Raw genomic sequence first — 72,089 nt, 5'->3', positions numbered from 1 at the left:
TTAGAGATCAAGAAAAGTATTTAGGGAACACAAGTCACAGAATTTGTAATGTTACTGTATACAATCTTTACCTGAATAATAACCCCAGATATATCATCAAATAGTTGCCTAGTTCCAACCAAATACTTCTAATGAAGGGGAGAGCACATTGTTTCTTTTTAAAACTTTTATTCTCTCCCCCTCCATCCTTTGATACTCATTATACATATGAAATAATGTAATATATTTCTGCATTAGTCATTGGAAGGGAGGAAGCAAGAAAAATGAAGGAAAAACTATGTTCAATCTGCACTCAGAATCCATAAGAGATGGATAGTATTTTTCATTATGAGGCCTTTGGAGAAGTCACAGATCATTGTATTAATTAATGTTCTCAGATGACTATTGTTATAATATTGCTATTATTATGTATAACATTCTCTAAGTTCTGCTCATTTCACTCTGCATCAGTTCATGTAAATTTTACTAATGAGAAGATTAAGATTTGATCTTTTATCATTTCTTTACAATTAGTTGATTTTGTTCTGTAACTGCTTAAATTATAATTCTTTGTCTCGGAACTTAATTCAGAGATTAGCTGGCCTATAAGGGGTTAAATTTGAAAATCCATCTATTCTTTCTCCAGGGAATTTAACTGCTGTTGAAGAATGCATGGGAAAGCAAGAGATTTTGGACCTGATATCTTTCTTCCACTAAGCTGTCCTTTAAGGCTGGCTTGTTTGCTTTCCCAAAGTCTGGGTCACTATCTCGAACCTGGACTCAAACAATGAGCACTTCTTAGTCTCTTAAGTGAAAAGAGCAGGGGTAGGGGTGGGGGAGGGAGTCCTTGCTAGCTTCATTACCAAAATATCATGTTGTTCTCTGTGTCTCAAAATCTGTAACCAATCATGGTGTAACCAACCATATCCTGTACTGTTCTGTTCTTTGTTCTGTAATCCCCAAAATCATATAATAAAAATTGTCCTTTTATTCAGGATCTTTGGCATTAATGGAGACAAACCATGGACTCATTTAGTGACAGATAGCATGTCTTGGCTGATAAATATTATCTTGCTTGGAGATTTGCCTCAGTTTATTCTTTTTTAAAATTAAATCTTTAACTAGATTTTTCTGAAACCATCCCTTTTATTTCTCATAGTACAGTAGTATTTCATCAATTTCACATATCACACACACAAAAATCATATATTACAACTTGTGCAACCATTCCCGAATTGAGAGTCCATCATTTTTAGGGCAGCCTACTTTTATTTGTTGACAATACTAAGGTCTATGTATAGTGTGTCTGACTGTGCCTGATCACACCAATATGGGTTCAGAAAGCTCTACAATAGGTTGGGCACAAATATTTTATATGACTATTTGGGAGGGAGATACCTCTTTTGTTGTTTTGTCAGGAAGTTTTTTCTCACACTGGGCCTAGACCTGACTTTATATAAATTCTGATTCCTTTTAGCTCTTCCCTCTAAGGCTATGAAAATTATTTGAATCCCTTTGCTTTATGACAGTCCTTCAGATATCTGAACATAGCTATCACCTATGCTCTTAGTTTTTCCTTCTCTACTCTAACCATCCTCAAGTTCTTATTGCTGATCATCATATAGCATGGTGTCTAGAATCTTCATTATTCTCATTATTCTTCTCTACATGTTTTCTAGTGTCAATGTCCTCCTTCAAATGAGGCACTCACAACTAAATACAGTAGTCCAGATGTGGCCTCGTAAATGCAGAGTACAACAGGATTGTTTCTTCCTTCGTTTGAGATGGCAAGCCAATTTTAATGCACCTCAAAACTGGTGTTTTGTTTTGTTTTTTGATTCCTCTCTTCTTTCCCTTTCCTATTTTCTTCCTCCCTTCCTTTCTGTTCAGTCTGTTACGGTGTCTCTCTTTCCCACTGTTGACTCATTAAGTTTGCCATCCATGAAAGCTTCCATGTCTTTTTCACATGACTTCTTTATAGCTATTCTTTTTCTATCCTGTACTCATGCAATTGATATGCTTTGAAATGTGGAGGAGAGGAGAAGAAATAATGCTAGAAATACATCCAAATCCCACTTTAGGCCACCTGGAAATTCTCCCTGGGAAGTCAGTTTTCCTTATATATTTCTTTAAACTCTTATCTATAAGAAAAAAGTATAGGGAGGAAGTAATAATTTTTATTGATGGCCACTGATGAAGTAGAAATCCATTTAAAGTCCTATGTATAATTTAAATGAACAATTAAGAGAGATTGGATTTGAACCCAGATCTTCCTACTCCAAACTCCATCATTCAATTCTAAAACAAGAGAAATCTCTTGAGAGAAAGTACAAATTATAAGAACTTTATGTATAAAAGACAAAGAGGACATTCCATAAAAAGTCCCTGTTACATTTAACGTTGTAAGAGGTAATATAATTCAAGCCCTTATTTTACAGTTTAGACTCATAGTAAGAAATTTAAAGGGATGATATTTCTATAATATAGGGAATAGCACTTAAAAAGACTAATGTAACAATTAACAGAAAAGAAGGTGAAAAAACTCATATTTAAAATGGCAGGCTCTTTGAAGGAAAAATAGTTCAGATGGAATTTTTTTTTTAAGTTCAGAGAGGGAAGAATAAACAACACAAAATATAAAAGTAAAAGCAAGACAGGAAGGAATCTTCAGATCTCTATAGATCAAAACAACATAGCTGAAGGACTGAGTTCAGTGAAATAAACAGAAAATTATAGATTACCACAACAATGTAAAGAAACAATAAAAATTAATGACAAATGTTGGAGGGGATATGTGAAAACTGGGATATTAATACACTATTGGAGTTGTAAACTGATCCAACCATTCTGTGAATGGATCCATCCAATCAGTAATTTGGAACTATGCCCAAAGGGCTATAAAACTGTGCATACTTTTTGATCCAATCAGTTATCTCTACTGGGCCTGTAACCCAAAGAGAGCATAAAGGAGGGAAAGAGACCCACATGTGCAAAAATGTTTGTGGCAGCCCTGTTTGAAGTGGCAAGAAACTGGAAACTGAGTGGATGCCCATCAGTTGGAGAATGGCTGAATAAATTGTGGTATATGAATATTATGGAATATTACTGTTCTGTAAGAAATGACCAACAGGATGATTACAGAGATATGGAGAACCTTACATGAACTATGCTAAGTGAAGTGAGTAGAACCAGGAGATCATTGTACATGACAACAGATAGATTATATGATCAATTCTGATTGGCATGGTTCTTTTCAACAGTGAGGTGATTCAGGCCAGTTCAAATGGTTTTGTGATGAAGAGAACCATCTGCACCCAGAGAGAGGACTGTGGGGACTGCGTATAGATCACAACATAGTATTTTCACTTTTTGTTGTTTGCTTGCATTGTGTTTTCTTTTTTTTCCTTTTTGATCTGATTTTTTCTTGTGCAGCATCTAGTTGTGGAAATATGTATAGATGAACTGCATATGTTTAACATATATTGGATTGCTTGCTGTCTAAAGAAAGGGAGGGAAAAATTTAGAACACAAGGTTTTGCAAGGGTTAATATTGAAAATTATCTATGCATGTCTTAAGAATAAAAAGCTTTAATAATTTTTAAAAATCATATTACAAGAATAATTAAACTGCTATAATTATTGAAAACAGAAGGCAAAACAAAATTTATAGAAATCACAGGACCCTAAGATATCAGGGGTCTGTTATTTAATTCCTAAAGAAATATACTTGTCAAATTCCCTAACTTTATAATAAGCAAGTTTTTTGTTTCATTTGCCTTAATACCTATTCTTGTGCTAATCTTGCCACGATGCAGTTTCTCTAATTATAAGAATAGTATCCTTTCTATCAATATCCCTCTCCCATCAAACCAAATCTTGGGCTATTTTTGATCACCGTCCCTGGGTGACGCGCTACACCCAGGATCTTAGCTTTTGCACTAGGTTTGCTAACTTCCTGCAGAAATTACAGAACGGAACGGATGAGGGGCATCACTTAGCGTCCTCGAAAAGGTCTTCTTCTTCTCGAAGGCCATTGGCCATTTCTAAGCATACGCGGCTCCTTCCTTCACCGCCAAAGGAATAACACGCCCCCTTTCCTCCACTATTCCATCCCCCTAGGCCTATTCCCTGAGAAGCCGGGGGCTACGTGATAGTCCTTCTGTGATACCGGGAGGGAGCCGCCAAAAGCACACCTACGGTGCGGCCCTCCCAGCTCGTCAACGAAGAGCAGAGCGACGCACAGCGGCGTGGCGCCGTGGTGACGCACTTCCGGGGGAGCCGGGTCTCTCCGGCACCCGAGTTATAAGTAACTTCCGAAACAAAGAGTTCCCGGTGCTGGGACCGCTCTCTTTCTTGGCTTATGGGGCTCTTGTTCCCACCGCTTTCCTGCTCCCTTTGCTTGGGTCATTAGGGGCGGGCCGGGGAGCCAGAACGGCCCAGAGCTACTGCGAGACTAAGAGAAGACAGGGGCAAACGGGAGAACGGAGGGCGGTCCCGAAGGGCGCCAGAAGAATTGGGGTAGTAAAAAGATGGGGAGAGTAGCTCGTCCTGCCGCGAGGACCTCCGGTCCGCGCGCATGCCCAGTCACAGCCTTGGGGAGGGCCGGAGAAACTCTAACCTGTACTTGGGGTGTAGGAGAACTGTGAGTCCTGCTTGGCTGCTGACCCCCGGCGGAACGCTCCTGTTTTCCCTGCACGTGAAATTCTATTTGGGAAAACAGCTGCGCATGGGGAGGCCGCCCGGATCCCTGTTACGGGTGAGGAACTGACAGGTCAAAGGAGTAAGCATCCATTAAGTGCCAGCGATGTGCAAATCACCGCGCCAAGCCCCAAAGCGCCCAAGCCCTCCCCGTAACCGATTTGAGCCTCAGTTTACCTTACTTGCAGAAACTTGTTTTCTGGGACCATAATTGTAAGCACACTTATTAGAGATTGCCCGATCTTCCTCCCTTTTCTTCCTTCTTTCCTTCCTTTTCCTTTTTTCCTTCCTTCCTTCCTCCCTCCCTCCCTCCTTCCCTCCCTTCTCTCTCTCTCTCCTTCCTTCCTTCCTTCCTTCTTTTCCCCCCTCCCTCTCTCCCTCCCTCCCTTCCTCCCTTCCTTCCTTTTCTTCCTTTTCTTCCTGTCTGCCCATCTATCCTATATCTCTCTATCTAGATGTGTTGCCCTGTTTGGGCACCTATTGTGGAGTTGCTGGAGAAGTGGTGACAGGTTCTTATTCTCATGTTTTTCCTAGCTAGAAAGCATCTTGGAAATATCTGGCCCAGCTGCCTACCTTCAAGGAGGTAACCTATTAGCTGAATTATTTATCACCAGAGATAGCTAGTTGTAGTTGCTCTTCTCTAAAAAATGTTCGTTCTCTGGGAGCAGATTTCTTGGGGAGCTTCTGGAGGCAGCCTTATTTTCAGTTCAGTTCAATAATCACCTCAAAGGCAGCCAGCTGTTAAAAGTTTAGATCCTTTATTGTCTTCCAAAATAGCCCAGCTAGCTTTCTTTGAGGCCTCTCTCTCTCCTTGGTTCCAAGAGCTCTTGCTGCTAGTCCTTTGCCTCTGCCAGCTTCAACCTCTTGCTTTCTCTGAATCCTTCGTTCTGCCCAATTGAATCCTGGCTTCTCAAGTTCCCAAAAGTCTCTAGTTGGTTTGTGGGAGCTCCTTATATATGATCTCTTGAAGGTGTGAACTCTAAGGTTGACTCTTCCGAGAGTGGGCTTGTGGGTTAGTGGGCTTATCCTTCCTGACTTGTGAATCTCCTGGAGTGCCTGTCAATTCTAGTGACTTAGCACCTTGAAAGAATCCTAACAGCTAGTGATAGAGTAGCCAGAATAAAGGTTCTAGAATTAGGGAGACTTAAATCTAAGCTCAGACAATTACAGTTTGTGAACCTGGCCAAGTCACTTAACCTGTGTTTCCTACAACTGTAAAATGAGAATGAGAATGCTTATCAAAAATTAGATATTTGTAAAAGCAACTGGCTCATAGTCGGCACCATGGAAATTCTTCTTCCTTTATCTCCTATGGTAGTAGTTGCTGAGACCCAAAGAAGTTAAATATTTGTAATAGGTCCCATATCTAGTAAGTGTTAAAGGTAATAGAACAAGTGAACCAAGGTGTCTTTACTTCCAGAACTTTATACCATTTTGATTCCTCATTCAATGACATCCCTCTTTTTCACTTCAGCATTTGGATTACAGTTATAGCCCCTAGGTTTGCAAATAATATTTTGAATACGTATAAAATTGTCTGCTTCCTATGACATACAGGAAACCATTTTTATTTTCTTGGAATTTGTGTCTAGAACCTGCCGTGAGCTGACTTGTTCCTAGATAGGTTTCCTGTCGAGCTTTGGATTACCCGTGGATTCATCTTTTGAGTACCAAAACAGAGACTTTTTTGAATATCTTGTCCTTCTCTCGCACCCAATTTCATTTTGGAATGAATGACTTATGGAACTTTAGTCTCTTTTGATAGCTTAGAGCCAATAAATTTTATTTTTTTAAATGATGAGACTGAGGCTCAGTGAGTTGAAATATGAAATATTCCTGATGTCATAGATGATCTTCACATAATCTTACTGTTACTGTGAACAATGTTCTTCTGATTCTCTTCACTTCACTCAGTATCAGTTCATGTAAGTTTTTCCAGGCTTTTCTGAAGCCTGCTCATTATTTTTTATAGGAAAATAATGTAACATTCATATGCCATAACTTATTCAGTCATTCCCCAATTGATTTCTGATTCCTTGTCACTACAAAAAGAGCTGCTATGAACATTTTTGTACATTTGGGTCCCTTTTTTATAATCTCAATAGTGACACTGCTGGGTATGCAGTTTTATACTTCTTTGGGTATAATTCCAAATTGTTTTCCAGAATGGCTGGATGAGTTCACAAGTCCATCGATAATACATTAGTTTTCCAATTTTCTCTAATTTCCAGTATTTCCCATTTCTGTCATAGCAAATCTGACTGGTACCCAGAGTTGTTCTAATTTGCATTTCTCTATTCAATAATGATTTAGATCATTTAGGGGGAAAGTCAATGAAAAGTCATACAGATGAGAGATTTGTGTGCAAAAGAGGAACAAGAAGACTAGATTGTAGAGTAAGTTGGGGGAGCTAACTGTAAGTATATTAGAAAGTTAAAAAAGGATCTAGTTATGAAGGACTTTAAATGCCAAACAAATATATTTATTACAAAATAATACTTAGAAAAACAAAGAATGTGTAAATAATATACTTCAGTCTGCATTCAGACTCCAACAGTTCTTTCTCTGGATGGGGATAACATTTTCCATCATGAGTCTTTTGGAATTGTCTTGAATCATTGTATTGCTGAGAAAAGCTAAGTCTACCATGGTTTATCATTGCATGGTTTATCATTGAATGGTATTGCAGTTACTGTTTACCATACTCTCCTGCTTCTGTTCTAGTTTTGGATCTCAAGCCTTTCCCAATAGAAATAGTGTGCCATTGTAGCCCCAAAAGCACATATGTTTTAGGTCATATTGCTGGACCCAATATTCAGAACTGGGGAAGGACAGTCCCACTGTTTTCTACCCTGATCAGGCCTAATTTGGAGTCCTGGTTTCACCTCTGAGCTGGAAATGAACCAAAGAAGGACCTTGAGTCCACATGTTACAGAAACCTCAGTGGAAGGAATTTTCGATAGAGAGAACTTCTAGGGAAAGTTTGAGAGCTATGTTTAAGGACTCAAAGGGCTGTCATTTGGAATAGGAATTGGTCTTGTTCAGGGCAAATGCAGAAACAGTAGACTCAAGGTACACGAAAGGAAAAGCTTCCTAATAATGAGAACCATCCAAAAAGTAGAATGGGCTGCCTCAGGAGCTGATGAGAGGTCCTCAACAAAAGCTGAATGGCCCCTTCTATGTTTTAGAAGGGGATCATGTTCAGGTAGATGACTCTGAGATCTCTTTTACCCCAGAGATCCTGTAATATTCTAAATGACAGAGTCCCCAGTAAACCCACAAAAACATATTATAACAACTGAAATTCTACACATTTGCAAAGGGACAAAAAGAAGGGAGAAAACAAAATGCAATAAAAAAGGGAATAAAGATGGCAATTTGGAAATCATATCAAACAATCCTCCATAGAAGCTGACGGGTAACTTGCAATTAAATGTATGCATGTAAGGACTGAAAAATAAAAATTTGAGTATTTCTAATGTGGGGATTACTTAATGTTCTTCAGTATTACTTTGTTAGGAATCTCATTCTTTCTTTTTGGGCTATAAAAATATCTATTAAAAAATGCCCTTTCCTCTCAATTTAGACCCTTTCACATTACAAATTATTTTTGTCACATTGCAAATTATAGTTTGTAAGCTGGAGGGTCTTAAACAATATCTTTTATTCTTATCTTAGGAGATCATAAGATAGTAGCAAAATACTCAAGATGGAAACATTGAACAGCAAGCTAGAATTACAAAGTTTTATTTATTATTTTTGCACAGGAGTAATGGATAGGAAATTACTGATTAGAAAAAAAGACTTAGGAAAGGAAAGGGAAAGCTCTATTGAGCCATCAATATTGAAATCTGAGAAAAAGGACCAAACCATTGTCTTTTCTCTGAACTTTTCTCTACAAAATAAAGTATCTAGATAATTTCTAAAATCATTTTCAGACTTATATGGACTGATGCAAAGTGAACTGAACAGAATCGGAGCATTGTAAAGTGTAACAGCAATATTGTATGATGATTGACTGTGAATATCTTAGCTATCCTCAACAATATAATGATCCAAGGCAATTTCAAAGGATTCAAAGATTCATATCTCCAAAGAAAGAATTAATGGAATCTGAATATAGATTGAAGTACACTATTTTTTCTTTTTTTTTGTCTGTGTCCTCTTTTATAACATGACTAATATAGAATTGTTTTGCATGATTGCATATATATAACCTATAATAAATTGCTTACCATCTCAGGGAAGGAGAAAGGAGGGAGGGAGAGAATTTGGAACTCAAAACTAAAAAAAAGTTGTTAAAAATAAATTTTACATGCAATTGGGTAAAATATTTTTATATATTATACATATAATATATATATTAGATAGATAGATAGATGCTTTCTTGCCTGAAAATGTGCCCTTAAATGGTGTTTGTCAATATCCTCATCTGTAAATTGGGAATAATGGTGTATATAGTAGCTGTTTTTTAGGGTTGTGAGAATCAAATGAAATAATCTGTGTAAAGCGCTTTGTAAACCTTGATGCATTATATAAACACTGCCTGCTTAATAGGGTTATTGTAAGAATAATGATTGGTATAGCAAGAACTGTTATAAAAACCTGGTTTTTGTCATCTCCACTTTTCACCACATTTACTCTATTCATATTTTGCTATGTAGGCTAACTTGCATAGAGGACCTTTCCAATTTTGGCAGGCATTTTTATTTAAACAATATTGGGTTAAATCAGATGTGTTAAACATATAACCTGCCATACTCCCAAGTAAGGTCCAAACCAAATTAAAATATAATTGGGAAATATTTTATTTTTTTTTCTATTTTATTTTATTTTTTTATTTAATAGCCTTTTATTTACAGGATATATGCATGGGTAACTTTACAGCATTAACAATTGCCAAACCTCTTGTTCAATTGGAAAATATTTTTAAAAAATACTGTAGACCACAGATCATGTTTTTATGTGGTTTTCTAACTCTGTTCCCTGTTTTTTTTTCTTGAGTTTGATGCCACTGGGATAGATGATATTCACAAGCTTTTCCATCATTTCTAGGATTCTATGGCCCTGTCCATCATTTCTTCCTTTCCAATAAACTCATGATTGGGAAATCTCATTATCTATAAGATTGAATTTGCCTGTTTCTCATATCTTCTGAGTAGATTGATTAGACCTTCTAGTTAGGGTTCAGCATTATCTTTTCCCTATTTCCTACAAACAACACTGCTTTAGAACTTCTCCATCATGCCCAAATACCAGATAATTTCATTCTCTTCCTTCTCTTTTCTGCTTTTCTGTCTTCCTCCTTTAAATTGTAATTTCCTTGAGGGCAGAGGCTACCTTTTTTTTTTTTTTAAACTTTTATTCCTATCCCCAATAGTACAATTCCTGGCATATAGTAGAAATTTAATAGATATTTATTGACTTGACTAGAATATTATTTGTATTTCCATGTTCTAGAAAAATTTCTTGGCCAATAGATTCTATTAGTATCAATTTGCATTACTGTCCCTAAGCATGCTTGCCTCTATTCTGGATCACTGGACATTCTTAAGCCTGAACTACATCTCCCCTGTCTCCCACTCAAACACTAATTCAGATGTTAAATTAATTGAGGAGCCTACCTATCTCTGGGAAATTGACTCAATTACTGAGTCTGCTCTCACATTATTTGAAATCTCATCAGTTTCAGTACAGACATGGGGAACCTCAACTTACCTGTATCCTGGCTGTGAAACACAAAGTTACCACTGGTTGTTCTCTTGTGTTCCTTTTTTTGGGGGGAAAGGCAAGAACTACAAGAACTGAAGGCTAGTCCAGTCTTTCATCTATTTTCTTTGCTCATTTTGTCAACTGAATCATTAGCATATGACCTTCAGAGCTTCAAAGCTCTTGCTTCCCTTCTACCATGCCTGTTCCTTTAGTGACTTTGTTTCCTTCTTATCTGGTTGTGGAACCTAAAAGAGTACAAATGGAATATACATTATCATTATAAAAGTGGCTCATTCAGTGTCATCATTAATGCATTCACACAGTGCACACAGTGACTTCAGAAGAACCAGAAATGGTCCATCAAGAAATGGTATATGTTAAGTTTCCTCTGTACCAATGACAGTGAGAGAATAGGAAACTTTAGTATAGAAGGTAAGAGTAAGAAGAGGTTGGATTAATCAGTGGATGGAGACTAGAGGCTTGAAATATGGGCTCTTGACCTGAACTTTGAGGGAAGTGATCCATGCATTATGGAAGGTATCACTAGTAAGAAACCTGCACAGAAAAAATCAATCATTTCATCTCAAAATATTTGTTCTGTCATTTTCCAGTTGTGTACAACTTTTCATGACCCCATTTGTTTTTGTTTTTTGGCATAATGGAATGATTTGCCATTTCTTCAAATCATTTTAACTCATTTTACAGATGAGGACACTGAAGCAAAAAAGGATTAAATATTATATAGCTAGTTGTCTGAGGTAAGATTTGAACTTGGGAAGAAGATAAGACTTCCTGACTCCAGATCCAACATTTTATCTACTCCCTCACCTAATTGTTTGGAGACCTATTAGAAAGAATCATAATCATGTGGGAACAGAATAAAAATTATAATTACCTAACCTGGCATTTATATAGCTCTTTAAGATTTACAAAGCATTTTACAAAAAAAAAAAAAAAATAGAAAATACAACCCTATTAGGTAGGTGCTACTATTAGACCCAGTTTACAGAAGAGGAAATTGAAGCAGGCAGAGGTTAAATGACTCGCCCAGGATGACACAGCTAGGTGGAAAACAGGCTCTAGCATTCTATCTAATGTGCCATCTAGCATCTTGCCATTGTTATTGAAATTGGCCTAAAAATGATATCAATAAGAAAATAAGCTTATATTCCAATTCTTGTATTCATTTATAAAAAGCATTTTTTTAATACATTGAAGCGACAATCTGCAGAACACTAAACTAGAGAATTGTTTTGAGACTGTTTCTATCTAAACTCCATTCAAAAGAATGAGATGAAACATAATAGCAGTTGGCATTTAGATAGCACTTTAAAAGTTTATACAAGGGTCATGTATACTTATTGTGTATCTAAGTTATATTTTAATATATTTAACATCTACTGGTCATCCTGCCATTTAGGGGAGGGGGTGGGGGTGGGGGTAAGAGGTGAAAAATTGGAACAAGAGGTTTGGCAATTGTTAATGCTGTAAAGTTACCCATGTATATATCCTGTAAATTAAAGGCTATTAAATAAAAAAAAATTAAAAAAAAAAAGTTTATACAAGACATAGCGTTTATTTTGGTCCTCAGAGGCCCTAGTAGTAAATGAAAGGGCAACTTTTTATAGTGGCAAGGAACTAGAAATTGAGTGGATGTCTCTCAGTTGGGGAATGGCTGAGTAGGTTATGATACATGAATGTAATGGAATAGTATTGTTTTGTAAGAAATGAGTAGGCTGATTTCAGAGAGGCCTGGAGAAACTTATATGAACTGTTAATGAGTGAGGTGAGCAGAGCCAAGAGAATATTGTACCCAGCAACAAGATTGATGATCAACTGTGATGGACGGGGCTTTTTTCAACAATGATTCAAGTAGACTTGGGATGACTTCAGACCTGCATCATTAATCATTGCTGGATATTTCAAACAGGGATAATCACACCTGAGGCCTCAATCCTCAAGGGTAAAGGGTCCTTTTCAAACTCTGGGTTTTAGGAATAGAATTCAGGAGGATTCCTTTGGGAGTGATGGGTAGAAGACACTGTTGTGGGAATCATCAGTAAAAGGTGATAATAAAAGCCATGAGGAGAGATGACATCACAGAGACAAGGGCTCTTACCCTTTTTGGGGTCATAGAATCATTTGGCCTGAGTCTCTCTTCTTGGAAGAAGATTTTAGGATTACTAAGGAAACCAATTATGCTGAAATGATACTACACGGGTTCTGGGACCACAAGTTAGGAATATGGAGGAAAGAAGAGGCTGAATGAGACTTTCACTATAAATGAGTAATCAAAGCGGTGGCAGGGATTCACATATAGCACAACTGATGGAAGCCAAGTGTAGTTTGGGGGGCATTCCTAACCCCGAATCTAATGGCATCACTCCCAGACCCTGTAGCACCACTATACCAAAAACCACTCTGCCTCTCGGCTGGATCCAGGGAGGAAGGAGTTGGGAAACAGAAGCAGTAGTACGTGAACCTGGTCGTTTTTGTCTAGGAGATTCAATAAGTCGTCAGATCTGGAAGGTTCTTTCCTCCTTTTTCTGGCCCTAAAGGCTATTTTTATTCTCCCGGGTGTCTGGCGGAAGAAGAGAGGAAACATTGATGAACAGGAGCGAGAGAGAGTGCTATTGGTGGAGCGGGTCAGGGATGGAGAGAATTTGCCAATAAATAAACGAGCTAGTCCCAGAGTGGGTGAGCCTATGAGTTTAAGAACCTTCTGACACAGACACAGGCAGAGGGGGCCGTTAAAGGGGTTACAAGGAATGAACACGTGGATGAGGGAGAGGGACAGACTTTGAGGAGTCTGGAGGTAGTGAGGACTTAGGGAATAATGAAAAGGGTACGGAGAAAGGACAGGGGTGGAGATAGGTCCCCTCCTGCAGCACCTATCCATCTATTCTACGAATTTGTAGTTCCCTAAATTAGTAAACTTTGCCCAACCTCGTTCCATGCAGTGAAGCACATGGTTTCTCGTCCTCAAAGCTCTCTCAGTTGCTGTGACATACAGCAGGGCGTCATCTCTGCCGACGTAGGGGAGGGCTCCAGGGAGCAACCTGGCTATGAGTTGGGTTTGGGAATAGGAACAGTGCAAATGCAGGGAGTCTGCTGAAAGTGGCGTGTGTCCAGGGAAACTTATGAAAGGAAATACCATGAAATTAGAAGAGGAAAGGGGTATTCAAGTTGAGTCCTTTGGGTAACAGGGAGAGGAGCTGAGGCAGAAAGAATGAGCAGATGAGTAGATGAGAAATGGTATGAGATGATGTGTGAAATGTTTTGTAAACCATAAATCATAATGTAAATGTCAATTTTTATACATCTCTGAACCTCGTTTCTTCATTTATGGGACTCTAATACTTTGCCTAAATTTCAATATGGATTGTTTTTGTGAATCAATTAAGCAAATAAAGCATGAGCTTCAATTCCAAACACTTTCTACTAATAGACCAGTCAGGAACTATAATTAAAATAACAAAACATTTGAGACAGAAAAATCAAGAAAATAACAGGAAAATGAAGCAATGAAATGGAAATTTTCAGTTCTCCATATACTAAGGTATGCAATTTTTCACCTGCTCCCTTAAGGTGGTGGTGTTGTACCAAGGGGATATGGGAAAGAAATAGTCTCCAAAGCATCCTTTACTTTTGGGTGATTCCATTGTGGCAGAAACATTATTCTTAACTCTCATAGCATGATACTGTAGCTTCATTAGTCACTGTCACCAGGAGCTGACTGCTATCATCCATTTGTCCGAGTATATGCTACACCTCTATGGGAAGGTAGTATCTTGTGGGTGACTGATATTGAATGAAAAATGGAAATTGAGATCATGAAAAACTGGATTTTACAGGTCAGATGGTTTGAAGACCCATCAATATTTATGTTGGTTGTAATCTTATCTATCACTACTTTGGGATAACATTGCAGAGAATGTGCTTCATGAGTTTGGTCTTTCTTCTGGGAATGTGATTACCAGATATTTGCTGAATTGGATGCCAAGCCTACACACACTGTTATTTCCAGCCCAAGTTCTTGGTTTTTCTGCCCTCATCACATCATCACAACATCCTAGTGGGTAAGGCCTCTAATAAACAGATTGTTCTCCAGTTCTATAGCTATCATACTATCCACTCCTCCCTTAATCTGAGTGATTTAGAGTTATCATTTCCAAATATAAAATGCCCCTTCTATTTTTCCCCATGTTCTTATCTACATCTAGCTAAATTGCTACCCCTTCAATAGTCCTTTACTTCTGCTGCTCTTACCTTAAAAAAAACAAACAAACTTTTATTTTGAAAAATAAATTATACCAAAAAAGATTGAGAGGATTATTTATTTTGCTTAAAGATATAGGATACAAACTTAGAGAAGGAAAAATCACTGGTGTCAAATTATGAAATATTTGGAAACTATTAATTATCTTGTATATATTATATATTCACTTTTGGAGATTACAGTTTTTGTCAGTCAAGCTCTAGGCCTACTCAATATTAAATCCACTTTCTGCTAAGTCATAGCAGGGGGAAAAAACCTACTTTTTTACAAAGAAAGAAAAAAAGAAATCTCCCATTTTAAGTAAATCTTCGTGATTATTCAGGTTCTAGCACCACCTAGTGGCCATTTTTAAAGTACATTCTGTTTCTCAGAATTTCTTTTCCAGAAAAATAAAGCAATTGAATTTTTCAAACATTTCCAATGGAAAAATATTTGCTCTATAAAATGAAACTGAAAAAACTTAAGACCTGTTTATCACTTAATCAAAGTATAGAAATAATTTTTATATTATTTTAAAGATCTGGGTATTTCTAAATATAAATGGATGAGGATATCATTTGATAATGGGCAAATGTTATACATTTCGTCTTTTATCTCAACAACAGTTAATAAAGTTGTGATAATATATTGAAACAAACATTTAAACCTAAAAGCTTATTATGTTTTAGCTACAGTCAAATAAAGAAGAACAATAACATCAGTGACATCACATTTTGGGAAATTTTGCTCTGAGGAATGAACAGTTTTTCTATTATAGTTATTTTTATAAGTTATAAATATGAAAAATGGGTTCTACCAATAAATATATTACTGTAGTTTTAAGAAGTGCCACAAAATTACAATAAATACTTTATCATATTTAAGTAAAACTTGAATTAATAAACATACTTATTAAATGTTTATTATGTGCCAGGTACTGTGCTAAGCTCTTGAGAACACATTAGATAATTCCTGCCTTCAGGAAGTTTACAGTCTAATGGAGGAAGATAACATAGAAAAGGAAGCTGAAAAGCATTTGTGTGTGTGTGTGTGTGTGTGTGTGTGTGTGTGTGTGAAGGTAGATTTTATTTTATTTTTTTCATTATTATTATAGCTTTTTATTTACAAGTTATATGCATGGGTAATTTTACAGCATTGACAATTGCTAAACCTTTTGTTCCAATTTTTCCCCTCCTTCCCCCTATCCCATCCCCCACATGGCAGGTTGATCAATACATGTTAAATATGTTAAAGTATAAATTAAATACAATATAAGTATACATGTACAAATAGTTATTTTGCTATACAAAAAGAATCAGACTTTGAAATAGTGTACAATTAGCCTGTGAAGGAAATCAAAAATGCAGGTGGACAAAAATATAGGAATTGGGAATTCTATGTAATGGTTCATAGTCATCTCCCAGAGTTCTTTCACTGGGTGTAGCTGGTTCAATTCATTACTGCTCTATTGGAACTGATTTGGGTCATCTCATTGCTGGAGATGGCCAGGTCCATCAGAATGGATCATCATATAGTATTGTTGTTGAAGTATATAATAATCTCCTGGTCCTGCTCGTTTCACTCAGCATCAGTTCATGTAAGTCTCTCCAGGCCTTTCTGAAATCCTCCTGCTGGTCATTTCTTATAGAACAATAATATTCCATAACATTCATATACCACAATTTATTTAGCCATTCTCCAATTGATGAGCATCCACTCAGTTTCCAGTTTCTGGCCACTATGAAGAGGGCTGCCACAAGCATTTTGGCACATACAGGTCCCTTTCCCTTCTTTAAGATCTCTTTAGGATATAAGCCCAATAGTAACACTGCTGGATCAAAGGGTATGCACAGTTTGATAACTTTTTGAGCATAGTTCCAAATCGCTCTCCAGAATGGCTGGATGTATTCACAATTACACCAACAATGAAATACGGTTTATTTTCAAAGGCAAAATATAGAGCAATATAGAACTTCCAGTTATGGAGATGGGGCATCTAACTCTCTGATAAATCATACCTTTGCTCTAAAAGAAAGAGCTTAGCACTCACTACTTCAATCTTCATTCTACTAGCTTTAAAAAAGCTGCAATTACCCTTGTTTCTACCAATATGTATCTTTTCCATCTGAGCTATTATTAATAAATTAAATTTTGAGACTGTTACATATGTTAATTCTTTATTGACTTGAAGACTGGTAGAATTCAAGTAAATAGAAGACTGACAGAGAAAGAAGTTGCTCATTCCTTAAGTAACCTCCACAGCTACAATGTGTGTAAATGTTTGTTCAATGGACCTCTGATGACTAATGATTATTCAGTACCTTTCTCCTTTCCTATAGGTCTGAATTGGTTATCTCTTTTTCAATATGAAATGCTATACTGAAAGACTCTTCTGTCCCAAATTCCCCCAAATGCTTAAAAATTAATGTCTGTTATTTATTCCCATACCTCCTTTCACACATATATTGAACACATAATAAACTTATTGATGAATAATGGCACAATTAAATGTGGGTTCTGTGAAGGCATTAATCTCTAGTTTAATTGTTTTAAGTCATATGCTCAAATTGCATTATAATTTGAAAATATATTAGATAATTTGCATTATAATTATTACAATAATTATAATTATAATAAAATTATAATACTGGTCTAAAGTTGACCAAATGTCAAGAAAAATTCTTATGAAAGTTATGAAAAGAGAATTAACAGTCTTGTAAAAGAAGCATAAAAAATACTGAAGAAATTAGTATCTCAAAATTGTAAAAGAGGCACAAAATTTCACTAAAGAGCTCTTTAAAAAGTAGAATTAGTCAAATAGGAAAAAAGTACAAAAGTTCACTGAAGAAAAGAATTCATTAAAATTAGAATTGGACAACTGGAAGCTAATGACTCTACAAGTCATCAAAAAACAAAACAAAAGCAAAATAAATGAAAAGATAGAAGAAAATGTGAACTATCTTATCAGAACAAATGACCTGGAAAATAGATTGAGGAGATTATCTAAGAATTATTGGACTGCCTGAAAGCCATGATTAAAAAAAAGAGCCTAAACATTATATTTCAAGAAATTTCAAGGAAAACTGCCCTGATATTTTAGGTCTAGAGGATAAAATAGAAATGGAAAGAATCCACTGATCACTTCCTGAAAGATATCAAAAATGAAAAGATATAGCTAAATTACAGAAAGCGAAGGAGAAAATATAATGCAAGCAGCCAGAAACAATTCAGATATTATGGAGCCATATTCAGAATCACCTGCAATTTAGCAGTTTCCATGTTAAAGAATTGGAGGTCTTCAGAATATGATATTCCAAAAGGCAAAGGAGCTAGATTTACAACCAAGAATAATCTACCCAGGGAAACTGAGTAATCTTTCTTGGGGGAGGGAGGGAGTGGATATTTAATAGAAAACTTTGAAGAATGTCTGATGTCAGAGCTGAATAGAAAATATGACCTTGAAACACAAGATCCAAGAGAGGCATAAACATAGCTAAACATGAAAAAGAAATAATAATCATCATAATAACATTAAAATAATTTACTGTTGGGAAAAAAGCATGGTAAAGTCCTCAGGACATTTTTGTGAGATTCTTTGGGATAATCTCTACTGACAAGGTATTGTGAAACTACAGCACTGCCATTTGGGGAACTAAGGCCTCATTCATCCAAAGTGAAGAAATATTTTTGAATAGTAAAGTGGGTGTCATTTGGAAACTCATATTTTAATGCCTTTATTGAATTAACTATTCATTGTGTATGAACTTGTAATAAAGATGTAGAAACAGCAGTACAATGCTAAATAGGTCTCTTGGGTCTGGGTGATTGAGAAAGGTAATGTAGAACCTAAAACTAGCTATACTTTTTTAGTTCATAAAGAAGTATTTTATCACATATGGGATAATAGATTTAATTAAGCAAGAATAAATTACTTCAGACAACTGCCCTAGTATCAGCTCACATGACAGCTACTTGGCCAGCTTGGGAAGCTTTTAGTCAGCTTGTCTTTCAAGTCATATTGATCATCTGCTAGCTTGTACCCCTTTGAAAACTTATAGATTATTACTGTGCCCCGATTAGTCCTTGACCAAGACATAGATTCTAATTCTAAAGCCATAGATCCTTTTGATATATAGCCTTCACCAAGGAAATTTTGCCCAGATATAACCTACTTGTTACATGGATTCTGTTGAGGGAATCATCTCAGTCTGTCTTATCCCAAATTATTCTAGTAATGATCTGATATTCTCCCTTTGGTTTTATCTGCAGACCAAAGGGTTTGGAAAGAGGGGAAAATATGGAGGTGGAGTAGATAATGATAGTCAAAACAAATTCTAGGTGAGATTTTGAGATTAATATATGAGAAAAACAACAATTATTTAGCCCTAAGCTATTATAATTAGTGAAATTTTGCTGTTTAAAGAAGAGTTCCTTGGGACTTCAGTTTGCTACTATTCTGTCTTTTCTCCCCCCTGAGGCAATTGGGGTTAGTGACTTGCCCCGGGTCACACAACTAGGAAGTGTTAAGTGTCTGAGGCCAAATTTGAACTCAGGTCTTCTGACTTCAGGGTTGGTGCTCTATTCACTGTGCCACCTATCTGCCCCTATTCTAAGTCTTGAATCTAGATATGTGTCTTGATGCTGCATAAGATTGATAGTTTATCACTCAAGAGAAATGCCAGTCTGAGGACTGCCACAGGTGGATGTCTGTCTCTGGGAAAATCAAGAGAATGACCTTGTGAAAGTGAAGATTCTCTTGGTTTATCCCCATCTTGATAAATAAGAAATTTTCTCACTTGGCTAGTTCTGAACCTGGCCATGACATCCTGTTATACAATTGGCTATTTATGACTAATACCTGAAATCAAACAGAACTAATACTGCTAATGTCCCTGCCTTTATCCTCACATAACAAAATCCACCTATAAGAACAAGGATAAAAAAATGAAAAAGATGAATTGACAATTGTTATACATGCTAGAATAGTGAGGGATCATTTTCAATTGTCAGATAATAGAGAACATGAAGTCTTACAACTGATGGGTTATTTAGTTTACAAGATACCACCCTATAACATTCTTTCATTATGATAATATAATTACTAGGAGATGTCACAATAAAAATTGACACAATTTATAAAATTAGATTAAGAATTTTATATGTAAAATATTTTTGAACCATCTATCTAATGATATTGAGCTAGATTAATTTACCAGTTCATGCATTTATCATGGAACAATCAAAATTCTCTGAAGTTTTAGGTGAATTTTGTATTTCTAATATACTATTCTTTTAAAAAATTATTCTTATATCTCTATTTTATATTAAACTTGAGTTAAGTCTTGGTAACTGCGACATACATCCAGAAGGAAGAAGCTGCTTTAGAGCTTATTTGAGAACATGGCTTGTTTTAGAAATATAAAGTTAATATCTTGCAATTTTTATCTACATCAAGGATATGTGATCCTTATGCTGGAGCATATCTGAGTTATTAAAAATAAGATATGGATATAAAGTATGAGCTAATGAATCTAAAATTTTAGACCTTCCTAAAATTAATGTGAAGATAACTGTGTATTGATGGAACAATTTATGGGACCAAATTGTTGTTCTATTATTTATTTAGCAGAAACACATTGGTTTTAAATAAAGAGAATGATAGAATATCTTGTGTTATCTAAATGGGAAAAGCCAATTTTATTATTTGGGTCTATTATTACCATCTGAAAGTTGAGTATGTCTTGAAAGGTAAATATGTTTGTACACTGTTTTAAAATTGACTACTTAATGCTTTTATCTACCCTATTCCAGAACTTTTTTTTCCTACAGCTAAAATTATTTTAGCACCTTTTAAATGAATTCAATTATGTATCATGGGTCATCATCATTTTTTCAAAAGTATTCTATTAATAATTCCCTAGCAAAATCTCATCTTCCTGGGGAAAGGATGAGAAGTTAAAATAGCTAGAGTGATAATTTTTCAGTTGGTATTAATAAACAGTTTTAACAAAATTAGCTAGTTTTATATACAGATACAAATTTTGGGTTGAGAAATTTAAAAATTTTCAGTTGTTATTTGAATTTGTCAAAATAAAATGTAAATTCTCTGATCTAGGGATGTTCATATTAGTGCTATTAAAGTTTGAGCTGCCTCTCAATACCTGACGTGATTATTATAATAGCAAACTAGAATTGTATTTTGATTTATTTTTGTTAGAAATTTTTAACAGAGAAGGGGACCTCTAAAGGAGACTTGAACTGGAAGAGCAAGTGTACTAACTCCTCTGAAGCCCCACTTACTCTGGTACTCCAAAGAGGAGAGATATTTAGAGGACCAGAAGACCACAGGATTGAATTAGAAGCGTCACATCAGCACATTGAAGTGACTATTTGTCAAAATTCTTTGAATCTTTTTCATAAACTCAGAAGATTTCCAGAACTCATATTCAGGGCAGGCAATGCTTGCATGGCTGTGCTTGATCTTGTAGAGGGCTGAAACTCTTGAGTCGATCCACTGAGGTCGATTCAAGGACTTAGGGCTAATTACTGATTGGACAATACTCTATGGGCATATGCTTGGAAAATGGTCCTTCCCACTATCCTGTGTTGGCTCAATGATTGGTGTATACAGAGGATTGTAGGAGGGACTAGGGGGTGGAGTAAGACAGTGTCCATCCACACACTGATGTGGGAAACTGGGGAATGTGTAGATAATATCCCAGTCACTAATACAGGTAGACAATGTGTGACTTATCACCCAGGAGAAGTAGTAGCATCAGGTTTACTCATACAGAATCCTAATAAGCAACCTGGTGATAGTCACCCAGATTCTGATTCCAGGCCACAAAATCCAGGAATATACTGGATAGCAGCTGTAACAGCTGACTGACCTATGCTTACGATCAATATAAATGGCCTACCATTAGAAGGATTGATAGACACAGATACAGATCATACAGTCATTAGAGATGCCAATTGGCCCAGTCACTGGCCAAAGATTAAAGCAGACACCTGCATATCTGGCATAGGAGGATCAATAGCAGCTGAAGTTAGTGCTGCCCCTATGAGATGGACTTTTGAAGGCAAAACAGGAGTTTTTACTCCTTTTATAGTTGAAAAAATCCCCATCAATCTGTGGGGAAGAGACATTTTACAGCAATTAGGGTTAAAAATGAGTACTTTGTTTTTTTAGGCAGGGCTGCTGTTGAAGGCCTGCCAACACTTTTACCTGTTCCTATCCAATGGAAAACTGATACACCAGTGCAGCTAGAACAGTGACCCTTAGGTAGCAATAAAATTCAGGCCTTATTGGATATAATACAGGAGCAACTTGACCAAGGACACTTACAACCTTCTCTAAGTTCTTGGAATTCCCCAGTATTTGTTGTAAAAAAGAAATCTGGAAAATGGAGAATGTTGACTGATTTAAGAAAAGTGAATGAACAGATGGAAACTATGGGAACTCTTCAGCCTGGACTTCCATCTCCTACTCAATTGCCTAGAGAATGGCCTCTTTGGGTTATAGATATTAAGGATTGTTTCTATTCTATTCTATCCCTCTGGATAAGGAGGATATGAAAAGATTTTCCTTTTCATTGCCCAGCGTTAACTTAGTTGAGCCTTATAAAAGATATGAATGGACAGTTTTGCCACAGGGAATGAAAAACAGCCCTATTATGTGTCAAATGTATGTTGCTGCTGCTCTTGCTCCAGTAAGCAAAGCATTTCCAAAAGTTATGCTATTACATTACATGGATGATATATTGGGATGTGCACCTGAGGAACAAATGTTAGAAGCATGTCTACAAAAGACCATAGAAATACTAAAGAATTACAAATTGTACATAGCTGCAGAAAAAATCCAAAGACATGCTCCTTTTCAATATTTAGGATATGAAGTATATCCTAAGGTCAAGAACAGAGAAGCTAAACACCTTAAATGATTTTCAGAAAGTGATAGGAGATATCCAATGGATGCGACCAGTGTTAGGCTTGACTACCTATCAATTGCAACCATTATATATATTGTAGGGGGAGACAGTGCTTTAAATTCACCACGTCAGCTTACAAAAGAAGCTCAAGAGGCTTTGAGAGAAGTTGAAGTGGCTTTATCCAATGTGGTTGAAAGAGTCACTCAAAAACCCTTGGAAATATCAGTTTTTGCTACACAAGAGGTACCCACAACAGTCCTTCATCAAGGAGACAGTGTGATAGAGTGGGTGAACCTCCTTGCACAACCAGAACAAAGCCTTACTCCTTACCCAGTGCTTGTGGCTAGAATTTCATTAAAGCCCATTAAGCGAGCAGTACAATTATCTGGGACAAGACCTGACAAGATATACACCTTTTATACCAATACACAAATTAATGTATGCTGTGAGACCATCCCAGAGTGGCAAATGTTATTAGCCATGGCTCCAAATTTTATATACGGGTCTCCATTAAAGATTAAAGATTTTTTAAAATAACATTTTATTGCCAGAATCCATGCCAGGGTAATTTTTTAAAACATTATCCCTTGAGATCACTTCTGTTCCGATTTTTCCCCTCCTTCCCTCCACCCCCTCCCCCATATGGCAAGCAGTCCTATACATATTAAATAGGTTACAGTAGATCTTAGATACAATATGTGTGTGGAGAACCGAACAGTTCTCTTGTTGCTCAGGGAGAATTGGATTCAGAAGGTATAAATAACACGGGAAGAAAAACAAAAATACGAGCAGTTTACATTCATTTCCTAGTATTCTTTCTTTGAGTGTAGCTGCTTCTGTTCATCCTGAGTTATCAATCAAGGCACCCTCTGTCCAAAGAATGCTGAAGAAATAGCCAACAATCTTCATTTTCATACAATTTGGGAGGCTTAGGAGGTAAAACAAATGGTAGCATATAAAACATACCCATGAGCCTAAAGGTGGATTGAATTTTAATAAGTAGGGTTAGGGAGGAGAGTGAGTATTCTGGGTAGTGTATCATGAGATATAGAGTTGGGAAGGATTAAAGATCACCAAATCAGACTCTCATTTTGTGGAACAGGAAGTTAGTTTTATGAGGGAAAATGATTCTAATCCATTACCAAAAAAAAAACAAGCTGGAACTTGAAGGCTAGTCTTTTGACTCCAAGTTCAATGTTCTTAATAATACAGCATGCATAAAGACTGGCATATGAAATAAGTCAGAGCATCTTTAACACACTTTAACACACTAACAATTAGAGGAGAAATTTAGGATTTATAGGACATCTATGAGAGAAAAAATGAGGGGGAAAGGGTGTGATCTGCAGAGCTTGGACCTTATCCTATAGGCAATAGGAGGTACAAGACATTTTTTAAACAAAGAAATAATGGTATTACTATGTTATTTTAGGGGGATAAATCTTGTAGTCTATCAATGGGATTATTGGGACAGGGAAGCTGTAAAAGAGAAAACAACAATCTAGATGAGAAGTGACAACCCACACAGCCAGAGCTTCAAGAGGGGGTATAGAAAAAAAATAAAGAGATTTGAGAGAGTTTAAGGAAGAAATTAGTTATTGACTGGCAATGAGGACATTAGAGAGGAGGACTTTGGAGACAAACATTTACAATCTGGATGACTAGGAATATAGTGGTATCAACAAAAGAAAGAGGCAGAAGCTGGGAAAGGACTGAACTTCAGGAAAATGAGGTTGATTTCAATCTAGGATCTGTACAGTTGTGACATAAGATGCAGCTACCCAAAGGTAGTCACACATCCTGAGAACCAACAACTTGATTTGGAAAGTAAAGTTGGACTGATCTGAATCAAGGTATAACTAGCCTAGGAATGAAAGAGATGACCAAAGAAGAGAGTGAAAAGAAAAAAATAGAAGGGCGAGGATAGAACCTTAGCAACTCAGGGACAGAAGAAAGAGGAACAATCAAACAAGAGGAGAGCAATGTCAGAAAACCAAATGTCCTACAAATGGCTCTTCACTGCTATAATCTCACAAAGGTCATCTAGTCTGACATGTACTTAAGCAGGAATTCCCTGCACAACATGCCTACAAAAAAGTTGGCCAGTCTTTTGATTCCTAACCTTCAGTGATACTGCCCCACCAATCTGACCCCACTGTGTCCAATGCAGCTCATTACACCAGGAGACACCCCCAACAATTTGGAGGCTTTTTGCCCTATTATTCAAGTGAAACCAATCTCTTTACAATTTTTACCCATAAGGTGAAGAGAAATCAATCAAGGAAATTAAGGAAAGGTAAGAGAGGTATGTGAAGGAGAAGAAAGTCCTCAGAAGGAAGGAATAGTGAAGAGTGGCAAAAGATACAAACATGAAAGAAGTCTAAGAAAAAAACAACTAAAGTGCTGATAAGGAAATGCATTGTAGAGGAGTTTAGTAAGGCCTTGAAGATGAGTATCATGAAGAGAAGAATCTGGAGAAAGAGTGGGTGGTTTAAGAGGGGAGAGAGAGAATATACTCCACTGTAGCCTTGACCTTGTGCAAATGTTTTCACCATCAAGCTAGAAGCGTATCCGATATTGAAACTGAACATCCTGTATTAGCTGGGTGGCACCAATTCCAAACCGCTTCAGATCTATTGAAGAGATCTTCACATCCTGATCAACTAACTCTACGTCATATTGTGTGACCATCAAGAACACAAACATTTTCATCTCATTGAGGGCAAAGAATCTCCCAGGACAGACAGTGGTGCCGGCACCCCATGGCAACATGTGTGGCTTGAGCTTTCTCCCTTGCTTGTAGAAAACTACCTTTCTGCTGCCATCAGGGTTCAAGAAATGGTCATATTTGAATGTAGTGGGGTCTGGGTAGATTTCTGGGTCCCTATGGAGGAAAAGATAGGGGAAGATGGACACTTCATCGCCCTGGTGGAGGGCATACTCCTTGTCACCATCCATTTTCAGGATCAAGTCCTCCTTCACAGTCCTGGTGAGGAAAGGAGTAACCACCAGGCGTAATGTCTCCTCCATGACACTGTCCAGCACTGGGGTTTGCTGTAACATGCTATACTCAACACTGATGGGAGCCTCACCTGGTCTCATCTCCTGCCCCATTTTCCTGAGGACTCCTTCTGCCTCCACCCTCACAGCTTTCAGAGCTTCAGGATTCTTCAGGAGAAAGAGGAGGGCCCAGAAGGACACAATACCCTGTGTTTTCCTGGGAAACCCAAAGCATTAATAGGTTAAACTGGCTCTGTGTTTTCTCAGATACTCCCTCTTCAACCTGCTGCTCCTGAGCAGAACGGATCCATGCACTCACATCATCCCTCTCCAAGATGTGCTGGGGAGAGAGAATATCCCAGAAGAAATGTCTGAGTCTTCTCATTTCTTCTTTCTCCTTGGGTAGGAGCACAGAGTAAAACGCCTGGGGAAAGAGAATATCAAGGTTCCTGAATTCCTCAAAGACTTTCTGGGATTGGAGCAGGTCCTGAACATGATATGCTTTGCCATTAGTAGGTAAGTTCCCAAACAAGGCCAGGTAACCAGCTCTAAAAACAGTGTTGTAGCAGAATTGAAATAGTCCCTCCCGCTTCCACTCCTGAGGTCCTGGTCTCCTAGCAGCATCAGATTCCAGCATCAGGATCTGCAGACTATCTATCATGGCCTGGGTCAAACCAACTAAACCAGTACCCATCAAGTGCTTTGGGGTAGAATTGTGTATGATATTTCCATGACATTCCTGTCCTTGGAATTCAAAGACTGAAACACCAAATCACATATCAAATCAGATATAATCCCAAAGTTTGATAACTTTTTGAGCATAGTTCCAAATTGCCCTCCAGAATGGTTAGATCTGCTCACAACTACACCAACAATGCATGAGTGTCCCAATTTTCCCACATATCCTCCAACATTCGTCATTATATTTTCCTGTCATCTCAGCCAATCTGACAGGTATGTAATGGTATCTCAGAGTTATCTTAATTTGCATTTCTCTGATCAATAATGATTTGGAGTGTCTTTTCATATGAGTAGAAATAGTTTCAATTTCATCATCTGAAAATTGTCTGTTCATGTCCTTTGACCATTTCTCAATTGGAGAATGGCTTGATTTCTTATAAATTAGAGTGAATTCCTATATATTTTGGAAATGAGGCCTTGGGTGACAGCACATTTCAAGAAAAAAAAAAAGACACAATTAGTTTAGGCAGCTTCTAGTCAACAGAGGCATATCTCTGACTGTGCCCCTAGCCAGGGTCCCTTGTAGAATCAACAGAATAACAGGAAGGGAGGGGATGTAGAAATGTGGGGAAGTTAGAGTCTGCTGTTCATAACATAGATTCCAAGGAGTTTACTTTGGAGGCAAGAAATGATTAGAGATTGCTAGTCAGAGCAGAGCAGGGATCCCAGAGTTTCCTTTGGATTGAAAGCAACAATCAGTCATAGTCCTTACATCCTCCAGGTACACCCTGTCTGAGATGCAGCAAAATTTAAAACATGGCTCAAACAAGGTTAGAGCCTGGAAGAATCTTTGAGATTCTCTACTAAATACCCTCTCATTTTAATGGAGATGATAATATGGGGGAAGACTGAGTTTGGGAAAACTTAAAATGTTTGCATATATGTGGCATTATAGTTGTAGTTGAGTCTTTTCATTTGGGGGACTGCTTTGGGGGTTTTCTTGGAAAAGATATTGGAGTGATTGGCCATTTCCTTCTCCAGTAAAATAGGAATAACAATGATTATTATTCCGTATAAAAACATCATTGGGTAAAACATTCTGTGAGGAGTTCATTCCATAGATCCAGCGCTAGAAATAGGCAATTGGACAAATAGAGCAACCAAGAAGATTTATTGATATTTATTGACTTTAAGATGCCCTGATATTATGTAGCGGGAACATGTTTTCTCAAGAGACACCACACACACACACACACACACACACACACACACACACACCCTTACCTGGGCATTACTGTCCAGCCCATGTTAATGCACCTCCACAATAAACTCTATTTGGAGATATTTCAATGTCTTGGGGATAGTGAAAAGATAGATGCAAACTTTCATGAGAAAGACAGGATGTAAGAAGTTACAAAGAAGCACCAAAAGAGAAGGAAGAAGAAAACAATTGTAGAAGATCCAGGAAGCTGCAACCTTCCCCACTCCCAATTCTAACTTATTCCCACTATTGCTAAGAAACAGGAAACTTTCTCCTTTGCTTCCAGCAACAGTTACAGACATCCTCCTAGTTATGGTTTCCATCCCTTAAAAACCTTGGTTGCAAGATCACAACACTCTGAAATTCTTCTGCAGAGACACAACATCTTTGAGATCCTGGAGATACAAGACTGGGTATATGAAGTGATGGGTGATGAGTTCTTCAGAGAATGCTGAGAGACAAAACTCCCAAGTCTATTTTCTCTTTTCACCTACCCATCTTCAAAATGTTTTTATACCTGAATTGTTTCCAGAGGACACCTAAGATGAAAATGGCCAGATAACTTACAGTCCCTGGTCCTCCTCAACTTGTAGCAAATGCCAAACTAACCAGTAGAAGAGAAAAGGATTTTTTTTCCACTACCCCCTAAATATTAGTTGCCCCCAAAGTATCATACTCTACCTAGAAAGGGTGATATTCATTCCCAATGTACAGATGAAGAAAGTGAGTCTTAAAATGGTATTAGAACTGATTGTGAAAATGTGTGAAACAGAGGCCAGCTGCTCAACCTGGGCCTCCTGGGGGTACTGCACAGATTCACAGCATGTTCAGAAACTTGCTTTTATCCATTTAAATATTCTAGAGACCTGAAGCCCAATAATTAAACAAAACACATAAAAAAAAAGACTGAAAAAAAAGCTGTCAATTTATTAATGTATAATCAGGTTATAATAGCACTTCCAAGATGACAAGCAAACTCAAGGCAACAAGATCATATAATCCCAGAGTATCAGAGTTCAAAGGGAGTTTACAACATTGGAGTCAGAATATTAGGCACAACAACTTGATCTTTCTCCAAATGCCTCATTTGACCCAAAAAGAAATTGAGGCTCAGAGAAAGAATGTGACCTGCTAAAGGTCCCACAGCAATTTAGCAGAAGGGAACTGAATGCAGGTCATAAGATTCCAAGTCCAGGCTCTTTCTACCACAGTACACTGCCCTCTTACCCACACACTGTGCTGACTTCCAACAAGTAGAACAGAAGTTCCTTGTTGAGCACTGGATCATGAATCAAAGAGTTCATCAAATTACAAAACGCACAATAAGAAGTAGTGTTTTGCATACAGTAGGTGCTGCAGAGATGACTGTCAAATTGAAATACACTTTATTGGTCTCAGAGGAAATCAAATATAAACTGTAGTTCTCTCAGTTGAATGATCTTTTAAAACTTTAAATGTTTATTTCCCCCAATTATATGCAAGGACAATTATTAACATTCATTCTCTAAAAAAATTTGAGTTCCACATTTCCTCCTGCCTCCCTTACCTCGTCCCTCTCTGACATGGTAAGCAATTTTGATAGAGGTTGTACAATATGTAATCATATAAAACATATTTCTACATCAATCATATTTTAAAAGAACTCACAGATCAAAATGGGAAAAACACATGATAAAAATAAATTAAGTAAAAAATAATGTGGTTTAATTTCCATTCAGACTTCATCAGCTCTTTCTCGAGCTGTGGAGAGCATTTTTATTAATCCTTTGTAGTTGTATTGGATCACTTTATCACTGAGAATAGTTGTTATTCACAGTTGATCTTGATACAATATTGCTGTTACTTTGTACCATAGTTTCCTGGTCATGCTCACTTCACTTTGCATCAATTCATGTAACCCTTTCCAGGTTTTTTTCTGAAATCAGTCTGCTCATCATTTCTTATAGCAACACAGAATTCTATTACTATTCTTGATAAAAGCCATTTCTCAATTGATGAACATCCATTCAATTTCTAATTCTGTGTCACTACAAAAAGACTGATTTATATGTGTTTGTATACATAGGTCTTTCTACTCTTTTTTGAATCTCTCTGGAATAGAGACTTTGTATTGCTGGATCAAAGGTAATGTATAGTTTGATAGCCCTTAGGGCAGAATTTCAAATTGCTCTTCAGAATGAATGAATCAATTCACAACTCCACCAACAATGCATTTACTAGCTCAGTTTCCCCACATCCTCTCCAATATGTGCCATTTCCCTTTTCTGTCATGTTAGTAAATCTTCCAGATGTGAGGAGGTAGCTGCATGTTGTTTTAATTTACATATTTCTAATCAATAGTGACTTAGAGCACTATGACAATTGATAGCTTTTTGTTACAACTATCAATACTGCTTTTCTCTGAAAATAACCTGTTCATATTCTTTGACTATTGGTCAGTTTGGGAATGGCTTTTGTTCTTATAAATTAGACATAGTTCTTTATATATTTGAAAAATGTGAACTTTATCACAGACACCTGCTATAAAAATTGAGTGGCCCTGTGAGCTATACTAATATGTCTATCCAAGCATACAGCAGCCAGTCAACCAAAAAACCTGTGGTTATCAAGACATCCTCTGTCTAAAAAATGCTGAAGAAATAGCAAACAAACTTTATTTTGATATATTTTGGGAGGCACCCTCTAGGAGGTAAAGCAAATGGTGGAATATAAAACATACCCATGAGCCTAAAGCTGGGTTAAATTTTAATAAGTATAGATAAGGAGGAGAGTATTCTGGGCAGTGTATCATGAGATATAAAGGTGGAAAGGATTAAAGATCGCCAAATCAGACTCTCATTTTGTGGAACAGAAAGTTAGCTTTATGAAGTAAAATGACTCCAATTCATTTACAAAAACAAAGGTGGGACTTGGAGGCTGGTCTTTTGATTCCAACTTCAATGTTCTTAATAACATAGCATTCATAAATAAAGATTGGCATATGAAACAAGTCAGAATATCTTAGACAAACTGTAAGTGGTCCATTGTGAGGAAAAATTTAGGATTTATGAGAAATCTATGAGAGAAAAAGGTGAGGAAGAAAGGGTGGAACCTGCCTGTTGGGGGTCTTAACAACTAGGTTAAGGAGCTTGGAACTTATCCTATAGATAGTAGGAAGTGCAGGACATTTTTAAAAACTAAGCAGTAATATTATCACAGTGTTATTTTAGGGGGATAAATCTTGTAGTCTATTAATGGGACTGTTGGGACAGGGAGGCTGGAAAGAGAGCACAGCAACAATCCAGATGAGAATTGAGGCCCACGCAGCCAGAGCTTTATGAGACAGTAAACAAAAAAGATAAAGAGATTTGAGAGAGTTTGAAGAAGAAATCAATAATTAACTGGCTATGAGGACAAGAGAGGAGGATGTTGGAGGTAAAAATGAAACAAACACTTAAAAGTCTGGGTGCCTGGGAAAATGGTGATGTCAACAACAGAAAGAGTCAGAAGCTGGGAAAGGACTCAGCTTTGGGGAAATAAGGATGATTTCAGTCTGGAATCTGTATAGTTGGGATATAAGATGCAGCTATCCAAAGGTAGTCACACATCCTGGACAGGAAGGGAACCAACAGCTTGATCTGGAAAGTAAAGTTGGAATGACCTGAATACAAGGTCTAACTGTAGCCTGGGAGTGAAAGAGATGATCAAGGGAGAGATTGAAAAGAAAGAATAGAAGAAGGGCCAAAAAAGAGTTTGGAAGCTGAGGGGCAGGAGACAGAAGAGGAGCTTGCAGAGGAAACAGAGAAGGAGCAGTCAGATAGAGAAGAACAGGGTCACAGAAAACAAGATGTCCTACAAATAAATTATTCACTGCTAAAATCTCAGCCTGGAAGAGACCACAGAGGCCATCTAGTCTGATTTGTACTTGAGTAGGAATCCCCTGCACAGCATGCCTGCAAAGAAGTTGGCCAATCTTTTTTCCCCCTGAGGTAATTGGGGTTAAGTGACCTTGCCCAGGGTCACACAGTTAGGAAGTGTTAAGTGTCTCAGACCAGATTTGATTTCAGGTCCTCCTGAATTCAGGGCTGGTGCTCTATCCACAGCACCATCTAGCTACCCCAGCTGGCCAATTTTTGACTACTGACCTTCAGTGACACTGCCCTACCACCCTAGCCCCATTGTGTTCAATGCAGTCTATTATATCATGGGACAGCCCCAATAGTTTGGAGGCTTTTTACCCTATTATTCAGGTGAAACCAATCTCTCTACAATTTCTGCCCACCAGCAGAAGAGGATTCACTCAAAGAGATTAAGGAAGGGCTGGAGAAGCACATGAAGGGGAAAAAAGTATTCAGAAGGAAGGGATAGTCAAGAGTGGTAAAAGCTACAAACATGAAAGAGGTCTGAGACAAGACAACTGGAGGTATTGATTGGGAAATGCAGTGGAGAACAGTTTAATGAGATTGAGGAGGATGAGAGCCATGTTACAGGAGAGAAGAATCTGGGGAAAGAGTGGGTGGTTTAAGAGGGGAGAGAGAAAATAACCCCTGTATTGACCTTGTGCAAAAGCCACCCAACAAGCAGAAGGTTGGGAATCGAACTGAACATCCTGTATTGGCTGGGTGGCACCAATTCCAAACCGCTTTAGATCTATTGAAGGGATCTTCACATCCTGATCAACTAACTCTATGTCATATTGTGTGACCATCAGGAACACAAACATTTTCATCTCATTGAGGGCAAAGAATCTCCCAGGACAGACAGTGGTGCCGGCACCCCATGGCAACATGTGTGGCTTGATCTTTCTCCCTTGCTTATAGAAAACTATCTTTCTGCTGCCATCAGGATTCAAGAAACGGTCATATTTGAATGCAGTGGGGTCTGGGTAGATTTCTGTGTCCCTATGGAGGAAAAGGAAGGGGAAGATGGACACTTCATCGCCCTGGCGGAGGGCATACTCCTTGCCACCATCCATTTTCAGGATCAAGTCCTCCTTCACAGTCCTGGTGAGGAAAGGAGTAACCACCAGGCGTAATGTCTCCTCCATGACACTGTCCAGCACTGGGGTCTGCTGTAACATGCTATACTCAACACTGATGGGAGCCCCACCTGGTCTCATCTCCTGCCCCATTTTCCTGAGGACTCCTTCTGCCTCCTCCCTCACAGCCTTCAGAGCTTCAGGATTCTTTAGGAGGAAGAGGAGGGCCCAGAAGGACACAATACCTGTGTTGCCCTGGGAAACCCAAAGCATTAGTAGATTAAACTGGCTCTGTGTTTTCTCAGATACTCCCTCTTCAACCTGCTGCTCCTGAGCAGAACGGATCCATGCACTCACATCATCCCTCTCCAAGATGTGCTGGGGAGAGAGAATATCCCAGAAGAAATGTCTGAGTCTCCTCATTTCTTCTTTCTCCTTGGGTAGGAGCACAGAGTAAAACACCCGGGGAAAGAGAATATCAAGGTTCCTGAATTCCTCAAAGACTTTCTGGGATTGGAGCAGGTCCTGAGCATGGTCTGCTTTGCCATTAGGTAAGTTCCCAAACAAGGCCAGGTAACCAGCTCTAAAAACAGTGTTGTAGCAGTACTGAAATAGCCCTTCCCGCTTCCACTCCTGAGGTCCTGGTCTCCTACCAGCATCAGGTTCTAGCATCAGGATCTGCAGGCTGTCCATCATGGCCTGGGTCAAACCAACTAAACCAGTACCCATCAAGTACTTTGGGGTAGAATTGTGCATGATATTTCCATGACATTCCTGTCCTTGGAATTCAAAGACTTTGAACATCAAATCAGATATCAAATTGGAAGAGTCCAGCCTGCTTCTGCTCTCCTTCAGGATGGCATCAAAAGAGAAGGGATCTGTGACAAAAGTGACGTATCTACCAGCCATCTGGACAGTGAAGATCTTCCCATGAAGTTCTTGCATCCTCTTCAGGAAACTGGAGGCATCCTTACAAAAGTCCATGGCATGGCCCAGCCAGGGGATGAGGCCTTTGTCTAGAGGGGGCTCATTGACTCTCCTCTGGCGGAGGGCTCCCAACCTGTACAGCACCACCAGGACAGTGGTCACCAGGACTATGAGCACAGAAGCCCAGAACGCCATCACCACAGCATAAAAGATCTGTGTTCTCAGGCCACTCAGGGAAAAGTGAAAGCTTTCTGCTGATGAGAGACTTTTATTAGCATAGGAAAGGTCCTTTCTGCCTGTACCTTGTCCTGTGCTTAGGTGGGAACAAGAGGTTAATTACATGGAGTTAGGTCAGAAAGCAACTATTGTGCTGAGTTCACAGTTTTCAGAGAACTGAGGATAGACAAAGGCAGAACAGTTCAACACTATCAGGACATATATGAGCATGGAAACCAAAAATGTGTTTAAACTGTAGTTTTCCTTTTGGTTTTCTGCCAAAAAACTTTTGAGAATCAGAAAATACAAATAACTGGAATCCTATGTAGACAGTGTCACCCTTCTACAAAAATCAGATTGAAAAGCTAATGAAGAAATAAAGTAAGGCATTCAGTAAGGGTCAAAAAAATTGATCAAATACAGATCAATGACTTATATAAACCACAGAGGAAAGTTCAGTGAGGGCATTTCCTAACACAGGTTTTAACATATATATATTCAGGCGTCTCAGAAGCTACATGGAACAGAGGGTGGATCACAAGTTCTTTATCACAGGGTGATAGCACATTTCAAGAAAAAAAAGACAGGCTCAGTTTAGGCAGCTAACAGAGGCATATCTCTGACTGATCTAGCCAGGGTCCCTTGTAGAATCAACAGAATAACAGGAAGGGAAAGAGCCTGCAGAAATGTGGGGAAGCTAAAGACTGCTGTTCACAGCAGGGATTCCCAGGAGTTTACTTTGGGGGCAGGAAATGATTAGAGATTGCTAGTCAGAGGAGAGTAGGAGTCCCAGAGTTTCCCTTGGATTGACAGCAACAATCAGTCATAGCCTTAACATCTTCCAGGTACACCCTGCTGGAGATGCAGGGAAATTTAGAACACAGAAAAAACAAGATCAGAGCCAGAAAGAATCTTTGAGACTCTTTATAAACCCTCTCATTTTTATGAAGATGATAATGTGGGGGAGACTGAGGTTAGTGGAACTTAAAACATTTGCATATAAGGGGCATTTGTGATTCTAGTTGAGTGTTTTCATTTGGGGGACTCCATTTGGGGTTTTCTTGGAAAAGATATTGGGATGGTTGGACATTTCCTTCTCCAGTAATATCGGAATAACAATGACTATTATGCTGTATAAAAGCAATGGGTGAAACATTCTGTGAGGAGTTCATTCCATAGGTCCTGCACTAGAAATAGACAATTGGCCAAATAGGGCAACTAAGGAGATTTATTGACTTTAAGATGCCCTGACATTGTGTAGATGGAACATGTTTTCTCAGGAGACATCACACACACACACACACACACACCACCCCTGTGTTATGGGCCAGAACTCTGAACTTGAAACAAGAATTTTTACAAGCTGCTAACTCAGTGGAATTGATGAGACAATGGTTATCTAGTTTAGCATGGTGATTAAAATTCTCTAAGTTCACTATGATTGATTTAATCTTACAACAAATGATTTCTTAGTGATATAATGATTGGTTTATACTCAGTGTAGAGCATATAAGCTGGAAGTTTCAGCCAGATTTATTCAGAGTTAGGGAAGTCAAGCAGAATGGAGGCTGGAGCACAAGCCCTTGGACTCAGATTCCTTCACTCCATCTCACACCATCATGGTGGCCAGCTCTCCTCCTTTGCTTCTCCACTGAAACCAAGACTTGGGAAGGCCTCCAAGAAAGCTAGCCAAAGCCCCAGGCAAAGAGACAAAACTTTGAAGGAGATAATAAAGGATTTGGACTTTAACACCTGGCTACTTTTGTGGTGATTAATCTGATGAAAGGAAGGCTGCTCCCAGACCTCCAGAAAACCAAAAAAGAACATTACACACTTGGGCATTACTGTCCACCCCACGCTAATGCTACTCCAGAGTAGACTCTACTTGGAGAGGAAAATTTTCAATGTCTTGGGGTGATGAAAAGATAGCTACAAACTTTCATGAGAAAGACAAGATGGAAGAAGTTACAAAGGAGCACCAGGAGAGAGAGAGGAAAAAAAATTATTGTAGAAGATCCAGAAAGCTGCCACCTTCCCCACTCCCAATTCTAACTAATTCCCACCACTGCTAAGAAACAGGAACCTTTCTTCTTTGCTGCCAACAGCAGTTACAGACATCCTCCTAGTTATGGTTTCTATCTCTTAAAAACTTTGGTTGCAAGATTACAATACTCTGAAATTCTGCTGCAAAGATACCACCTTTGATGTGGGAAAACAGGGACACTAATACATTGTTGGTGGAATTGTGAATACATCCAGCCATTCTGGAGAGCAATTTGGAACTATGCTCAAAAAGTTATCAAACTGTGCATACCCTTTGACCCAGCAGTGTTACTACTGGGCTTATATCCCAAAGAGATACTAAAGAAGGTAAAGGGACCTGTATGTGCCAAAATGTTTGTGGCAGCCCTGTCTGTAGTGGCCAGAAACTGGAAACTGAGTAGATGCCCATTAGTTGGAGAATGGCTGAATAAATTGTGGTATATGAATATTATGGAATATTATTGTTCGGTAAGAAATAACCAGCAGGATGATTTCAGAAAGGCCTGGAGAGACTTACATGAACTGATACTGAGTGAAATGAGCAGGACCAGGAGATCATTATATACTTCAACAACAATACTATATGATGATCAATTCTGATGGACCTGGCCCTCTTCAGCAATGAGATGAACCAAATCAGTTCCAATGGAGCAGTAATGAACTGAACCAGCTACACCCAGAGAAAGAACTTTGGGAAATGACTAAGAACCATTACATAGAATTCCCAATCCCTATATTTTTGCCCACTTGCATTTTTGATTTCCTTCACAGGCTAATTGCACACTATTTCAGAGTCCACTTCTTTCTGTACAGCAAAATAACTGTTTGGACATGTATACTTATTTTGTATTTAATTTATACTTTAACATATTTAACATTTATTGATTATCCTGCCATCTAGGGGAGGGGGTGGGGGGAAGGAGGGGAAAAATTGGAACAAAAGGTTTGGCAATTGTCAATGCTGTAAAATTACCCATGCATATAACTTGTAAATAAAAAGCTATTAAAAAAAAAAAAAAAAGATACCACCTTTGAGACCTTGGAGGATTGGATGTCTGAAGTAATGGGTGATAAGGGTTGTTCAGGCAGTGCTCAGAAAAGGGACTCTCAAATCTGTTTTTTCTTTCTACCTATCCTCCTTCAAAATGCTTCTATACTTGAACTATTTCCTTAGATGCCTAAGATATGAGAATGACCAGATAACTTACAGTCCATGGTTCTCCTCTACTTGTAGCAAGAGCCAAACTAACCAGTAAAAGAGAAAAAGATTTTTTTTCACTATCCCCTAAACATTAGTTACTCCCAAAAACATCATCCTCTATCTGGAAAAGGTGGTGTTCATTCCCATTGTACAGATGAAGAAAGTGAGTCTCAAAATGTTCTTAGAGCTAATTAAATATATGTGTGAGACAGAGGTCATCTGCTCAAACTGAGCCTCCTGGGGGATTACACAGATTCATACCATGTTCAGAAACTATCCATTTATCCAGGGGTGCCAGAGACTTAAGGCCCACTAACTAAACAAAACACATAAAACAGACTGGAAAAAAAGCTGTCAATTTTTTCATGTAATCAAGTTATAACAGCACTTCCAAAATGACAAGCAAACTCAAGGCAACAGGAACCTGTCAAGAAGAAAGGGCTCAAGAACCAGGAAATCATTATATACCTCAACAGCGATACTGTATGAGGATGTATTCTGATGGAAGTGGATTTCTTCAACAAAGACAAGATCCAACTGAGTTTCAATTGATCAAGGATGGACAGAAGCAGCTACACCCAAAGAAAGAACACTAGGAAATGAATGTAAACTGCTTGCATTTTTGTTCTTCTTCCCAGGTTATTTATACCTTCTAAATCCAATTCTCCTTGAGCAACAAGAAAACTGTTCGGTTCTGCACATATATATTATATCCAAGATCCACTGCAATCTATTTAACATGTATAGGACTGCTTGCCATCTTTGGGGAGAGGGCGGAAGGAGGGAGGGGAAAAATCGGAACAGAAGTGAGTGCAAGGGATAATGTTGTAAAAAACTACCCTGGCATAGGTTCTGTCAAAAAAATATTTAAAAAAAAAAAAAGAAGAAAGGGTTCATACACAATCCCAGAGTATCAGAGTTCAAAGATAGTTTACAACATTGGAGTTAGAATGTTAGGGACAACACTTCATCTTTCTCCAAATGCCTCATTTGACCCAAAAAGAAATTGAGGCTCATAGAGAAAATGTGACCTACGAAAGGTCCCACAGCAGTTTAGCAGGAGAAGGGGACAGAACGCGGGTTGTGAGATTTCAAGTCCAGTGCTCTTTCTACCACAGTACACTGCCCTCCTATCCTCACACTATACTGACTCTCACCAAGTAGCCCAGAAGTTCTTGGGTGAGCATTGGATCATGAGTCAAAGAGATCATCATATTACAAATCTCACAACAAGAAGTGCTTTACACACAATAGGTACTGAAAAGAGGCTTGATAGAGGTTATACATGTGCAATCATATAAAACACATGTCTACATCAGTCACATTTTGAAAGAACTCACAGATCCAAATGGGAAAAAACATATGATAAAAATAAATTAAGTTAAAAATCATGTGGTCTGATTTCCATTCAGACTTCATCAGTTCTTTGTCTGGATATGGAGAGCATTTTTTATTAGTCCATTGGAATTGTATTAGATCACTGTATCACTAAGAATACCATCATTCACAGTTGATCTTGATACAATATCAATGTTGCTATGTACTATAGTTTCCTGTCTTGCTCCCCTCATTTTGCATTAGTTCATGTAAGCCTCTTCAGTTTTTTTCTTCTGAAATCAGTCTGCTCATCATTTCTTATAGCAGCACATTACTATTATATACCACAACTTATTCAACCATTTCTCAATTTATAGATCCATTCAATTTCTAATTCTATGTCACTACAAAAAGACTCATTTAAATATGTTTGTAATTACAAATCTTTTCCCCCTTTTATCATTCTCTTTGTAAAACAGATCTAGTAGTGGTACTGCTAGATTAAAGGCTATGTACTCTTTGATTAGAGTTCCAAATTGTTCTCCAGAATTATTGGATCAGTTTACAAGTCTACCAACAGTGTATTATTAGCCCAACTTTGCTACATTCCACCCAATATTTATCATTTCCCTTTTCTGTTATAGTAGCAAATCTTCTAAGTGTAAGGCCTTACCTCAGAATTCTTTTAAATTGCCTTCTGATCCAACCATTCTGGAGAGCAATTTGGAACTATGTCCAAAGGACCATAAAACTGTGCACACCCTATGACCCAGCACTGCTATGACTTAGTCTGTATCCCAAGGAAATCTTAAAGGAGGGAAAAGGACCTACATGTGCAAAAATGTTTGTAGCAGCTCTTTTTGTGGTAGCAAAGAATTGGAATAGGAGTAAATGCCCATCAATTGGGGAATGGCTGAATATGTTGTGGTAATATGAAGATAATGGAATAGTATTTTTCTCTTAAAAATGATGAACTGACTTTAGAAAGACCTGGAAAGATTTATATGAACTGATGCTGAGTAAAACAAGCAGAACCAAGAATACATTACATTCAATAAGAGCAAAAATGTGCAATGATCAACTATGAAATATTCAGTTCTTCTCAATGGTTCAGTGATCCAAAGCAATCCCCATTGACTTTGAACGAAAAATGCCATCTGCATTCAGAAAAACAATTAAGGAAACTGAATGTAGATCAACACATGCTATGTTCACTTATTTTTTCTGTTTTTTTTCTCTCTCCCATGGTTTTTCCCTTTTGCTCTGATCTTTCTTCCCAATATAATTCATAAAGTAATATGTATTACTTTACTAAGAAATTTACTAAGAAAAAGAAACCAATAAAAATTAGTTTGCATTTCTCTAATCAATAGTGACTTAGAGCACTTTTTCTTATATAACTATTAATAGCTTTGATTTATTCTGAAAACCATTATATTCTTTGACCACTGATCAATTGGGATTGACTTGTATTCTTATAAATTGGACTCAGTTCTCTATATATTTGAGACATGAGATCTTTAACAGAGACACGTGTTATAAAAACTGAATGGTCTTAATGAATAATGTGAGCTATGCTAATATCTCTCTCCAAGCATAGAGCAGCCAACCAATCAAAAAACCTGTGGCTATTACTCAAGGCATCCTCTGTCCAAAGAGTGTTAGGGAAAGCAGTAGTGCTCAATCCCTAGTTTGATACAATTTGGGAAGCATCTTCAAGGAGATACAGCTAATGGTGGAATATAAAACTTATTCATGAATTTTAAAATGAGTTAACTTTTACTAAGGAGAGATAAGGAGGAGAGTATCATGAAATGTAAAATTTGAAATGATTAGAAATCACCTAGATTCTCATTTTGTGAAAAAGGAAGCTGAGCCTCATAAAAGTGAAATGACTCTAAATCAGGGGTCCTCAAATTATGGCCCAAGGGCCACATGTGGCCCGCTGAAGACGTTTATGCAGCCCGCCAGTTATGGCACAATCAGAATGGAAGTGACGTTCAACCCAAACTTGTGTTAGCAATGCACACTTCCGGCATTGGGCTGAGGCAGCAGAGACAGAGTGTGAGGTGATACCGAGGTGAGGTGAGGTGAGTTCCCATGCCGGGGTGTGTGGTGTGGGGAAGGGAGAGAGATGCAGCCCGTAGCCTCGTACAGTAACGGCAGCCACCACAACAGACAGGTGTGGGGGATGTACAGTTCATGCTGCGCATGTCACAGTCGCTGCAGGGGGCATTCACTGCAGCAGTGAAGGTTGGAAGCGGGAGCATGAAGAGCGGGAGAGAGAGTGCGGGAAACGGAGGCATCACAGCACAGAGGCAGCTTGGAGGAAGTTGGGTATTGCACTCTGTATGTCTCTATGTGGGCAAAGTTATTGCTGGTATATTGTTTTTGTAGTGCTGTATATATATATATATATATATATATATACACATACCTATAGGTACGTATAGGTAGTTTACTAATAGCAATTTGGAATCCCTAGGAAATAATGATGTCAAGAAAAAGAAAAATTGACTCAGAGTGTAGGATATTCAAAGAACAATGGACTTATAATTACTTTTTCAGGCAGTACAAGGAAAGAGCTGTATGTCTGATATGCCAGAATATAGTGTCTGTGTTCAAAGAACATAATTTGCATCGACACTATGAAACTCAACATAAAGGTAAATATGATTGTTTGGATGGAGACTTGAGAAAAGATAAAATATTAAAACTGAAAAATACATTGACAACTCAGAAAAATACTTTTGTGAAGCAGAAGCAGATAAATATTTCATCACTGTGAGCAAGTTTTCAAGTTGCCAAGCTAATAGCAAACACTGGCAGACCATTTGTGGAGGGAGAATTTGTTAAAGAATGACTTCTTTCTGTTGCCAAAGAGATGTGTCCAGAAAAGCCGATTTATTTAGTACAGTGAGTCTTTCAGGACCTACAATTACATGGAGGATTGAAGAAATGGGAGACAATCTGCATCAGCATGTGCAAAACTCCATTAAAAAAAATTTCATATTTTTCTTTGGCACTCGATGAAAGCAATGATGTTCATGATTCCGCACAACTTCTAATTTTTATTCGTGGGACGAATGACTATTTTGAAGTCACAGAAGAGCTTGCTGCACTGCAAAGCATCAAAGGAACAACTACAGGAGAGGATATCTATGAAAAGGTTTGCCAAACTATGAATGGTTTGGATCTGGACTGGGCTAAACTAGCCAGCGTGACAACTGATGGTGCTCGCATTAACCAAGAGATGGACAAACATAACCATTCTCATCCAATAGCCATACACTGCCTCATCCACCAACAAGCAACAAGCGCTGTGTAGTAAATCACTGAAGTGGGACTTTGTTATGAAAATTGTGGTATCTTGTGTTAACTTCATTAGAGCTAATGCACTAAATCACAGAAAATTTCAGGAATTTCTGTTTGAGCTAACTGTTGAGTATGAACATGTTCTATATCACACAGAAGTCCATTGGCTGAGTCGAGGGAGAGTTTTGAAACATTTCTATAACTTACTTCCACAGATTACAACTTTTCTGCTTTCAAAAAACAAAAAAGTACCAGAGCTCAATGATGCAGAATGGAAATGGCACCTTGCCTTTCTGACAGATGTAACAGAGCTACTCAACAATTTCAATATGCAACTTCAAGGAAAGGGGAAGGTCATCTGTGATATGCAATCACATGTCAAAACATTTGAAGTAAAATTAGGCCTCCTCATCAAACAAGTGAAGGAGGAAAACTTCTGCCATCTTCCCACAACTCAAAATCTGTTAGCGGAAAAACCGCTGATTGCATTCCCCCCAAAAAACATGTGTGGATTCACTGGAAAAATTGCAACAGAAGTTCCAATTTAGATTTAAAGAGATTTGATAAATCTGAAGACTATAGCTTCTGGGATAAAAACTCATTATTTGACAAAAATTGCTGGGAAAATTGGAAAATAGTACTGCAGAAACTAAGCACTGACCAACATCTAACACTCTAAACCAAGACAAGGTTGAAATGAGTTCATGATTTAGACATAAAGGATGATACTATAAGCAAATTAGGAGAGCAAGGGATATTTTAACCTGTCAGATCTGTGTAAAAAGGAGGGATTTATGGCTAAAGAACTAGAAAACATTATGAAATGAAAAAGATAATTTTGTTTTAATTAAAAAGATTATGCACAAAACTCCAATGCAGTTGAAGAGCTAGTAACAAACTACAGAGTTTCAAGATTATGTTTCTCATGGTCCAGAGGGGTGTCCTTCTACTTCACAGTCAAGATTAGGAAGGAAGCAGAAAGCTGGAAAAAAATTTTTTTACAATCATTGTTTCTGATGGTCTCATTTCTAAAATTTATAGAGAACTAAGTCAAATTTATAAGAATACATGTCATTCCCCAATTGATAAATAGTCAAGGATGTGAAGAGACGATTTTCAGATGAAATTAAAGCCATTTCTGGTCATATGAAAAATGCTCTAAATCGTTATTGATTAGACAAATGCAAATTAAGACAATTCTGAGTTACCTTTTCATACTTCTCAGATTGACTAAGATAATAGGAAAAAATAATGATAAATGTTGGAGGACATGCAGGAAAATTGGGACAGTAGGTGGGATTGTGAAATGATTCAACCATTTTAGAGACAAATTTGGAACTATTCCCAAAGGGTTATAAAATTGTACATATTCTTTGATTCAGCAGTGGGGCTATATCTTAAAGTGATAAAAAAAAAAAGAGATATCTGGAGAGAGAAGTGTGGAGACTGACTATGGATTAAGGCATAGTATTTTTACTTTTTTTTTTTTTTTGGCGGGAGAAAGCCCGCCTTTTGCAAGCATATGGGCATTCATTTTCAGACCAGCTCTCCCTCCCCGGTATGCTGCAGACTAGCACCCCATCTGCCTCCTCCCAAGGGGGATTGCCAGTTTGGGGCTCCGAGAAAGGGTTACCCAGCCTGGCTGACCAGGAGCAAGGCTTGAGGCTGTCTTCCTGCCTACATACTGAGTTATTCTGTCTTTCCAAGGCTACCTCCTTTTTATTTATTTATTTTTAGATGTCGAAGACCTTTTCGGTTAGCCAGGTTCTCTTCAGTCATCCTTGACTCTTCCGTAACATTCAGCTTCTCTTCTTAAATATCCGGTTAGTTGCCAAATTCTTGCATTCTGTAAATAACGGCCTACACAGCCACCTACACAGCCACCACCCACATTAGGGGTCACCTCTTGTAATAAATACCCTTCTTTTAGGTGTTATTTTTTCTTTCTTGTGTTTTCTTTCCCTTTTTACCTTATTTTTTTTTTGCCCAGCATGACAAATATGGAAATATGTTTAGAAGAATTGCACATTTAACCTATATCAGATTGCTTGCTGTCCAGGGGAAGAAAGAAGGATGGAGAGAGGGAGAAAAATTTGCAAAGGTGAATGTAATCTTTGCATGTATTTGAAAAAATAAAATTCTGTTTAAAAAAAGAAATAAACATTTCTCTTTATCCTTAAGAAAACAAACAAAAAGCCTGAAAAGACTTACATGAACAGATGCTAAGGGAGGTGAATAGCACCAAGAGAACATCATACATAGCAACAAGATTATGTGATGATCAACTGTGATGGAGTTGGCTCTTCTCAACAATGAAGTGATTCAAGAAAATTTCAACAGACTGGGGATGGAAAATGACATCTGCATCCAAAGAGAGAACTATGGAGAATGATTATCGTAGCATTTCCTTAATGCTACCCTAACCTTGTAGCTCCCCTTTGAGCCACTCTTAATGCCCGTCTGTCGATGGCACGGCTAGGCCACACTTAACCGTCTTCAGGCACCAACCTGGATCCCACAGAGACAGACCACCAAGGTAGGGATGAAGTGAAAGAGAACTTTATTCTTAGATAGCACATATTTATACCCCCCTGAGGATCTGGGGGAAGGGAGGTCCTCTAGGAACCTGGCATAATGGGACTGGCCCAAGAAGAGAGAGGGAGATGTGCTAGGCTTTGAGAGCACTAAGGAGGGAGGCATGGTCCCTAGGTCAGGTACCACCTCTTGGGGCTAGCCTGACCTCCATGTAGGACTTGCCTGCCCATAAGTACCTCTCATTCCTTGGGTCCTCCCACATATCTTGAACTTCATTCCTTGCTCCTAGAGGCTTTTTAATCCTTACTATTATGAGTCAAAGCATAATATTTTCACTTTTTGTTTGCTTCTTTCTTATAGCCTTTCCCTTTGGATCTGATTTTTCTTGCACAATATGACAAATATGGAAATATGTTTAAGAGAATTGCACATTTTTAACTTAGATTACTTGTTGCCTTGAGGAGGGGAGAGGTAAGGGATGGAGTGCGAAAATTTTGGAGCACAAAGTCTTACAAAAACAAAGTTGAAAGCTATCTTTACATAGATTTGGAACATAATATACTATTGAAAATTTATAAAAATCTTACCAAAGGGGTCCCTAATCCTTTCTAGATGAATGTCAGAACAAAGGAGAGAAAAGGCTGACAACACTGTCCTTAAGGTAGTCTATATTCCTGCCAAACTGGATTTTATTTCCTGAACTCATTCCACCCTTTTCTGATTGTGATATACAGCATTCTTTGCTGTGATCAAGTGATATACAGCATTCTTTCAAATCAACCATGGAGCTAGTGTGAATGGTTCTTCATTCTTCACCCTGTTCTTCATCTTTATCTGGAGTTCAGAGGAATCGAGTTTGAATCTGATTCTGATATTACCTGTATGGCCTCAACAAGTTATTTAAAATCTCTTGAACCCATTTTCTTAACAATAACATGAGAAAGCATGTAAGTGGGCAGATATTAGTTTTTCTGGGTCAGGCAGCCATTCAATAATCATTTATTAATCACCTAATGTGTGCCAAGCATTATGCTAAGCATACAGTCAGGAAGATTTGTAATTAGGAAGACATGAGTTCAAGTTTTGCCTAACTGGTACTGGTTGTGTGACTGTCAGCAACTTCTTGCTCCCAGACAATTAATTATCTTAGACAATGTCAGAATAGGTGCCAATGTATGTTGGGAGGAGTCCTTAGAGCAATGGACTCATGGGTCAGGTTAAAAAAGAGAATAAAGGGCAGAGGTTAAACTATATGATCTCTGAGGTCCCTTGAGCTCTAAATCTTTAATGATTCTGTGGATTCTCTCCCCACTTGGACATTGTTTCATTAATCAACCAATGAACAAGCAATAAGGGCCTTTTTTTGCGCTGGGCATTAAGGATACAGACAAAAATATCACAATCCTTGCTCTCAAAAGAGTTTACATTCCATGAGGGTGGGGGTGGGATATATAACCGTATAAGTATTTACAAAGTAATAATAGAACCTCTGCTTTTGGCTGAAATCGGGACTTCCAGCTAAGGAAACTCACCCCACTAATGCGGGTCCATCTTCTCTGCCACTTAATGTCTCAGTGACGTGTGCGGGGTATTAGGAAGGGGAAGCGTCTTTCCCGGGCTCATCCCGCCAGTCGGCGCCCGGGAGCGGCCTCGAATCCAGGTCTCCCCAGTTCTGAGGCGTTCCCGGGCACAGAGTGGGCACGAGCCGACCTGGAAGAGCACAAAAAGCGGGACTCCGAAAACAGTCCTTCTCCCAGGCGTGGACGCTGGGGCTCTGAGGCGCGACCTTCTGGTGAGGGCCCGGAGGGGCTGCTCTTTCCACCACGGAGGAGAAAGCCCACCCGGGATCCCAGGAGGCGCCTCCCGGCAGACCCCGAGGACCTCCCTCGGGGCCGTGGCCAAGCTGGGAAGTAGGTGACGGCCTGGGGAGGCGGCCGAGCACGGGGGGTCTCATTCACTTCTCCGGCCCCCGGGAGAGGACAGGTCCTCTCGCAGACGCCCGAACCGCGCTAACTGCTCCCTCCTCAGAGTCTTCCTGACATCCTAGCGGCTGCCGCCTCCTCTGCGGGTTACCCCCGCTTCCCGGGCCGCTCACCGGTGCCTGAGGAGAGGAGGGAGCAGCTCCCTGACAGACGGACTCTTTGGTCTCAATGTCGTTTCTCCCTCCCCCAATTCACCCGCAACAAGGATGCCAAGCTGATAGTCCTAAAGCACAGCTTTGACAATATTACTCTCTTACCCAAGAAGTATTAGTTCCTTGAGGATAAAATACACTCTGTCTTGTTGGGCATTTAAAGCTCTTCACAATCTGACTCTAACCTATCTTCATAGATTTATTTCCCTTTACTCCTCTCCACAAATTCTACATTCCAGTCAAAAAGGACTATTTGTCATTCCTTGCAAACAATAGTATGCTGATCAATGTTAAAGGACCAACCCAGTACAACAAAAGAACAAACCTACTGCCAACATTTTAAAAATTCATTAACCTCGTTTTAAGTCTAAGCAGTCTTCAAAGCTTTGATTTGTAGTGTTTACTGATTTTCCAAGGTTATATGCTCACCTCTCAACTTACTAATGAATGAAAAATATTTAAGCGCATACTTTGGACAAAGCATATAAAGTCTTAAGGGAATGGCCTGGGTCACACAGTCTATCTGTGTCAGAGATAGAGCATAGATTCAAGTCTTATTAGCTCTGAAGCCACTATATATTGCTGCTTCTATATAAAAGTGTTGTATTAATGGTAAATTAGGCCCAGCAATTACTATTTAGTAAAGCTTTGTCACTTTTTCTTAATATTAATTTTTTTTTGCACTTTTTGGTAGTTTCACGTCTTCTTTTTGAATACCTTAAGATCTGATCCCTTAATGCTGACAATCGTGCCTAGTATAAAATAGATTTCCTCTATGTACAATGGATCAAACCTGGATGCTCTTTCTATCGCTGTTCTCATTGGTGCTACTGTTCAAGTCTTCAGTGTTGGATGTGGTTAGTAGAGGAATTGATAAAAATCCCTGAGGCACACAGGGAGAAGGTGCTGATAAGAGATCAGTTTAGCTCCTTTCTTGGGAGAGGTGAGCCAGTCTCAAATCCAAGTTATGTCAGACTCCTGAGAACCATCCTGATAGAGGTCTACAGCAGTCTCATCTTCCCATGCCATATCAGAAATCCCAGTCATGTCCCTGAGGTTAAATTTTCCCTCTGAAACCCATTTGTGGTCCATCCCATGGTTGCTGGCTTCTTTTGGATCAGTCCAACATGGCACTCTGCCTTGTGGTGTCTTTCCCCTTACCACCCCCCTACCATGCCACATGGTATCTCCCTTATGCTTTCCAATTCCACTTCTCTCCCTTATGCTTCCTAACCCCATTTCTCTTTCTTACAGCTAACTCTTTTAGGGTGCTAATTAAGTCCCTTTCAGGATTTAGTCTGCCAGGTAAGGACATGCTCCAATCTCATGAGGTGCTCTCTTTCTACTGGGTAATTGTGAATTCCATAGAAGGTTTTATCTTTCATATACTCTCCCACTATATTTCATATTTACCATTCCTGGTGTCTATTGTATCTCTTCATTTTGTCCAACTTCTTCCCTAAATAATTCTTTTGCCAAAGAGAATGGCCATTGTGAATTCTTCACACTATCTAACTCCAACTTTTGGTGCCTACCATCATCTGGTGATTAGATCACGCACATCATTTGGTCTTTAAATCATCACTATTTCTATCTCCTCTGTAAGCACATGCAGGTCTATTAGGGAATCCAAGTGCAGTAGATCTACTATGGTTGATGGTAAAGTTACAAAAACCATTTTTTGATTCTTGTTCTCCTCCCACTTTCATGATTTAAACCTTCAAGATAACTAATACAATTAGGTCTCTTAACAAGCTTTCTTTAGTGTGGTTTTACTCTCCACTACTACTTTTTGCTTTGTGACATACTACCCATAATTTCTCATCATCCCCTTTGAAAAAATTCACAAATTTATTTTCTAAACTGGTATTGCCTTTGATAGCCACCTCTTTTCTGACTGGCAAAAAGGTCCTATTTGGTAATGAAGGTACTAGTTACATAAGCAACATCAGTTACTCTTATTAAAATTGTTTCATGTCATTCCTATCCATTTGTCATGATCAATAATTGTTAATTACACATCATAGTTTTCTAAGTAACACTTTTTCTTCCATGTTTGTGCTAATTATAATCTTTGCTCTAACAAGTTGGTAGTATGCTTATGCACAAATCCCCAATTCAGGGCAAACTCTCATATCAATACAAAGTCATTTCAGATTATAATTTTATTTTTTGTGACTTTATTCAGTGTTTAACATATTCGTCACCTCCTGATTCCTTTTATAAGTTTTCACAGAAGATATTGATAGAAGTGTAAGGTTTCTGAATAATCTGCAAGTTTTTTTCCTTTCTCCTTCCTTATTCCATATTCATGCAGGAATTAGGAAGCCAAAGATCTACAATGGCTAAATGCCCTCAGTGCCTGACAAATTAAAACCACCAACAATTTACCTATGCCAGTTGGAATCAAACTATTTAGTCACTAAATAGCAAATTATAGACTCTGCATTTTCATCCACATAACGCTAAGCAAAAATAACAAATAGAATATTGATAACATTTAATTGCTTACATTGGAGAAAGGTCTTTTTGTATAGAATTAGAAAGATGGGTGATTACAGCGAAGCCATCTGTCACTAGTCAGAGTACTGGACCTGAAGTCAAGATCTGATCTCACATCTCTGATAGTATCCACGGACAAGTCTCTTAACCTGTAAATCCTCTATAAACTGCAGTTATTATTAATGCATGATGACATTTCCGAGCCTTCAGTCCTTGCTTTTTTTACTTAAATTTTTTTCTACTAATGCTTTTATTTTTACATCATCATCTCCTAATGTCTCTTCCCTCCAAAGAATCCTGCCTTGTGAAAAAGTATAGCTAATTAAAACCAACACAACACACTTGTCCTGTAGTGACGTGTGCCTCATTCAACTCCTATTATTTGCAAACTCTACAATGAGAGGAATGCTTATCTATGAATCTTTATGCCTTTCAGAATTGTCATTTTTGCAGTACTGTGGACATTGTATAAATTGTTCTAATTATTTCACTCTGCATTAGTTCATACATATTTTTTGAACTCTTTATATCCGTTTCATATAGTATATTGCCATGTTTTCATAACTTTCTAGAATAAAAATCTTCTACCCCATCTAAAGAAAAGAGATAGAGATACAATTCCATTGAGGAGAAGAAGTAGAAGAGACTAATATGATAGGGACTAAGATTATTTGCAAAGATGTGCAAACACAGAAGCAAAGGCAGTTAGCAGAGGACGAATATAATACCAAACCATGATATGGTTCTTTAAGAATTATTTAAGGAGTGTTAAAGCTAAGTCAGAATGAGTTGAGGTTGGTAAAGAAAGCTAAAGACAGAAAAAGATTTTTTAAAAAAGCTATGTGGGGTAAAGGTGAAGAAACACTGAGTTTCTATTTGGGGTAGAAAGGATGATAATAATGTGTACTGGAAAGAAGGCAGATATATTCAACCCTTGTGTCTCTTCTGTGAGAATACTGGACTAAAACAGAGAGAACAAAGGAATTTGATAAGCCAGTACGTTTGATTTGATTCTTGGAAACATTCTGAAACATTAAAGGAAAAATTTGTGAAAAAGGAATATGAGTGAATACAAAGAGCCAATATAATTTCATTGGGAACAGGTCATACTGGATTCATGTAATTTCCCTTTTGACAGGTATTTAGCCTGGTGAGAGGGTAGAGAGAACTAGTCCCCAAACCAGGAAGATATAGAACACATAACAGGTCATGTGACATTGGGCTAGTCGGAACTAATCAGTCTTTCAGGCAGCTAAAAGAAAGTTACAGAGGAAGTACTCATTTACACAAGTAGGAGTTTTCTTGTTTGGGAGTGTTCTATGTCAAAGAAATCACAGGTCCAGCTGTAAATCAGAGTAATGCAGTAAATATTGTTACTTCAAAGTATCTGCCAAAGTCTCATTTTTCCTCAAGGAAAACTTAATCTGTCCACCCTTATCTAATAGTGTGATTTCAAGTTTTTCCCCAGATTCTAACTCCTCTATTAAATAAACAAATTATATTCAGGACTCCAAGCTTTGCATCAAAAATAAAAAAGACAAAAATTCAGAAAAAGTAGTCTAGGTAAATATGAGGAAGGCAGATCCTTTCTGATTCCTCCTATGTTCTGATCAAGGTAGATCTGAAAAGGATTCATGGAACAGGCAAACACCTAAGCTGATCCTTGAAGAAAAGATCTTAACTGATGGAGATTAGGAAGGAATGTTTTCTAGGGATGGGTAACAGCTGGGCAGATGTAAGAAGGCATAATTTGACAATGATCAGACCAGTTTTACTAGAAGTGTGTGAAGGGATGCAGATCAAAATAAGACGGCAACTGTAAGCTGAAGTCAGATTATGGTGGACCTCAAATGCCAAGCCAAGAAACTTGTATTCTGCCCAATAGGCAATGGAATGTCCTGAAAAGTATTTATTTGCGCAAGAAAGTGGCTACTTGCTTAACATTCCTTTGACAAGAGACAAAGGCTTAACATGGAAACAGACTATGAAGGTATAATTGGTATAAATTTTAGTCAAAGGCTTAAATTTAGACTTGTAATAGCTTCAGAGCTCACCTAGTATAATTCTGTCAATTCACAAATGAAGAAATTTGAGCCCCATAAAAATTAAAGTGATACAAATGTAGATAAAGAAGGAATAGATAAACTAGGTCTTCAACCTAGAAGCCTTGAGTACAAATCCTACATCTCTTCCTACTACATCATAGATTAGAAAGAAATATGGGTAGATATGGGCTATAAAAGGGTATAGATAAAAAGTGAACAAAAAAAGAGAGGCTATTCAGAAGACAAATTTTACCTATTTAATGATTTTTACCCAGGATAAATCCTATTTAAATTCAACAGGATGCAAAGAGAAGCTCTGTGAGGATACATTTCATGCCATAATCACTTTCCCAGCAATCTCATTTTAACTATCTTATTTGATGAAAACTAACCAGGTTACTTAGTACATAGTATCTTATGTGTCTGGATATTAGCTATGGGGGGTTGATAGAGAACAGACACAATCCTTTCAGTCACAAAAAGAACATATTTCCCAATTGAAAGTTATTAAATTATATTTTTGGTTTATATAAATTTTCTGTGTATTTAATGTGAATCAAAATTAAAATTCTGTTTCTGAAGATGCAAATTTAAGAATCAGATCTATACACTAAAATATCCCAAAAAGTCTAGCTTGAAACAGCTAATCACTTTTATTGATTTTTGACTCATTATATTCTCTCAATTCTTCTTCTCTTGGATATTGTGATTATGTTAATTTCTAATACCCTTCCAATTGGTTTATATTAATTTAAACTGGAGAAACTTCATTTCCACTGATCTTTATCCAACTCATCTTTTCATCTTATTTTTATTGTCCATATAGTCTTTGCTTTTAAAGAACTTGAAATCTAGTTGAGATGAAAATAAATCAATAAGAAAATAATGAAAGATACTAGAAATTACTAACTAGAATTCTTGGCCTATTTAGTGAAATAGGAAAGATGTAAATCTTGGAGACCTCAGAATAGTTGAGATATATTTAGTGGGACCTCTGATAAAAAAAAAAAAATCAAAGAAAGGGAGAGAGAAGAGGTGAGGGCATTTGGGGAAGTAACATTAACAAAGGCTCAGAAGTGGGAATGAGTACAGTATTTGGGGAGGACAGTGAAGAGACTGGACTGGATGGATTGGAAGAATCAGTTTGGGGAAGAGCAGAGGATAAGGGTGGACAGGTTAAGTGAGGCCAAATAGTGGAAGGCCTGTTAACTTGAACCTGGGGTACACAGAGACCAACAATTACATTCAAAAGTTTCTCCCCAGGGTGGATTCTCTGATGTCGGACAAAATTTGAGTTCCGAATAAAGACTTTCCCACATTCCTTACACTCATAAGGTTTTTCTCTAGAATGGAATCTCTGATGATGACTCAAATCTGAATTCTTGTTGAAGCCTTTCCCACAGTCCTTACATTCATGGGACTTCCCCCAAGAGTGAATTCTCTGGTGTCGATTTAAACTTGCTTTCTGTTTAAAGGACTTCTCACATTCTTTACACTGGTAAAATTTCTCCCCATTGTGAATTCTCTGATGCTGAATAAGGTGTGAGTTTCGAATGAAGCCTTTCCCACACTCCTGACATTCAAAAGGTTTCTCTCCAGTATGGAGTGCCTGATGATGAATAAGCTGTGAGTTCAGACTGAAAGTCTTTCCACATTCTTTACATTCAAAAGGTTTCTCTCCAGTGTGAATTCGCTGATGCCGTATAAAGGTTATTTTTTGAATGAAGGCTTTCCCACATTCCTTACATTCAAAAGGTTTCTCTCCAGTGTGGATTCTCTGATGCTGAATGAGTGTTGAATTAAAGCTGAAGGCTTTCCCACATTCCTTACATTCATAGGGTTTCTCTCCAGTGTGAATTCTTTGATGTGCAGTACAATGTGAACTACAACTGAAAGCTTTTCCACACTCTTTGCATTGAAAGGGTTTTTCCCCAGTATGGATTCTTTGATGCTGAACAAGTGTTGAATTAAAGCTGAAAGCTTTCCCACATTCTTTACAATCATAAGGCTTCTCTATGGAATGAATTCTCTGATGTTGAAAGAAATCTGAACTCTGACAGAAAAGTTTGCCACATTCATCACATTCATAGGATATCTGTACTCTAGAGACTTTTTGATGTGTTGTTGCAAGATGTGAGCTTAATTTCCTTTCCGTTCCTTCATCTTTGACTGTCATTTTAACTAAATCTCCCTTCTCTCTTCTCATTCCATCTTCTTTGGGATTTCTTTGTTGCTTCTCTAGCTTATTCTTTAGTAAAGTCATTCCTTTAAACTTGGATTTGTGAGGGACATTCACTTGGATGCCTACTGACACCATGTGTACATTTCTTCTATTAAATACTTCCTGCTTTGGAGTCAACTCTTTATTCTTAGTGCTGGTCTCACCATCTGGAAGAAGAAAATATGAACAGCACTTAACGAACATGATTTTCTAAGTTAATAGAGAATACTAGCAACTAGGAATAGGCCACAATGCAGGGAAAAATAGAAAAGTAAAGGAATGTGGCTCATTAGGAGGTGGGAAGGGATGGAGAATATTAGGAAAGACAGAAATAATAGGGTAACACCAACTAAATGGTGGAAAGGATATAAAATGCAAAGCAAAGTTCTTGCCCCCAAGTAACTTACAATCAATTTGGTAGTTTAAGTCCAAAACATTCAAATTATGAAAATATAGTTAACAGAAAAGAGAATACATAACAACTTCATTATTCCAGAATAGCTTAGTTATATGAAAGGTTTGAAAGGAAGCTGAGTTCAGTTTATTCCAGGAGAATTCTGAGACTAGAAATCTTATGTTAATTTGGTTCATGGTGATTTGCCTCCTTGAAGTTAGATTTCGCAGTAAAGATTTTCTTTTTAACTGTCATATTTATTGGAGAGTTTTAAAAGGAAACTTTATTGAACTTTATTTATGGAAGAGTTACTTGTATTTTCACTTACCATCACAGGTGCTTTGCAGACTCTTTTTGTTCAGACACCCTTGAACATCAAGGCTCCCAGATTCTTCTTGTTCCAGTTGAGAGTTGACAGCAGGTTTCATAAAGGGATACCCTACCCAAGGCCAGAAGAAAAATAAGACTTTATTGAATGCTTGCATATTCAAGAGCTGTACCTTACAGATTACCTAGTCTGAAATCCTCATTCTAAAAGTGAGAAAACTGCATGGCAGTGAATAAGTGATTTACTCAAGGTCACAGTTAAAGAGTCAGGATTTGAACTCACGTGTTTTAAGTTCAAGTCCAGTATTCTGGTTTAATAATCTCAGCTTAGTATAAGGAAAGAGTAGAATTTAGTAAAGAAATATAAATTATGGGAAAGATGTGGTGATTCATCTTCAAAAGCAAACATGAAAAGTAATGGAAATTGAGTAGATAATAAAGGAAGTAAAGGTTTAAGATTGTAAAACTAAAAGTAAAATTATGTGGAACACGGAGATCCCATTACTCCAAATTACACTGGGTTAAAGGATCACATATTTTTTTTAATACAAAGGCACAGACAAAGCAGAGGAGGAAATGACAAATGCTTTGTGCACTCACCTTTATAACAGGTGCCCTTTTTGTCTAGTGGTCTCTGTGGATCCAAAACCCAAGGCTCTTCCCCTTTTTCTAGCTGGGAGATTATAGCAGGTTTAGGAAACAGAAATGCTGTTTAAAAGAAAGAACAGGGAACATGATGGTGAACAAAATCATACAAGGTAGACCTTAGCCCTGTATCTTCAGGGGGAAGATGGGGAAAGAAGGTAAATATACGGGGAGGCCACAAGGAAGTCTAGATGACCCAGGAAAAAGGGCACAGGACTATGTTTCTAATATCGTGGAGTAGGTTGTGATATCTAAGATTTTGCTTAAAGGGAATATTTGGGTTTTTGGACAGAAAATTCTCACACTGGGCAAATATGTATAAGGGTCTAGGAAAGACTTTTAGATACAAAGAAAGGTCAGGATCCTTTCCAGAGAGCTAGGAAGATGGGAATGCTGCTCATTTGAAATCAACTTTGAATAGCTCATTGAGAAAATGCACTAGAAAAGAAGAAACAAAAAAGTTTCAATTGAGGGTAAAAGGGATCTTGTCCAAAAAGTAACTGAAGTTAGAGGATATGACTTCCCATGATTCACAAAACTCTAGTTAACCTGAATATTGAGAGAGACCTTAAAATCTCTAACCAGAAAGCCAAGAAAACCTAAAGGGCAAATAATATATCCAGGAAAAAGAGAATCCTTACCCAGAGAGATCAAATTTCCATAATTCTCCAGCATCACATCTCTGTATAGGGCTCTTTGATTTGGGGCCAGGCTTTCCCATTCCTTTTGGGTAAAGTATACAGCCACATCTTCAAATGTCACTGATGCCTGCAACAAGAGAATCCTGCTGTTTCATAAACAGATCTAACATCCAGTTCCTGAAAAGTAGTTGGGGTGGGGAAAGTTAGCAGTGTCTTCCTTTGGGAGAGGTAACATGCTGATTTATATAATTCTTAGTGATTACAAGAGATGAGCATGGAGCAGGGGAAAGAAGCTACTCAAGGAGAACTCAATAACTTCTTATTCAAGTTCACAATTTCTACTTTATATACAGAGAAACTTCCATAGGCTTGCAAATTCCTCACAAACATCTTCTTTAGAGATTTAGAGCTGGAATTGGGCTGTGTGTACAAATGAATTTAGGTAAAAAATTCATCTGTATATTTTTTATTCTGTGTACCAGATCTACATCTCTTCTTAACATATACTACCACTTCTTCCCAGATTGCTTTCATTTTTTTTTCTTTAAATTTATCATCCTGGATACAATCCTTTTGGCTCAGTTACCTCTAGCCAAAACTCGTAATTCAGACCTAACCACTTTTGACTGTGTCCATCAGAACTCAGATTCCTTTGTGGGTCAAATCCTCCAGATATATCATATATTCCTCATGACACTATTTCTCATGTTGCCCCTTCTTGTTGGACATAAATTTTGCCACATCCCCCAATCCAATGAGTGGAGTTGGCCTTTCTATCAATCCACAATGTTACTGACAGTCTGTAAAACAACTGATCTGTTCCCATTTATTGTTTAATGTCTATGCTGTCTGTATCTCTAATTTTCTTTAAATCATCACTAGTATAGTTTATTACTTCCTAGGACCCACTTTCACCCCTGAGTAGAAAAAAAAGGCATTATTCTCAAAACAGTTGTCTCTTTTTTTCTTCTACAATCTGAGCCTTCCTTTAGGTTCCTTCTTACCCAACTTCCAACATTAAGAGGAATTAGTACCATGGAGTAGAAATAACCCTGAAACTGAAGTCAAATGACCTGGATCTGAATTCTAGCTCTTCTCCTTACGAGTGATGTGACCACAGACAAACTTCTTTTCCTTCCACTCCTTTCTTAACCTCCTACAAAAATAGCTTCCCCTCCACTGAAATTTCTTCCTTATAAGGGAACTGATGAGTTCATTCAGCCAAATCCAAAAGATTTAGTCTTCAGAATTTTGATCTCTTTAGAACTGAATATGGTAGGTTAAAACTATTCTTAAAACTCTCTCCTTCTTTTTAGTTTCCATAATACCTTGTTCACAAATTCATTGGGTTCCCATTGCCTACCAAATAAAAAGCAACCTTGGCCTGCAATTGAAGGCCTCCACAATATGGCTCTAACTAGCTTTTCCAGCCACAGCTCATAGTATTCTCCTTTATTATTTCCTAGATTCATCTTGTCCTCTGCCTTGGAATATATCATTTCCCATGTTTGGAACCTATCACTCTCCTACTAAATGGTTGTCTTACTTCCAATCCCTTCTCCCTCTAATCAATACTTCAGACAATTGTCTGTTCATATTCCTCTCCTCAAAATTTTCAAAAGTTTCCTATGGTCTTCAAAATCCAGTTCTAATTCTTTAACCTGGCATTCAAAGTTTTCCATAACCTTAATGTTTTTCTACGTGGTCTTAACTGGCCATCACTTACATTTCCCTTCAAATACACTCCAGCATATGGCAGAAACTAGGCATTGACACACACTTAACACCATACACCAAGATAAGGTCAAAATGGGTTCATGACCTAGGCATAAAGAATGAGATTATAAATAAATTGGAAGAGCATAGGATAGTTTACCTCTCAGACCTGTGGAAGAAGAAGGAATTTATGACCAAAGAAGATAGAGATCATTACTGATCACAAAATAGAAAATTTCGATTATACCAAACTGAAAAGTTTTTGTACAAACAAAACTAATGCAGACAAGATTAGAAGGGAAACAATTAAAAGGAAAACATTTTTACAGTCAAAGGTTCTAATAAAGGCCTCATTTCCAAAATATAGAGAGAATTGACTCTAATTTATAAGAAATCAAGCCATTCTCCAATTGATAAATGGTCAAAGGATATGAACAGACAATTCTCAGATGAAGAAATTGAAACTATTTCTAGCCATATGAAAAGATGCTCCAAGTCATTATTAATCAGAGAAATGAAAATTAAGACAACTCTGAGATACCACTACACACCTCTCGGATTGGCTAAGACGACAGGAAAAAATAACGACGAATGTTGGAGGGGATGTGGGAAAACTGCAACACTAATATATTGTTGGTGGAATTGTGAACACATCCAGCCATTCTGGAGAGCAATTTGGAACTATGCTCAAAAAGTTATCAAACTGTACATACCCTTTGATCCAGCAGTGTTTCTACTGGGCTTTTACCCCAAAGAGATACTAAGGAAGGGAAAGGGACCTGTATGTGCCAAAATGTTTGTGGCAGCCCTGTTTTCAATGGCTAGAACCTGGAAAATGAATGATGCCCATCAATTGGAGAATGGTTGGGTAAATTGTGGTATATGAATGTTATGGAATATTTTTGTTCTGTAAGAAATGACCAGCAGGATGAATACAGAGAGGCTTGAAGAGACTTTCATGAACTGATGCTAAGTGAAATGAGCAGAACCAGGAGATCATTATATACTTCAACAACGATACTGTATGAGGACGTATTCTGATGGAAGCGGATTTCTTCCACAAAGAGAAGATCTAACTCAGTTTCAATTGGTCAAGGATGGATAGAAGCAGCTACACCCAATGAAAGAACACTAGGAAATGAATGCAAACTGTTTACATTTTTGTTTTTCTTCCCGGGTTATTTTTACCTTTTGAATCCAATTCTTCCTGTGCAACAAGAGAACTGTTTGGTTCTGTACACATATATTGTATCTAGGATATACTGTAACATATTTAACATATATAGGACTGTTTGCCATCTGGGGGAGGGGGTGAAGGGAAGGAGGGGAAAAGTCGGAACAGAAGTAAGGGATAATGTTGTAAAAAAAATTACCCAGGCATGGGTTCTGTCAATAAAAAGTTATAATAAAAAAAAATAAATAAAAAATAAATTGGAAGAGCATAGGATAGTTACCTCTCAGACCTGTGGAAGAGGAAGGAATTTATGACCAAAAAAGAACTAGAGATCATTATTGATCACAAAATAGAAAAATTTGATTAGATCAAATTGAAAAGTTTTGTACAAACAAAACTAATGCAGACAAGATTAGAAGGGAAGCAATAAACCGGGAAAACCTTTTTACAGTCAAAGGTTCTGATAAAGGCCTCATTTCCAAAATATATAGAGAATTGACTCTAATCTATAAAAAAAAAGCCATTCTCCAATTGATAAATGGTCAAAGGATATGAACAGACAATTCTCAAACGAAGAAACTGAAACTATTTCTAGCCATATGAAAAGATGCTCCAAGTCATTATTAATCAGAGAAATGCAAATTAAGACAACTCTGAGATATCACTACACACCTGTCAGATTGGCTAGAATGATAGGGAAAGATAATGTGGAATATTCGAGAGGATGTGGGAAAATTGGGACACTGATATATTGTGAATACATCCAGCCATTCTGGAGAGCAATTTGGAACTATGCTCAAAAAACTATCGAACTGTGTATACCCTTTGACCCAGCCATTGCTATTATTGGGCTTATATCCTAAAGAGATTTTAAAGAAGGGAAAGGAACCTGTATGTGCAAGAATGTTTGTGGCAGCCCTGTTTGTAGTGGCCAGAAACTGGAAACTGAGTGGATGCCCATCAATTGGAGAATGGCTGAATAAATTGCGGTATATGAGTATTATGGAATATTATTGCTCTGTAAGAAATGACCAACAGAATGATTTCAGAAAGACCTGGAGAGACTTACATGAACTGATGCTGAGTGAAATGAACAGGACCAGGAGATCATTATATACTTCAACAACAATACTATATGATGATCGATTCTAATGGACGTGGCCCTCTTCAACAATGAGATGAACCAAATCTGTTCCAATAGAGCAGTAATGAACTGAACCAGCTACACCCAGGGAAAGAACTCTGGGAGATGACTAGAACCACTACATAGAATTCCCAATCCCTCTTTTTTGTCTTCCTGTATTTTTTATTTCTTTCACAGGCTAATCGTACACTATTTCAAAGTCCAACTCTTTTTATACAGCAAAATAACTGTTTGGACATGTATAATTATATGATATTTAACTTACACTTTAACATATTTAACATGTATTGGTCAACCTGCCATCTGGGGGAAAGGGGAGAGGGGAAAAATTGGAACAAAAGGATTTGCAACTGTCAATGCTGAGAAATTACCCATGCAAATATCTTGTAAATAAAAAACTATAATAATAAAAAAAAATAATAATAATTAAAAAAACAAATACACTCCAGCACAAATGAAATACTCATTGTCCCTGTTTGTATCCTGTGTTGTTCCATTTTTTTTTCTTATTTTTCCTACCTTTGAAATGTCCCTACCCTCTTCCATACCTGTGCCTATTGAAATGCTATCCATCCTTCAAGACTGCATAGTGAGACAAAAGGGCAGGGAAACTGGGCATCCATAGAAGTAGTCTCCCGCTTTCTTTTATTTTAGAACACAGGTGGTCATGCCATCCCTGACTCCTCAGGGAGGTCAGAGCCCCCAAGGGGAGGTGATCACAGCCTCCCTAACTTCTCAGGGAAGGAGGTGAAAGCACCGAAAAGGAGATGATCATACCCTCCCTGACATCTCAGGAAGGGAGAGGAAAAGCACCAAAGGGAAGTGGGGGTTGCTAGCGGGTTTCTGGGCTGAAGGGTCTTATTATACACAAACCCATCAGCATGGGAGGTATTATACAAGCACATAGCAATAACGCAGGGGCTATTAGCGATGACCCTCCCCTCAGTCAGCGCAGGCTCGATGTGTTGTAACAAACATGAATTGTACATGCAAGTAGTGGAATAGCAAACAATATAAATCAACATGGTGTTGTAAAAGATCGCCAGAAGTCCTAGAAGAAGGGTATGTAAACAACAGTCACACATACACCTTCTTCAGCAGCCAAGAGATAGTCCAAAACCAATCTATTGTCCATTGCTTCACATGTCAGGGAATCCAATGATCTCCCTGAGTTTTTGAAGTCCTGCAAAAGTCTTTTTATGTGTTAGGGAATCCAATGATTCCAGCAGATTTTTAAGTCCTGTAACAGTCTTATCATTTCTCAGAGAATCCAATGATTCCTGAGAGTTTTCAAGTCCTATGTCTCAGAGAATCCAGTGATTCCTTATGTCTCAGAGAATCCAATGATTTCTGAGAGTTTTCGAGTCCTATGTCTCAAAGAATCCAATGATTCCTGAGGGTTTTCGAGTCCTATGATGTCAGGGAGGGCGTGATCATCTCCTTTTTAGTACTTTCACCGCCTTTCCTGAGAAGTCAGGGAGGCTGTGATCACCTCCCCTTGGGGGCTCTGACCTCCCTGAGGAGTCAGGGATGGCATGACCACCTGTGTTCTAAAATAAAAGAAAGCGGGAGATGTAATGGGATGAGGTTTGAGCTGATGCACTGAGGTCCCAAGTACATGAGGCTAAATAGTAATTGGACTATACTCTATTAATATACATGATTGGATAAAGAATGGTCCCTTCCCACTCTCCGTGCAAGTCCTGATGTATTGTACAGGTCCTGTACATAATAATATGTTAATAGGAGGGAAATTCCAATGATCTCAACAGGAAGCTGATTTTCTTACATGGGGCAGTAATTCATGTATCAAGAAATTAAGTATGGACAACATAAAATGATGAATTCTCTCTACTTAGAAATATTGATTTATATGGGGGGGAGGGGGAGAGATCAGCTCAGATGACCAAAAGGGAAACTAAGGCAGGGTTCTTAGCTAAAAGCAGTTTAATAGAGGAGTCTGACTCCTCTCTAACCAAAAGGACACCAGGCCTCCCTCTGGATTGGAAATGCCACCTTCCTTCAGGGTTCTATTTTTATAGGGTAACAATTATGCTAAAAATAGAACAGCAGTTTCTTTTTTTTTTTTTAATTTAATAGCCTTTTATTTACAGGATATATACATGGGTAACTTTACAGCATTAACAATTGCCAAACCTCTTGTTCCAATTTTTCACCTCTTACCCCCCCACCCCCTTCCCTAAATGGCAGGATGACCAGTAGATGTTAAATATATTAAAATATAACTTAGATACACAATAAGTATACATGACCAAAACATTATTTTGCTGTACAAAAAGAATCAGACTCTGAATTATTGTATAATTAGCTTGTGAAGGAAATCAAAAATGCAGGTGTGCATAGATATAGGGATTGGGAATTCAATGTAATGGTTTTTAGTCATCTCCCAGAGTTCTTTTTCTGGGCATAGCTGGTTCAGTTCATTACTGCTCCATTAGAAATGATTTGGTTGATCTTGTTGCTGAGGATGGCCTGATCCATCAGAACTGGTCATCATCTAGTATTGTTGTTGAAGTATATAATGATCTCCTGGTCCTAGAACAGCAGTTTCATTGGATGTCAAATACTGCATAGCCTAAAATATGAATACTATCAGGGTCCCAAGGTTTTGGGATAGGCAGGTCAGGATATATATCCACTGACTAGATGGTCATAAGATGGGAACCATACTTTGAGTTGGGCAAGCAGAGATACTGTTCATCCTCAAGAATATTTCAGGGGGAGCCTGGGGGCTTTCCATTATGCAAAAGGATAGAGATATTTTGGGTCAGCATTCTTATCAGTGTAAGTAAGCCCCATAGCTGGTACATAAATAATTTCCATTATATAAATGGTAGATCTGCAAAAAAAAGACCTATCAAAATCTATATTCCTATATGACAAAATATGAACTGCTTAGTCTTATATTTACTATTAGATGTCTCACTATGTATGAATTGCTAAATGTATAATAACCAACAATCATTGTCCCTTATAAAATCATAATGGACTAATACTGATTAGAGTTTAAGTAGGGGCCCCCAAGAAATCAGCTTTCTCATATATACTTAGTTTCAACTTTTATTAATAATGTCTTTTTTTTTCCTTTTAAAAATTGTTTAATCGATTTTCTTTTTAATTTATGGAATTTCCATAACACAGTATACCAAAAAAAAAGACTGTACATGAAAATGCAAATCTACTATGTGCAATTCTATATATGTATAATAAAATTATCATGTAAATTTTTTATCCTTTGTTTGACTGTTCCCAGAATGGTAGATTTGAGAAGGGAATGAAAGCAATCTGGGGAGGAAAAAAAATTTCTTTTTCTAATCAATTAACACAAAATTAATGTGTTTGCTCTGCACAGTTTTATGTATAAAGCTATTCACTCACAGCTAGCAGATGAATCCCTCCCCTCCCCCACAGCAAGTTTTAGATTCAAAAAGCTTGAATTAGGGCTGCTTTGCCCTAATTAGCTGCTCTGTTCTGATTAGCTGTGTGGACTTTGGCAAATTATAATCTCTCTAAGCCTGAGTTTGCTCAGTAAAAAAAAAAAAACTGATTTACTTAGCTTTTAGTTCTTCTACTTGTTCTGACTACTCTTCAGTCTTTTTTGCTGAAAATACCCTTAAACTATGGGCATCCCCCAGGCTCCTTCCTGGATCCTCTCTTTTCTTGCACTATGCTCTCTCAGGTCATAACTTCATCAGCTCCTACAGGTTTAATTATTATATTTATACAGATGACCTAAAGATCTTCTCATGCATCCAGCTGTGTATCTCCAGTTCCTACTCATTTGGAACTGGATGTCCCTAAGGCATCTCAAATTGAACATATTTAAAACAGAACTTTTCACCTTTCCATTCAAACCCATCATACTTCCAAACTTCCCAACTTCTTTTAAGGTCACAACCATCTTTCAGTCTCCCAAGTTTATAATTCAAGTGTGATACTCCATTTTTCACTCTCTCTGACATCATATAGCCATTCAGTTGCAAAGGTTTGTTGATTTTACCTTTACAATATTTCTCCCATCTACTTTGTTCTCCATATTCAAACAGCTATCATCCCAATTCAGGGTACTGTCACCTTTCATCTGGACTGTCGCAATGGCCTCCTAATTGGCCTCAAGACTCTACTCCATCCAATCTATTTTCCACACAGCTGCCAAACAGCTAAAGCACAGATTTGACCATGTCACTCCCTTATTCAAACTGCAATGGCTCCTTATTGCCTTCTGACTCATATAAAGCTTCTGTCTGGTTGTTAAAAAAATCCTTTACCACTTGGTAGTGTAAAGGAGAGAATAATGTGGAAAGATTAGGTGATGCTATCTTTCTGATGCTGATGCTAGATAGGATGCTATCTTTCCACATTATTCTCTCTTTTACTCTACAATCCAGCCAAAGCAGTTCTCTTGCTGTTCCTCACAAATATTACACTCCATCTCTGGAATCCATGCTTTTACAATGGCTTTCTCTGAAACCTAAAATGCACTACGATCACCAAAATTCTAAGGAAATTGTTCCTTGGAAACCTGGTTTCCTTCACAATTCTGTTCAAGTTATTAGCTTCTACATGAAGCCTTTCCATATTCAACTTGGCTACTAATACCCTCCATTAATAAATTTACCTTGTATCTTATACTAATACTATATTTGGACATCTCCAGGATTCCTTATTATCTCCCTCAGCAGAATGTAAGCTCCTTAAGTTAAGGAAATGTTTCACCTTTGGTGAATGACACAGTCCCTAGAATACTGTAGACACTTAATAAATATTAATCGAATGATTATTGTAAAGGTTCAAATGAAATTTTTATAGTACTTTATCACAATATTACCAATAGTGATTATGTGTATCAAAGACTGCTCAGTCCTATATTTATCAAACACCTTAATTCCTTAAATCTAAGAGCTTAAAGGTCTAGTTCAGAATCACTTAAGAATTCTAACAGAGTAAAAAGAAAAAAGCAATAGTGAATACTGCTTATGATAATGACTCCATTTTAAAAAGTCATAAAACATTCCTGAATATTACAATCATGATTCCATGGCTGCATGTTAGATCTATCCAAACCATTCTGCTGTGTAAGCTGGGTACATGGTAGATTTTTCATTCATTTCATCATTCATTCAATAAATATTTGGATTATTCAGGAACTGCTGTACTGACATATTTATTCAACAGTAGAATTACTCCCTTCAAATCATCAAGTTACACTCAGACATGAAAATGAATACCCCTATTTAGATAATTTGTGTACATATGTCTCACAGTTTATGCATCATTCCAATCCACCAGCTACAGAAAATTAACCTTTACTTTCACTTTCCAGGTACAATCTGTTTTTCAATTGGGCTTATACTCCCTGGCCATATACAGCTCTCAGCTTTCTTATGTGCAGGTTTGCAAATGCCTAGGGAACTAGCTCCAATTCAGGCAAAGGATTCATCAGTAAATTTGTCCCTGGACCTTCCACTAGTTTAACTGTAATCTGAACTATTTAAAGAAGGACAAAGGTAATAATTATAGCTCACCTGGGGTTCAGCTATCGAATTTATAGTAGCCATCATGGGACCTTATGTTTCCTCCCTTTCAGGGAAGGACAAGAAGAACCTCAGGATCTGAAAGAAGACAGAAGAAAGAACCATGAGTAAAAACAATTTTACAATACAGCTTATCGAAACCATAACCTACACTCTACTTCTATATTACCCACTTTTCTGAAACTAGCATGTAAAGTTTATTTCCTGGTGTCTTCAATGCTATGGCTCCATCCTAGAAGTTACAAGATAGCCAGTACATATGGGAATGGCACAGGATAAAGAGAAAAAAATCAAGACCACTTAACCTAACATTCAAAGACCCTCATAGCCACTTATATGACATTCATTAATACTACTCCCCTTTATGAAATGACAAAAAAGAAAGCAAAAACATTTTTTGCCTCAAGGAACTTATATTTTATGGGGAGAAACAAAGTCTGGATGCAATGCAATTTCTGGGAAGGAAGGAAGGTAGGTACTAGGTCTCAAAGGCAATTTAAGCTGGGCTTTGTATTCTTTGAGGTAAAGGTGAGGAAGGAACCTTTCCCTCCTCAGGCATTATAGACTGTGCAAAGGAGACAGAATGTTGGGTCTCCTTTGTAAAATGAGGGGGTTAAACTCGATGACCTTCGGAACCACCAAGAACCTAGATAAAAGAGGGGTTTTGGAGGGAGCGTCAAATGTTGGAGAAAGGTCAGGAGGGATGAAGGATGAGAAAAGTAATCAGTCAACAATTTAATGGTTATAAGATCATAGATTTGGAACTCAAAAGGTTCTTAGGGACACATGTTGTTGCTGCCAGGCGCTTCCAACTCTTTGGTGTCTTTGTGACTGGGGTCCTTTTCCAGTTTATTTTACAGATGAGGAACTTGAGGCAAACAATCTTAGTGATTTGTCCAGAATCATACAGTTAGTGCTGGAGGCCAGGTTTGCACTCAGAAAAATCAGTCTTTCTGAGTGTAAGCCCAGGCAGGACTCAATCCCCTTCCACACTAGCTGCCCCGAGAGGCACCTAAGAGGTTTCATAAACGCCAGCTGGCGAAATGGCTGATGCAAGAGGTCCTCAAGCCCGACCCCAGGATTCAATCAAAACAAGGCCTCGTAATTCCAAATTCCCCAAGTGGCCCAGAATTCGGATCTAATTAATCAAGAGTCGCAGAGGATGTGAAGCGGGCTCTGGGAGCTGTCCTCGGCCCGCGGTGCTGCTATCCAACAAGCCGCAGGGAAGGGGGAGGTCTCGAGCGGGCCCCAAAGCCCGGCCCCGCTCCGAGGCCTACCTAGGGAGGCGGAGATTAAAGGCGCAAAGGCGGAGCGGGTGCCGCACCAAGCCAAGGGCGACCACGGGGCGCGCCCGCCCGCCCGCCCGCCCGCTCTCCGGGGAAAGGGAAGGTGGGCAAGGAGGAGGTTGTCGGCTCGTCCCGGCAGTCCCCGCGACAGCCCCGCCCCTTCCCGGCCGGTCGGCTCTCGTGAATTCGAGGCCTGGGGTGGTCGGCCCCCACGAAGATCAGACGGCGGCTCCTCCCCCGGCCCGCGGCCTCCCCAGACCCACTCACCGAGACCGAGCGAGAGTCCCGGAGCCAGAGAGACGGACGTCTCTCCACTCGAAGGGTCGCAATGCCCACTCTCTCAGCCCCGATTCCCCCGCCGCCGGGGACGACAATGGCGAGAGCGGAAATGCGTCACCAGGCCGCCCTCGGCTCCCGCCCACTAGGCCCCTTTTCCTGCTCGGTCATTGGAGGCGAGCGCGTCTGTGGTTTACCTCGTGGGGAAGCAGCGAGGGGGATTTCGGAGGGTCGGGAAGAAGCTGAGCTATTCCTTCCAATCCCGTGGAAGCTGAGAGAGGGTCTCTAAGCAAGATCTCCTCGGAGGGGATTGGGTAATCGGCAGTAGAAAGGAAAGAGTTGCCCCATTGGATAGGGCGACCGGGGGGTGGGGCTCAGGTGGCCAATGACTAGCCGAGTTTGTAGGAAGGGCGGAAATGACTGCAGAAAACATACGTGTTCCACGTGGTTCCGCCCTCAGTTCATTGCTCTTGAGGCTTTGGCGACAGCGTAGAAACGTTGCTACTAGAAAGAGTCTTTGAGATCGGCTGGTTTCGTGCTTAGATGACTTGTTTTCAGATTTTAGTGCACCACTAAATAAGGCTGTTTCCTGCCCTCTAACAGGGGGCAGAAACATTGTTTTGCCTTCGTGCACACTGTTTTCTATTCTGGAATACCATTCACCCAGTTTAGCAATTCAACAAGCATTTATTAAGCACTTGCTGTATTTAACGTGCTGTGCCATGTACTTGGATACAGCGGTCACTATCCCAAAGGGATTCTGTTTTACTGGGGGATACCATAGGGGGAATAAATTAATACAAAGTAATTTCAGGACTAGAACACTAACTTGTTGGGAGGCAGAAAAGGATTTTGAATTAAAATTTTAGCTGATCCTTATGAAAGTGACGAATTCTAAGAAGAGGCGTAGTGGATTTAGCCTGTGATGCTAAAGCACAGAGGCTAAAGAGGAATTGTTGCGTTTGAGGAATAGCAGATGGGGCAGGTATGGTTGAATATAGTCTGTGGAGGGAAGTCATGTGAAATAAATCAGGAATGGTAGTCTAGAGTGGTCAAAAAGAGATTGAATCTGGCTTGACCTCTCTGTAGCTTTTAACACCGTCACCTTTCTTATTTCCCCTTACTCTTTTCTCCCCTGGTTCTCATGCTAATGTGCTCTGTTAGTTCTCCTCCTCCCTGTCTGACTTCGCTGTGGGAATATTCTTTGCTACATCTATATCCAGGACATTCCCTCTAACTCTGGGTGTTTCTAGAGATCTGCCGAGGTCATTTTCTGTTCTTGACCTATACTGTTTTACTTTGTGATCCCATCAAGCCCCATTAATTCAGATTATCATCGTCTTGCTGATGATTCTCAAATCTAGTAGAGGTTAGATCTAAGGTCTTTACTGAACTCTGTATCTCATCTCCAATTGGCTGTTGGACATCTGGAATTGAATGTCTTATGTTGTTCAGTCATTTCAGTCTTGGATGATTCTTTGTGACCCAATTTGAGGGTTTTATTTTTATTTATTTATTTTTTAGTCAACATACTGGAGTGGCTTGCAATTTCCTTCTCTGGCTCATTTGATAGATGAGAAAGCTGAGGTATAGGGTTAAGCGACTTACCCAGTAAGTGTCTGGACTAGATTTGAACCCAATTCTTCCTGACTCCAAGGTTGGTATTCTATCTATTGCACCTGCTGGCTGTCCTGTAGACATCTTAAACTCAACATGTCCCAAATTAAACTCATCTTCTCTCTTTAACTCCTCCCTTTTCCCCAATCTATTATTATTGAGGGTACCACCATTCTTAACTAGTCGCCCAGGCTTGCAAATTAGTTGCTGTCCTAGCCTCCCATATACAGTCAGTTGCTAAATCTGTCAGTTTTACCTTTGTAACATGTCTTAAATATATCTCCTTCCCTCTGACACTATCTCCACCCTGATGCAGGCATTTTCATTATCTCACACTTGGATTATTGAAATAGCCTGCTGATTATGCAGGCCTGCCTATCAGAAGTCTTTCCCATCCATCATTCATAGCTTCCAGGGATCGTCATAAAATATAGGTCTCATTAAGTCAAATAAAAATTTTTAAACATTCAAAGCCCTTCATAATCTGTCCCCTTCCAAACTTTCCAATGTTTTTATGTTGTATATTCTCTCATGTCTCCTTCCTGCCCCCAATATACCTTGCAATCTAGTGACATTGGTCTCCTTGCTGTTCTTCAAACAAGACACTCCATTTTCTGATTTTAGACATTTACATTAGTTGTACTTTATGTCTGGAAGGCTCTCTCTCCTCATTTCTATTTCCTGTCTTCCTTAGCTTCCTTCAAATCCCAATTAAAATTCAGTTTTCTACAGGAAAATTTTTCATAAATCCCCTTTAGTGTCTTCCCTCTCTTCACTGCTTCCAGTTTATTCTTTATATAGCTTGTCTTACATAGTTTTTTGCATGTTGTCTCCTTTAGACTTTGAGCTCCTTAAAAATGGGTACTGTCTTACTTTTCTTTGTATCCCTAGTGTTTAGCACAGTGTCTGACATACTGACTGACATTGGTTTCAGGAAAATGATTCTCCAAGGAGTTAATGAAAGTTAAGTGACAATGAGGTGGGTAGGTGGAAGGAATACCTGCATCAGTGATGTCATGAATCCAATGAAATAACCTTCAATGTCTTTTCTACAGAGTTTAAGATGCCTTCCTCACACCTTATAAAGTAGATAGAACAAAGATAAATCAATTTATAGATGGGAAAACTGATGCCTACAAAGGTTAAATGACTCATCTGGGAAAAGGGACTTTGCCTGAAGAAAACCTCTATTTGAGTTTCAGTTCAACCATAGAATTTTGATCAGTTAATATTGCTACTTTGTTTTAATTCTGAATGTTGCATATCCCTCATTAGTCTGAAAGCTTCACAAAGCAAGAGACTAACAGTTTTCATCTTGATATTCCAAGTGCTGACCTCCAAGCTTTGAATTTAACAGATACTTTGAAGTTCTCACTGATCTGCATAATCCACTTTTTCAGAGCTTTGCCCCCTGCCCACTTGTCATCCTATGCACTTTTGCCCAAGAGAGCACCTATGTGCCCATGATGACTCTTTTGATTATCGTTACTGTTACCTCATTCTCATCATTTTGATGGATTTCAGATGAGAAATTGGGCTGTGGACAAGTTGCTATGATGCTTTAATTCTTTTACATTAAATGTTGTGTAAAATTTTGTGTGACTTGATAAGATGCCTGCTTTTTGTAATTTGATAAGAATATTAGGACATATGCTCAAGAGTAGACTTACCAAAAGCATGTAGCTTACAGGATGACAAAATCTTCATCTAGTTCTCAGAGTTTTAATTTCTTCTGCTAGATTCCTAGCAGTTTGAAAGCATTTCATTCCACGGAACTTAAAGATTATTTCGTTTCAACATTTGTTTAAATGTTATCTTTTTATAGATTAATATTGTATTTGGATGGTTGTCAGCAACATGCTCTTTGTAATAGTGTTCCAGTTGAAATTATTTATTTTGGAGGTATTTGTAATATGAGAATTTGTCTTGCCAGTTTATAAAGAATAGTGAATTTCTAGTGCCAAATTTTAGCTAACTTATTGTATAATAAATATTTGCAACTCTCAGCAATTAAATGCTGCAATTTCCATCATTTCCACTATTTCACTGAATTATGTGCAGCAACTTAACCTCTGCGATTTAGAGTGGCAAATGATCTAATCCTGAATTATTCCTTAAAACCCCATTTGTTTCATCAAAACCACATGACTCAGCCATTTGTCAACATGTTGCTTTATGAGTACATGTGAATGGATTCTATTCTTGATGTGCCTTTTGAGTTCATTCTTGGGTCTTAGTTATTTCATAGGTAAATGGTTTTCAAATTTAGTGTTGTATATATGTTGGTAGACTTTACTGCTTTTAGATCTGTTCCAAAAGTAGTTTTGCAAATTTTAACCTGTTTATCATTTATTCTGATGATATCAGAATTGTTTTTAAACAACTATCTTCTTTTGATAAGGAAGTACTAATTTTTCTATTAATGATAAGTGATAAGCTCTGAGTTTTATTAATACAGTGTGAATTTGTGTTGCAACATCTAGATCATTTTACTGTGCCAAAACTATACATTAAGAATAATGAATAGGTATTAATTTCTCTATTTTCCTCCCATTAAGCTTTAACCTAAAGATGAAAGTTGGTCCCAACATATACAACTTTGGCTTTTTCCTTAATAATCTTATACTTATTGTCTTGCTTGGAAATGATCAATGTTTTTACATAGACTTATTCATTGGTTCTATTTGATCTTTATGTTCATACTCATAACTTAATGTCTGGATGTGAGTGAGCATACAATGGAACCCGTCAACATGTTTTGCAATGTTGTCCTGACTCTATTAGCACACACTTCTCGGAAACAGTTTCTCGGAAAATCTAGGGTCTCAGAACTGGGGGATGGGGCCCAGTCTGAACATAACACTTCTCTTAATTTAGTTTGAGCAACGTTTTCCTATAAGCCTGAGGCCCCTTGACCCAGGGATGAGGGGGCCAGTCTTTTGTTCATTTCAATTATACATATGTCCATTGGTAAATCCTCTTTAATGTTCTTCACATTGTTTGGGATAAAAAGATCTACCCAAAGTGACTGACTACTCAGAGATCATCCATAGAAAGCAGAATTATTTTAGAATCTCGAGAAGCAGACCCCATCCTGGTCTGTGAGCCAAATTCACAGTAGGAGAGAGCCACTCCCTTGAAAATGTTCACAATATTTATACATTTCAGACAAAGAACCTCCAAAATCCCACCCTCTATATGGTGTGATTGGTCACATAAGTCTATTCCCCTATTTGGTCAGTGGAATGCAGTAGATGTATAGCTTTCTCACCAGTGTCCTTTGAACAATGGAATATAGTCCAGACCTTATCTAAAATGGCATGCTTCCTCACCACAGATCCTCTTTTGGGCAGTGGAATGTAGTCCAGGCCTTATCTCAAATCACAAACTTCCTAAACTAAGGCCTTTAAGGCTTTAGCTAACAGTCTCTGATCAATATGTGCTTAATCTGTAAGTTCTTCACTTTTTTCCCACACAACATCTACCATGCTGATGTTGTTCTCCACTTTTAAATGTCAAGAATATGTCTACATATTCTTGTATTTTGTGCTGTCTACATAGCACAAAATAGAAAGTAAGCAATTTTACCAATATTTATAATCAAATTAGAAAATTCTCATGCCAGGTTTTTTCTTCAGTTCCTTAAATTTCATATACAGTATTTGTGTGTGCATGTGTATAAACATATAGTAAACTTAATAAATATGAAATCTTACCCTTAAATTTTGAAAATAATCTTTTCAAGTACAAGATAAAGCATTGCTTAATAGTGGTTGGTCTAAAAAGATCTGGGAGTATGGTTAGTGGATTGCAAGCTCAAGATGAGTAAATACTTATGTGATTATGTTGAGGTTGGGAAAGGAACCCCAAAAGGTTGAGGTCACAAACTGATGTCACAAGTGTGTCTCAAAAGAATTTGTAGACTTGAACACATTTCCTGGTCAAGGGGCAAAGTTTATTGTAATTGCAATACCATTACAAGCAATCTAAATTCCAAGAGAATTTAGCAGAGAAACAGAAGCAAAGAGACACATTTATCTAGTTCTTCATGTTACAAATATGCTAATTTTATGGCCGAGAGGTAGGACCAAGGAGTGGTCTCTGGAATTTGGTTCTGACCAACAGGTTATCATTATTATCTCAGGAGTCTGATCCTTGGAACTATCCTAAGGCTGGAAGACTTCAGAATCAGACAGATTGTTATTCTTGGATTGAGTGTGGGAGTTTCCTGAGGCAGAAGATTTCCTAAAGCCAGAAGATTTAGAATTACTGACTTATTGTTAAAACAGAAGTCCCCTAAGGCCAAGGACTTCAAAATCATTGCTGTCTCCCCTAGAAATTATATTACGTCATTTCCCCTCTCAAGCAGTTGTACCCCAAA

General features: G+C 38.1%; 2 protein-coding genes and 1 pseudogene across 3 annotated transcripts; all 3 read right to left on the bottom strand.

Moving 5' to 3' along the window:
• Positions 1-24,996: 24,996 nt before the first annotated feature.
• Positions 24,997-30,243, bottom strand: LOC116423317 (annotated as a pseudogene).
• Positions 30,244-31,173: 930 nt separating this feature from the next.
• LOC116423310 (5-beta-cholestane-3-alpha,7-alpha-diol 12-alpha-hydroxylase-like) lies at positions 31,174-33,768 on the bottom strand. Its single transcript, XM_031966322.1, has 2 exons — positions 32,057-33,768; positions 31,174-31,184 (listed from the first exon to the last, which is right to left on the bottom strand). Exons 1-2 carry the CDS (start codon positions 33,597-33,599, stop codon positions 31,174-31,176), a joined length of 1,554 nt encoding a protein of 517 aa, XP_031822182.1. The 5' UTR covers positions 33,600-33,768.
• A 14,560-nt stretch (positions 33,769-48,328) lies between these two features.
• On the bottom strand, positions 48,329-66,444 carry LOC111718510 (zinc finger protein 383). Of its 2 annotated transcripts, none has more exons than XM_031960036.1 (6): positions 66,289-66,444; positions 64,521-64,607; positions 54,941-55,067; positions 54,255-54,362; positions 53,656-53,766; positions 48,329-53,100 (listed from the first exon to the last, which is right to left on the bottom strand). In XM_031960036.1, the coding sequence occupies exons 2-6, from the start codon at positions 64,554-64,556 to the stop codon at positions 51,725-51,727; spliced, it is 1,758 nt and encodes a 585-aa protein (XP_031815896.1). In that variant the 5' UTR covers positions 64,557-64,607; positions 66,289-66,444; the 3' UTR covers positions 48,329-51,724. The 2 variants fall into 2 exon arrangements, with proteins under 2 accessions (XP_031815896.1, XP_031815892.1); XM_031960032.1 differs by lacking the exon at positions 66,289-66,444 and adding an exon at positions 66,083-66,226.
• Positions 66,445-72,089: the final 5,645 nt, after the last annotated feature.

Source organism: Sarcophilus harrisii, chromosome 1 (assembly GCF_902635505.1).
Source record: "Sarcophilus harrisii chromosome 1, mSarHar1.11, whole genome shotgun sequence".
NCBI lineage: Eukaryota > Metazoa > Chordata > Mammalia > Dasyuromorphia > Dasyuridae > Sarcophilus > Sarcophilus harrisii.
Note: the sequence above shows the minus strand (reverse complement) of the source record. Positions and strands in the feature narration are given on the sequence as shown.

Bases quoted from the DNA above. Each gene is read 5' to 3' on its own strand.
- LOC116423310 (XM_031966322.1), bottom strand. From the start codon at position 33,599: ATGGCGTTCTGGGCTTCTGTGCTCATAGTCCTGGTGACCACTGTCCTG.
- LOC111718510 (XM_031960036.1), bottom strand. From the start codon at position 64,556: ATGATGGCTACTATAAATTCGATAGCTGAACCCCAG. The intron at 54,363-54,940 runs GTAAGGATTCTC...TCTTTTAAACAG, and splicing joins TGGAAATTTGATCTCTCTGG to CATTTCTGTTTCCTAAACCT. The intron at 53,767-54,254 runs GTGAGTGCACAA...GGCCTTGGGTAG, and splicing joins AAAGGGCACCTGTTATAAAG to GGTATCCCTTTATGAAACCT.